The sequence below is a fragment of the Leptonychotes weddellii genome, chromosome 5 (assembly GCF_054177405.1).
Source record: "Leptonychotes weddellii isolate Sample4059 chromosome 5, ASM5417740v2, whole genome shotgun sequence".
Lineage (NCBI taxonomy): Eukaryota > Metazoa > Chordata > Mammalia > Carnivora > Phocidae > Leptonychotes > Leptonychotes weddellii.
The window spans coordinates 38265720-38337808 of NC_138373.1; positions in this window are offsets into that span (position 1 = coordinate 38265720).

Genomic DNA, 72089 nt, shown 5'->3' on the forward strand with positions numbered 1-72089 from the left:
GGAGATGGGCTTCCCCTCACGTCCCCTGGTTTAACTGTCCCTTCCCGTCACACAAGTGAACACAGCATGCACACGCACACACCCTACCTCACACCTGGGTGCAGGGGCTGCATCTAGAACTAGCCCTCCCCTGGCCTGTGAGGGTCCCCCCTTTCCTTGTGTGTCTCTGCTCATGATACCTGCTGAAGGATCACAAAGGCAGTGAGGACACAGAGGCTCAGTGATGTTCTTCCCCCCAAAACCTGTCCATCTTGTCCCCAGTCCCAAGGAAACTCCTTCCTCCTTAGACGGAAGCCGCAGCTCATTTCCTGCCCCTGGGATAATCACTAAGAACATCCATTGCCTTGACTCCATGGTTAGGAGGCGCCCCAAACACTTGCTTACCTCTTTCTGTACTCTCTGCTACGGGAGTGACCACGGTTTGCCCATAGCCATGCACTGACCCCCTGTGCTGCAAGCCCAATCCCTGCAGACCCCAGCTTATGCTGATATCCACCCAACAGGGGCCGGGTCTGACCACCACTCACCGTGTCCTACAGCACCTGGCCTGGCTCAGGGTCTTTGAGTGGGTCCAGATATGTAAGACCAGTCTTCCCCTGCGACTCTGAACAACTTGAGAAGAAAAAGGGCCAGGAGAGACACAGATATCACTTGCACCATTGATACAGGCCAGGATTGGGTTAGCGGCTTGATGTGAGAGCCACAGGACCGGCTGAGCTCCAGGTTAAGAGACAGACAGATGCTTCCCCAATGCTGACTCCTATTGGAAGAGGAATATTGTAAGACTCAACATGATCTGATGACGTATTATAACGTTGGCTCACCATGTTCACATAACCTAATGTTATTAGTTATTTTTTGCTATGGGAAGAAACATGTTTATTATAGGAAAAAGTAGTTTAAAATAACTGAACTATTTTTTAACTAATTTCCTATACTTACTTTTGTCTCTCTTCCAGCATTGTATAGGGGTATGTTGGTCATGATTTGGTTTATAATTCGATCTGAGAGTTTCATAATATATATTTTTAAAAAAAGATCCTGACAGAAGTGAAGGAGAAATGGAGACCACCCAGAGAGATAAGATACTCTATGTGTCAACCTGTAAAATCTTGGGTTTCTCTCCCTGTACAGGGGAAAACAGTGTCTTCCTTCAACTGGATGAAAGAAAATGGCTTTAGGTTCGGTGTCAGCAATTGTCTCAAAGTCTAAGTTTAGAAAGAAAGAGGCATGGATGTTGGGCAGCAGGTGGATTTTTATCATTTTGGAGGGGTCCTCCTAAGATAGCTGGGAAGCGAGGACCTGCCTGGGAGAGGATGTTCCCTCGTCCTGGGGGTAGAGCGTGGGGCAGGCATTCTTCTGACCAGACATCTTTCCTGTACTTTGAATCTGAAGGATTCAGTTACAGTGAAGGCAGAGGGACATTTAAAGATCACCTGCCATGCTTTCCGTGGAGTTGAGATCCATGGTGGTAAGCGGCCAGGGGCAACAACCTGACATGGTGGTAGCAGATCAGACCCTAACCAACCTGCTGGTAAATTCCTTTCCTGCTTACAGCATCAGAGCTGGGTTTGGTTTTCCACAACCAAAGACATAAGCAAGAAATTCCACCTGAGCTTCCAGGATGGGACAGGATTTGTGTAAAAAGTGAACAACCAGGGAACCGGCTAATGCATGCGACAGGGCTAATTATCTACCCAAATGCCGTTATGCAGTTTTGAAATCAGTAACAGGGTTGCAAGGTTTTTGTATTAAATAACTTGATTCTGGTACCAAACATGCTTTATTTGTCTTTATCACTTTAGAGTTTCTAAGGGGAAGAAAATATCTAAATAAATCTTGCTTTGGTAATATGTATCAGTAAGAAGAGAAAAATCATATTTTCTATGAAAAATTATATTACTAATATTTACATATATTGTTTTGATGTTGTAACTTATTATTCTTAAGTCAGGTAAATTTTTTGAGAATAAAACACATTTATATTATTTTCAATAATGGCAGTAAGAATACTGGAAGTCAGTTATATTTTCTGTGTACATGAAAATAAGAGACTATAACTGAAAATCTTGTTAAAAGCGTAACTTATTTTTCCATAGAATTACTGAATAGCATCTTAAAACTCTGTAGGAATGCTCAGAAAAGAACCTTGTTAGAAAAAGCCTATTTATGTTTTACTACTTCTCGATTTTAAATTATTCATTCTTGCAAAGCATACTTTTACCGCAGTTCATTAATTTTGGGAATCTATAGGTTTGTAGAACTCGATTTCTTTAATCATGCATGTAAAATTAATTATTAGAAGGTTTTTATTTTGCTGATTTCAGCAAGTGCGTAGAAACACACAGATAGCCTTCAGCAAAATATGTAGCGTCTAGCAGAAAAAGGAAATATGATTCTTGCTTTTTTCTTAAAATGAATTTTCTGTTTCAATAACTTGTATTCAAATCATTAGGGCAAACATATCACTCTATATTCTTGTGTTCATATTCTCAGCAGAAAATTGGAAAGAATAGCACTTGCACCCATCCTAAAATATTTAACCATAGCATGCATCATGTCGGTAAACTTCCTAATCACGTGGGCCTGTTTTCCATGTAAAGGCATATTAATTAAAGGGAATTTTAAGTAAGTCAAGCGCTTGTATCAATGATATTTTCACCATTAAACACATAGTTTTAAAAAATCTAATGTGAAAATGATCACAGGAAGCATTGTAACCCAGAGAAATAAAATTTTATTTGGATTCAAATATAGTAATAACTTCCTCACCTTAAATGCGAATGACACAAAATTCTGGTAAGTAGGATTTGAAAATGTTGGCTCCACTTTGTTCTATTTTTTAGGACAGAGACAACTATGACTGTGGAATGCAGATGTTATAAAGAGGGAATGTGAAGGAAACAGAGCGCCAGAGGGGTTCCTATCAAGGTCTTGTAGGATGCAGCATAAACCAGGGGTTGTGTGGAGGATGATGAGTAGATCAGGGTGAGACTCAGTTCTGAGGCTCAAGGCCCCAACATGCTGCCTCCCGCAGCGACACCGATGGGTGGACATGACCAGCCCTCCAATCTCCTGACCCAAGGCTCAGAATGCCCTGCACTCTCGCCTTCCCATTCAAGCAAGATGATATACAAATACATTAATGGTGTGTATTGGTTTCTGTAACCAGATAGCTGTGTGTACCCTTATCCTTTCTTTTTGTAAAACTTTTATAAAAATATCGTAGAGAGCATTCTTATCTCATGATTCCCCTTTTTCATTACAAGAAAAAGAGCATCGATCACAGCTGGGGAAACAGAAATTCAAGAAAGATGGGGGAAATTCCATGGCCCCCTTCATTGCCTTTCACTGGTTTTGTAAAGCCACCTGGGACTTCAGCCTTCCCCACAGCCACCCGCAGGGGGCAGGTGCACGGCGCAGGTGCTCGGGGTAGATGTGGCTCCCTCCCCCCTCCATCCCCAGGCTGCTTCTGTTGTCTCTGCTCACCTGCAGCAGGAACCCCTCTGAGTGCATCACAACCTGATTTTCTGAAAATGATAAGACAGGAGAACTCTCACACTTTTTCTCTATTTCCTTTTTTTGGGGGGGTACGGAGGGGGCAGTTTTCAGATAAAAGGAAAAAAATTAAAAACTGGGGCGCCTGGGTGGCTCAGTCATTAGCCATCTGCCTTCAGCTCAGGTCATGATGCCGGGGTCCTGGGATCGAGCCTCATGTCGGGCTCCCTGCTCAGCCGGAAGCCTGCTTCTCCCTCTCGCATGACCCCTGCTTGAGTTCCTGCTCTTGCTATCTTTCTCTGTCAAATAAATAAATAAAATCTTTTAAAAATTTTTTTGAAAAATTAAAAACTTATTTGAAGTTGGGTTGGGGGAATTTTTGTTAGAATCCTATTGATTCTGAACGTAACATAAAGAAGGATTGAGTGGACGGGCTTAGAGCATTGAGCAGGAGCCTGTCCTAAATTATTTATGAAGCTAAATGTCTCTGGATCTTACACATGTAGCCACACAGCCTAACAAAAATAACTTGGAATAATACAAACTGTATTTTTGATCCAACAGAACTCTGAATGACAAACAGAGTTGCTTAACCAAATGTCCTCTGAGCCTGTGTATTTATCGGGAAATTAAATTCTTTCTTAAATATTCTAATTACATACTGAAATTCTCTATTCAGTTTCCTTTTGATTTCCCTGTCTAATGACTCAAATAGTCGAATATTCTTTCTATTATGTTCTTTGCTTTCTTTTCACTTTCAGACATTTGCTTTTGTCTCGGGTATGGCAATTCCATACCCAAAATTCCAGACACTTTCTACAAAAAAAAAAAAAAAAAGTACAGCTAATCTGACACCCTGAATTATGTTTTCTTCCTCCTGCTAGGATTTTGTTTTGCTTCTGGCAAGCAGCTAAGGTAGATGCAGATCACCTTAAACCAGGCTGGGATTGCGCTGATTCAAACATGGCCTTTAATTTCAGGAAGGCTGGTCTATTTCCTGTTATCTATTTCCTGTTAGCTGGCACTCTGGTGAAAACCCCAGGGTGTTGGCCAGAACCTTCCCCTTTCCTGAACTGCAGTTTTCCCCTCCTAGCCCCAGAGGGCCACCTGAATTCTGCTCAACCTCTCAGTCACTCAAGCTTTGTCACTGGGCCTCTTTCCTGTTGAGATTCTCTACTGCTCCTCCTTTCAAATTAAGAGAATCTCAGGGCAAAAATATGGCCTCAAATGTCAGCCTGGCTGCGTACTCCTTCCTTTGGGGGACCCTGACCCATTCTCGTGTTTGATAGCTCTGATGCTTTCTGTTATGGGCTGAATCGTGGCCCCAAAATTCAAATACTGAAGCCCCAGTGTGACTGTATCTGGAGACGGGTTCATTAAGAAGTAACTAAGGTTAAATAAGATTGAAAGAGTGGGGCCCTGATCTACTAGGTCTGTGATCTTGTAAGAAGAAGAAGAGAGAGGTCTCTCTCACTCTCTGCCATGTGAGGACAGAAAGCAGCCGTCTACAATCCAGAAGACCATCCTCAAGAACCTGGCCATGTTGCCGCCCCGGTCTCAAACTTCCAGCCTCCAGGGCTGTGAGAAAAGACATTCCTGTTGTGTGTCAAGGCAGCCCAAGCTGACCAATACTCCTTCAGGTAGGTGTCTCAGCACCTGTTCCTTCTTCCTAGCCCTTCTCATTGTTGGTGGGAGGGCTGGCCCCTTAGAAACGTGTCTGCTGTAAGAAATAGGTTTCCAGGGCTGGAAATGATCCCACCATGGGAGCCCCCATCCTGAGTCTTTACAAAGGACAGAGTTAAGTTTCTCAGGGCAGGTGTTTAATAACCTCTGAGAAGCAAGGAAGGAGTCATCATAAAGTCATAAAATACAGAACATTTGAACGGAGCACACACAAAACTATATTTAATGTTTGGCATATTTTTCCACCAGAAAATGGAATGGATAGCACCCTTTTTCAATCGTGGTGTGACAGGAACTGAGAAGGGTCTGAGAGCGTACTCTGATTGCAAGGTAACAAATTAGCCTGCTCTAGTTTCATAGATGCTGGAGAAGATGAGTCAGAGATAAAAGACGATTTATCATTCAGAGCAGTAGCAGGTGACAGCGTGTTAATGCTATTTGCCTAAGCTCCAGCTCCCACAAACACACATGGTGAGGACTGTTCTTCTCCACATGGGTACACACAGTGTTCTGTGTGACAGTAGAGGGGCCCTGAGCCTCGGGACCCCACGAGTCTTCTAAAAGGAGCAATAAGCTTGGCCGCCCCGGCCCCAGATGGAGATGTTTTTCAGCTGGACAGTACGCAAGTTCCCCTCTGCTCCAGAGGCGGATGCAACCTCTGTCTTTTAAGGCTATTGACTCTACGACCATCCTTGAAAAGACAGTATGGACCAAAGGGAAGTCAGTGCCTTTGCTTAGAAGATGTTCAGAAACACAGGAGACCCATGGAGAACAGCCTTTCAACATGGAGGAGGAAAATTTTAACCCTGACCAGCCCACTCAATACAAATTTACTGAGTTATGCATACAGCTGTGTATCAAGCCTATAGTGTGAGTAAGATGGATATAGTCCAATGCCAGGAACCTTGGAGACCAGAGAAGGTAAATTGAAGTTAATTGAAATGTGCCCATGATGACTCATTCACTATGTTTACAATGCTTTTCTATTTGGTCTTATGTTTTGTTGGTGTATGGAGGTAAAGAAAAATTTATTTCTAAAAAACATCATAAGTTTACTAATAACTTCTATTTTTCAACCCTATTTGTTGAATAATGTGTGAAATTCCTCAAGAGAGAATTCTCCTACCACGCGTATTCCAGGAACATAACCTTCCATATTTTGAAGGGAGTACACTACTGGAATTTTATTTCATACTGGTCTTTGGCCATAGAGCTCTAATTTGTAATTCAGATAAATGAAATCTGTGTCTACATTATTATTACATCAAATATTTTGGCATTTACCTAAGTGCTTGATTATATAATCCCACTGAAATAAGTCAAATAGATTTTTTAAAAAGACCTAATGTTTATAGAACAGTTTTTATTTAATCTTTGTAACAAAGCTTCGAGGGATGAATTATTTTCATTTCCATCTTACAGGTACCCACATGGAAAGTAAGAGCAACTATACAACTAAGTCTAGATCATAAATGTTGATAAGTGACTGATGAAAAATGACTTTCTCTTCACGTGTTTGTAATGCAATCATACTATTACACTGATAATATTTTATTTTCTAAATTAGGTGCAGGTTTCTTAACTACTTAGGTACATAAAAATAGGGGGAAAGACTTCCATACACGTTGTATATTTAAACAACTCTGAAGCTCAATATGATTTTGTTTCCTATAAACACAGATTAAGAAACACTGACTAGGGGCGCCTGGTGGCTCAGTTGGTTAAGCGTCTGCCTTCGGCTCAGGTCATGATCTTGGGGTCCTGGGATCAAGCCCCGTGTCAGACTCCCTGCTCAGCGGGTAGTCCGCTTCTCCCTCTTCCTCTGCTCTTCCCTGCTGTTCATGCTCACTGTCCCTCTCTCTCTCTCAAATAAATAAAATCTTAAAAAGAAGAAAAGAAAGAATCACTGACTAGTGACATTTCTACTCACACCCAAGAACCTAGCTGGACAAATAAACAAGCTTTAGGTTTTACCAATCTTAAACAATTTAGGTGAATAAGAAACTTTTTTTCAATGAAGAAACAAAATACCAGATTAATAAAAACAGAACTAGTACATATAACTACATTTGAATTCTCTCTGAATTACTTCACATAATTTTGTGACATGAAATGTATGTAATGTCACCATCCTCCAATGGGGGGGAAAAGTACCTACCATTTAGCCAAGAAGCAAGTTTGAGATATGAAAGACATAAACCCAGTTTTAAACATTTTCTTCTTGGTGTGGCTATCTTAAAGCAACCTAAGTGTCCACTGATAGAGGAATGGATAGGATAGATGTTGTGTGTATACACACACACACACACACACACAAATATTATGTAGCCGTAAAAAAGGATGAGATCTTGCCATTTTGACAACATGGATCAACCTAGAGGGTATTATGCTAAAACAAATAAATCAGATTGACAAAGATAAATAACATATGATTTTACTCATATGTGGAATCTATAAAACAAAACAAATGAATAAGAAAACAAAAAGCACAATCAGACCTATGAACACAGAGAACACACTGATGGTTGCCAGAGGGAAGGGGAGTAGGATGGGCAAAATGGGGGAGGGGAGTGGAAGGTATAGGTTTCCAGTTATCCAATGAATAAGTCCCAGGAATAAAAGGCAAAGCACAGGGAACACAGTCAATGATATTATAATAGCATTGTATGGTGACCGATGGTGAGCATAGCATAGCGTATAAAGAAGTTGGATCATGGTGTTGTACACCTGAAACTAACGTAACGTTGTGTGTCATCTTATTCAAATTTTAATTTTTTAAAAAAAATAAAAATAAATAGGGGCGCCTGGGTGACTCAGTCAGTGAAGCGTCTGCCTTCGGCTCAGGTCAGGATCTTGGGGGTCCTGGGAGTGAGCTCCCCACTGAGCAGGGAGCCTATTTCTCCCTCTGCTTCTCCCCCTGCTTGTGCTCTCTCTCTCTGACAAATAAATAAATAAAAATCTTTAAAAAAAAAAAATAATAAAAATAAATAAAACAAAGTTTTCTTCTATGGGAAGTGCCATAACCAAGTGCATGGCTACCAGCTGACTGTTCATTTCAGAGTCCCAGGTGATGTTCACCCCAACTCCTTATCTTTCAATGCTACTCTGAGTTTACAAATTGATTTTTCATATGTAGCACACAGAGTCCTGGCAGGAAATGATGGCACATTCAAGCTGAATAAAGAAGGATGGTTGATAAAGTGAATATTTGCCAATAATGGTTGAGTTTTGGGAAGTGAGGAGGCAACGTTGGTGCAGTAAACCAGAGCTGGTCACAATGGGAGGCTGTTACGGCCCCTAACCTGTGGGAGTAGGACAGTGGTTACCAGAGCCTGGGGACAGGTTAGTTCCCTATGCTATTTCCACTCTCTTAATATAATAAATAGAGGGGCACCTGGGTGGCTCAGTCGGTTAAGCCTCCTTCTGTCCCTGCCCCTCCTCCTTCCCCGCTCACGTCCTTGCTTTCTCTCTCTCAATTAAATAAATAAATAATAAGCAGCATTGGAAGAACATTCCTTGGGATGAGTTGCTTTGCACATTTCTGAATAGTTTCCTCAGGAACATTCTTAGATGTGTAATTACACACTCAAACCTCACTGACATCTAAATAAAAGCTACCTCCTGGTGGCACGTTTGGGGCATTTCTGCCATCACCTTAAAGATTATGGCTCATTGGGTCCCATTTGGCACTGTTCTACCATGGACCCTCCAAGACTCTGATCAGTGAGTTCCCTCAAAGGCCACGTCCCCTGTATCTACCTCATGAAGTGGAGGAAGTACACCAAGGGGGGCGGGAAGCCACTTGCTCACAGGGCTATCACACACAGGACAGCTCCACTGGAGAGTCACCCACACGTTGTGAGGGACGGTGCTAAACCAGTGTGCCCTGAGGTCACTGAGATTTCAAGTTAATTTATCCCTATAACATTATCCAGCCTATGTTTACATAAACAGCACATGAATACACGCATAAAAACTTATCAATAGTAATGGTAAAATCACAGGTTTTTACATTTTTCTTCCCTATTTTTTATGTGTTTGAGGTTTAAAACAATTAACATACCTGGTATTATATGGATACATGACTTATGTATATATGCATATTTTTGAGTGAACTTCATTGTTGAATTTGTGACAAAAGGGCCCTTGGGAAGGCCCCTGTGGGCAGATCCCAACAGATAACGTGAAAAGCACCCAAATACTCTAATGAAATTATAAATAATGTGCTTATAAAGAGGAGACATCTAGATACAGCTAAAGCAAAGACAAGGATTTTCTTAGTAGCATGCTATTTTACTTTGAAAGGAATTTTCTGGGAAACACAAAAATGATTCAACTTCCCCATTCCATCCTACCTGTAACAAATTTGGGACATTCAGATTTTGACTGGTGGTTCAAAGATTCAGAAGCTCAATTTTTAATTTCATTACCAAATGGAAGGTGAGATCCTTGAAAATTTTAAAATATTCAGCACAGTCTCCAGGAACAGCCTTGAGGAAGGCTATACAACGTAAATGCAAGTGATATCTTCAAATTGTGTCACATATTCTTGACATGAAATCACTCCATTAATACACATGGGATGAAATAGGTATGCGATGTTGTATTTGATCTAGAACCGCCTTTATCATAGGTGAACTGCTCACACGCACACTCTGAGTCAGCATCTTATTTGTGGTGAAACTCGTGACGCTCTTCTTCCTCACACAGTAATTCACCTTGTAAGAGTTTTCCATGAGTCTCTGCCTCAGGGAGGAAGGTGAACTCGGTATGCTCCCTCAGAGTTTCCCTTTGAAAGAGAACTACTACTCTTCATAGCAATAATGCCGATCCCTTGATACCATGGTGGTAAGGAGATCCTGTACTGGTTACCACACTGGCAGGTAAGAGATGTGTCTAAGATCACATCATGAAGGCTTATATGAGACAATTATACTGGAAGAAAGTACGGTTTTTACATTGGGGAAACAAAACACTTGTTTGGAATTAAAGGCATAGTATTCATTTAGTAACACAAAGCACATGGATTCCACACCTATCAGAATGGCCAAAATCCAAACCCTGACGATACCAGATGCTGGCAAAGATGGGGAGCGACACACTGCTGGTGGGCCTGCAGAATGGAGAAGGCACTTTGGAAGACAGTTTAGCAGTTTCTTACAAAACTAAACATACTCTCACCATACGATGTAATAGTTGTGATCCTTGGTATTTACCCAAAGGAGTTGAAAACTTATGCCCACCAAAAACCTGGTCACAAATATTCATAGCAGCTTTATTTATAATTGCCAAAACTTGGAAGCAACCAAGATGTCCTTCAGCAGGTGATGGATAAATTAACTGTGGTCCGTCCAGACAACACAAGAATATGGATTCTCCCTGGAGTCTTCAGAAGGTGCACGGTCCTGCCAATGCCTTGCTTTTAGCCCACTGAGACCCATGTTGGACATCAGCCTCCAGAACTGTAAGATAATACATCTGCATTGTTTTAGACCACCAAGTCTGCAGGAATTTGCTGAAAGCAGCCACAAGAAACTCATACGGTATCCCAAAAGAGGGAATGAGTTGGACTGTCCTGCAGGTGACATTGGAGTATCAGGGGGAAAAACATGAATTATTTAATAAATGGGTTTGCTAGAACAGGGTAGTCACATAAAATAAATGCACACATGAAGTTGGATCCCAAACCTACTTCTTACATCAAAACCAATTCCTGTTGCATTAAAAGTATTTTTTAAATTAAGTCATACAATTATTAGAAGAAAAGCATAAGATACATACTTTAAACCCCTGTGGTACTAATTTGAAATTTAAGAGATCCATAGCCATTAACTCATGATTTCCTCTTTCAGAAATTTGTTCTATTGATTTATGTTGTATGTGCAAAATTGTATCTGTTTTGGCTTCATCTCTGCAAGCTTTTTGTTTGTCTTTTTGTAAGCAAAAGATTGCATGTTATCTAAATGTGTATCTACAAGTTACTGGTTAATAAGACATGGTAGTAACTTCATACAATAAGAAGATGATAGCTGTTTATGTACTCATAAAAATGACTTCTAAGACATCTGCTGAAACCTGAAATGCATATATGTGTATGTATTCAGACAACACAGACCCATGTGAATGCAGACCACACTAAATACTTATGTTGGTCACCCCCAGAGTGAAAATCAAGGAGCAGAAAAAAGGGGAGTTATTTTTATTTTTTTGTATGTTTGAGTTTGTTCCATGCACACTTACTGACTTTTTAAAAACATTAACTTATTTGAAAAAGAAAAGGAGAAGCTAAAGCAAAGAAAAACCACTCTTGAGAGCAAATTAATCACATCCACGGATTGGAATTTAGACAATGAGCCACCAATGTACAAACTTGAATTTGTACTAAACCAACATTTGAACAATAAGCACCAATTCGTTGCCTACCTGATAATGTTATTTCCTGATCAAATAGCAAATAATGTGCACTTACAGAAAGCACTTGGAAAAGTGTGCAGAAGATGACCGTGTCTCACTTATGATGCAGACACAGCCCCCAGGCCAGCTCCCCACTTTACGGTTTCCCCAAGACACACACACGACACATGGGCCTTTCTGTTTTCAGAGTTTGGGTACTATTTAATGTGGAGATGGAGATACAGCAGGAAACTGGAAAACACGGAGAAGTTACAAAGCTATGTCATCTTTAATGTGGACCACCCGGGAGTGTGGTTGTTGGTAGAAGATAATCTTGCTGAGCAGTTGGCCAGAAGTCTGCAGGGCTCCTGCTCTCACTCCTGAGACCGAGACTTTTATTCAAACATACAAAGAGGCAATCCATGAACGTCTGTTGAGTGAGTGAGCAATAAATGCAAGGATTCTACAGCCTTCTCTGGCCTTTGGTGGGCCTTCAGAACCATCTGATTCAGGAGTCCAGGCATCCAATCAATTTGGCTAAAGAGGCAGCCGTGGAGAAAGACAGGGATAGATCCTAGCCCACCTACATGCGCCCTGAGCTTGCGCCCCTCTGCATCTGGGAACTTCCAAACTGGGTAGTCCAAGGCTCTCAGCCTGGCAGGAGAATGCTCCCCGGGGGGCACTGAAGAGACATAAACAGAGCAATTGCTTTGTAGATCTGAGATTTTAGCCAAAGCTTGTAGTAAGGCAGAATAAATAATAATAATACAAAGATTTGGTGATTTTCCCGAAAGGCATTATTGATGCAAATCCCCTATTTCTTGACCCTTGAGCCCTGGAGTGAACCCTGCCATGCATGCCCAATGGAAAATGGAAAGAAGACCCGCGTGGAGTCAGTGTGAAGAATGAACTGGAATGTGGGTCAGCCATCTGCTCAGATCTCCAGGATCTGGCTCCTGAGAGCGGCTGAACTCTAGAGACTAAGAGTTTTAGAATTCGATAATCTCCTTTCTTCCTCCTGCTTGGGAGTTCACTTACCTTATGTGTGATTGTGTCCTAATTTCTGCCATTCTAAACCCACCCCACCTTCCTACTCCCCAGTATATTCTATTATACTTTCTCCATAATGATTCAAATTTCAAAATATCCCCTAAATCAGATCATTCTTCTAGGAAAAATGTTGAAAATCTGTACCATCACCCTCATCTCTGATAAGACCAGTGCATGCCTTAAATTGGGGCTTGGTAAACTAACACCGTGGGCCAAGCCCACCTACCTGACCATTTGGATGAAGTTTGCTGGGGCGCGTCCACACTTGTCCGTTTAGGTTTGTGGCTGCTTTCACACCCCAAGGGGAGGCCCGAGTGGTGGGGACAGAGACCATCAGATGGCCCGCCAAGCCTGAGATACTTACTATCTGGCCCTCTAGCAAAACGTTTGCCAGCCCTTGTTTTAAAGACTCACAGCTTATGTCTTATTTTATTTGTCTGGGAATAATGTCACGAGTTTAAATCAGTTTCAATTGCTTGAGAACCGACAAACTATATTCTGAAAGCTGGAGTGAGTGATCACCTAAGGACACTAGCTGACCTCCGGAGGGGCAGCCACAGTTGCATGACCCCAGCTGCGCGAGTAAATGTCATCTGTCTGGGCCCCAGTCTCCCAGCCTGTGACATGGGCTTCAGGGTCACTTGAGAATTTTACATAATAATGTATAACAGATATGGAGACCAGCATTTGGCACATATTGAAGGTTTAAAATGATAATTTTTTAATTTCTCATGATAGACACACACGTACATATGCACACATCACTCACTGAGATGGAAAGTGAATATCCTCCCTAACATAATTATGACGTTACCAACACAAATTTACACTTGTAATTGGTAAGAATATTGGGAATAAGTCTGTCCTGGCTTCTTGTCGAGATTTCGTCCATGATCTAAGTAAGTTTCTGTCCAAGAGAAATGAAGAAGACAGAAAGAAATGCCATGTTAGCGTTCTGGGTATTCCACCGGAGGGCTGGAAAAACAGAAAATATTGCTGTGTACTATTACTTCACACTAGCTTCTAAAAGCCACAGTTAAGATTTTAAAAATAGCAAATTCTATAGAAAGTTTCATTATATTAGGGTAACATGGCATTCTCCACCTCCTGGGCAGACAATGGGATATTAATCTTCACAGCAAATGATATGGTAAGTGAATTGGAGAAGAGTGGGAAGAACAGAGAGGATCTGCATGTTGTTAAAGTCCTACCATGAAATAGACACTGGAAATTTACATTCCGAGGCAGAAGGCGAGAAAAAAAGACAAAGAATGTTTAAAAAACACTTTCGGTAATGTTTAAAATGTACCTCATTTTGGGATTCATTGATTTTTATTCTTTAGTTGGCTGAATAATGCACGTCATATTTGAAAATAAAAAAAGCCTTGTTTTAAAGAACAGTACAATTTGTTGCCAACTCTATCATCAATTCTGTTTTAATCTTCCCTGGGTACTGGAGTAAAACATGCTGAGCGGTAGATTTCCTTTGCTGTGGCAGGAGAAATTTACTAAGCAATATTGCTCCTTTTCCTGGAGGTTTTCAGATCTGCCTTTTCCTCTGGAGCTCACCCTTCTGTGGCTGTGGGATGCAGCCGGGTGTCTGGGAACTGCGGCATGTCACAGTGTGTGCTCCATTGATTAACCATGAAAACAGTAATGGAACTGCCATTGATCCCTGAAATGGCTCCTCCAAAATCCTTTAGGACATCCACAGGGTCACTACTCATGTTCCGTTGTGAGGATAAGCTTCAAGCTATCTGACTGCTTGCTAACTGCCACCTGCAATAAACTGCTTACCTTTCCATTACCAGCTTAACAATTGCCTGCCAGAGTGGAGTGTATGAAAAATAGATTAAAAAAAAGCTCCCAAACTTCGCAACGGCAAAAGGAGTCATTTGCACGAACAAGTTTGAGAATTTTCAGTCTAGAAAATAACTCTCATGCTCACCGGGAAGTATAATGTGACTCAGTCTCTCATTTTGAATTTCCAGAATTTAACAGTAAAAAACTGACTGCCTGGGTATGCCACTTTTAACTTTTCAAGGCACTTTCACATTTCCTCTACTTGCTTATTTCTCAGGGTTTTTATATAGGGACAACTTCTAAAAATAAGGAAACTATGTGAAACTATGTCTAAGAAATATTAAATGGCTATGTAAGAATCACTAAAGGCAGAAATCTAGGTCAGATTTGCCATCTACCCACCCCTCACCCATCCATCCAACCAACCGTCCATCTATCCATCCATCGATCTATCCATCTATCCACCAATATATTCATCCATCCACCCACCTGCCATCCACTCACCCATCCATCTACCCATCCATCTATCCATCCATCCATCCATCCACCCACCCACCCATCTACCATCTACCCTTCTAACCCAGCAAGTTTCTTCACTGAGACACTGACAAGTACAATGATGTATAAAAATTTTCTTTTCCTATTATTTCAACCAAATTCATGGTAGTTTAGCAACAACAACAAAACCTATGCATGATCCAGGGAAATCCAGGAAAAGTGCCTTATCAATACAGAGACTGTATATGTATCACCATGTCTCTCCACCACCAGCCTGAACTATTTTGTGTGAGCATCAAGAGCAAGCAAGTTTATTTCTTTTGAAAGTAAAGAATGTTTAGAGTCACTTAAGTTAGAAGCATTATGATTGCTGTGAAAAGTGTGCAGAAAATGATACACTGAGTCTTTGGTGAATGGTTCTATTCCAATGCACAATTTTTTTATTGTTGTTAAGAGCACATAACATGAGGGCGCCTGGGTGGCTCAGATGGTTAAGCGTCTGCCTTCAGCTCAGGTCATGATCCCAGGGTCCTGGGATCGAGTCCCACATCGGGCTCCCTGCTAGGCGGGGAGCCTGCTTCTCTCTCTCTCTCTCTCTTTCTCTCTGACTCTCATGAATAAATAAATAAAAAAAAACATTAAAAAAAAAGAGCACATAACATGAAATCATGCTCTTAGCAAATTAATAAACCTTTAAGTAGACAATATTTATTTAGCTATACTATATTACATAACAATTACATGTATATATTGTTATCTCAAACAATATAGTATTGTTAACTATAGCACAATATTGTACAGCTGTTCCCTAGAACTTACTCATCTTGCTTAACTGAAACTTCATGCCCATTGAACAACATCTCCCCTTTTCCCCCAACCCCTGCCTCTGGAAACTGCCATTCTACTCTCTGCTTCCATTAGTGTAACTATTTTAGATATCTCATACAAGTGGAATCACACAGTATTTTTCTGTGACCAGCGTATTTCATTCAGCATAACATGTACCAGGTTTATCCATGTTGTTGCATGTGGCAGGCTCTCCTTCTCTTTTAAAGTTGAATAATATCACATGGTGTGTCTGTGTGTGTGTGTGTACATCCCCACATTTTCTTCATCCATCTATCCGTCCATGGACATTTAGGTTTTTCCATATCTCAACTATTATGAATAATGCTGCAGGGCAGTCCCAATAACATGGGAGTGCAGATACCTCTTCAAGATCCTGATTTCAATTCTTTGGGATATACACCCAGGAGTGCAATTCTGCATCACAAGGTAGTTTTATTTTTAATTTTTTAACTAAAATCTCATGCTGTTTTCCATAGCAGCAGGACCATGTTATACACTCACCGATAATGTGCAAGGATTCTGACTTCTTCACATCATTGGCAACACGTATCTGTTTTTTAATACTAGCCGTTCTAACAGGTGTGGGGTGATATGTCACTGTGGCTTTGACTTGCATTTCCCCAATGATCAGTGATGCAAACACTGGTTCCATGTACTTGTGGCCATGTGGATGTCTTCTTTGGAGAAATGTCTATTCAAATGCCAGCACAAAGACAGACATATAGACCAACAGAACAGAAGAGAGAGCCCATTAACAAACCCACACATATGTAGTCAGTTGATTTTTCATTAAGAATACACAATACAGGGGCACCTGGGTGGCTCAGTCAGTTAAGCGTCTGGCTCTTGGTTTTGGCTCCGGTCATGATCTCAAGGTGCTGGGATTGAGCCCCGAGTCAGGCTCCACGCTCAGTGAGGAGTCTGCGTGAGGATTCTCTCCCTCTTCCTCTGCCCCCCCTCCTGCTCTCTCTCTCTCTCTCTCTAAAATAAATAAATCAATCTTAAAAAAAAAAAGAAAAACAAAAAAAAGAAAGGAATACACAATACAAAGAGCCAAGAATACACAATGGAGAAAGGATAGTCACCTCAACAAATGGCATGCAAAAGAGTGAAATTGGACCCTTAATTTAAACCACGCACAAAAATCAACTCAAAATGGATGAAAGACTAAAACATACATCCTGAAACTGTAGAACTCCTCAAGGAAAACATATGAAAAAAGCTTCTTTTTTTTTTAAAGATTTTTATTTATTTATTTGACAGAGAGAGACACAGCGAGAGAGGGAACACAAGCAGGGGGAGTGGGAGAGGGAGAAGCAGGCTTCCCGCCGAGCAGGGAGCCCGATGTGGGGCTCGATCCCAGGCCTCTGATATCATGACCTGAGCCGAAGGCAAGATGCTTAACGACTGAGCCACCCAGGCACCCCTAGAAAAAGCTTCTTTTTCTTGGTCCACTGGTCTTGGCAATGAGTTCATGGATGAGAGCAAAAGCACACATATTTTGAAAATAACACTGGGATACTTCACCTGCAGAGGGAAAGCAGACTAGGGACACGTGGGGAGCAGGGAGACCCCTAGGAGGGTCATGTGGCCAGCTAGGAGAGGCTCAGTGGTGGCATCAGATCAGCAACAGAAAGATGGAAAGAACTTAGCAAATTGATCTTCACATTGGAGGCAGAATCCAACAAAACCCCAAAACCACAATCTGAGTGGGGATCCCTGCTGCTTCTGTGACTAACACAACATGATAGAATCCCAAAGTCTGTCCCTTAGTTTCCATAAGCTTCAGGGTCATTACGTGTAAAACAAGAACAACAGATCATAAGTACTTTTTCAGACTGATGTAAGGATTAGAAATGACGTGTGTACAGCACATTTTAGGATTGCAGCTGTCAGGTAATATCAGTTTATCCACTCCATCGTTCATTCCTCCATCCATTGACTGGGGTGAGAGTTAAGATGTAAGATCTTTTTCGTCTTTCCTTTGGGCATTGAGGTTGGTTCCCACCCCTGATCCCAGAGGAAGTTCATGAGTAGGTGCTATCAGGCATTTCAGTTTGCGGTAATAGGAGGGAGGGAAAATGAGCCCTTTAAGGGAGCTTCCTGGAAAGGACAGAATAGACTGCAATGTCAGAGACTTGGGTGAAGCCGGGGGCCATGGTGGGCTGTCATATGTGGGACAGGAGAGAAAGCTGGGCATGAGCCAGGGGTCAGACTGTCAGCCATGCCATATGGGTGGGGAAAACCCAGAGAAGCCTGGCAAGTGGAGCTCTAGAGTTGTTTTCTCCTGTCTGTCCTTGGGGTGTGCTTGGAGCCAGCGACTGGCCTACTGGTCAGTTCAGCCCAGAGCAGCTGCATCAGGCCATGGTCACATCTCTTTTGCACACCTGAAATGTTCTGAAACTCATTCTAACATACATGCAGATGGAATTCTGTTCGGTTGTTCCTTTACTGCTTACCACATGTCTTTGAAATTTAGGTGTTCAAGCTGTCGTGGCTAGGTTAGGGTGACTGCTTAAAAATTAATTCTGTGCAAAAAGAATATTAATTCTGTGCAAAAAAATTAATCCTGTGCAAAAAAAAAAAATTTGTGCAGGTGCAAGGCAAACCCTCAGTCTCTACCATGTCTCCTGCCGCAGTCTAGAGACCCCACACATCTAGAGACCCCACAGGTGTGGTCTTGACCATCTACTCTTTAACAACATTAGTGGAGGCTGAGCAGTTTTTTTCACAGTGTGATATCGAACCCTCTGTTTGTCAAATAAAAAGAACACCAGACTGGGATCAGGATGCATGTTTATCTGAGTCACAGTTCTGCAAGATGATCAATTGTACTTTAAAAAAAAAAGCTATTAGATGGTGACCTTTTCCAATAAAATTATTAACATGATCTTCTTCCAGAAAAAAAAATCATGTCATGTTGACTTGTATCGTGATGTTTAAAAACAGAAAAATCATCACATGGGGGGGCAGTAATACCTAGTAGCCATGGGTTCAAGTCATGTATGTTGAATAAATTAATGATTTGATAAACATGGATCTGATGGATTAGGTGACCCCCCCATGGTCCATTTTACAATCACATTTACAATTAAGAAGTAGTTGTGCATGAAGTCTTGTGTTTTATGGTTAAGGATTATTTATTTTGAGAAGCAATTCCTAGAAAAAAAAAACAAAATTCTGTGCATTCTGTCCTCAATCTAGCAAGTGCAGCAACTCGCTAAAAGTTGACATTTCTCTCTCTTCTCTCAGCATTTCAGCTGCTAAAATAGAACTTCATACAACATGAACATGATTATACCCTCACTTTTTTTTTGGTAAGGACATAATTCTACCTGTATTTTTAAAAATATGTTTAAAAGTTTATAGAATAATATTAAACCCCAGTGTTAACTATTTTATTTATTTATTTATTTATTTATTTATTCCAAATGTTAACTATTAAATTATTAGTTTATGCAGTATTTTGAAGGTCTCCAATATGGTGCCACCTGAGAGAGCATCAGAAGGGAACATCCCAACCTCCGGTCCCTGAGCCACAGTCTCCCAGTTTACGTGGACTAGGCATACACAGTCAGCTCCCCTGTTCTTTATTTCTGAAAATATAAGATGCATTTTGATCATTTAATTTAAATCAATAATTAGTAAATGTGTTTTGTGTAGAAATGATTATACCTGAAGACATGCTTGGAATGAAACGACTAAGATGTGAGCTTGGCACCTCTTACCAGTAGATGGATGCTCCATCACTGAAATCAACATATTTCTTCAAATATCAGTGTTAGGAAGGCTTACACAAATCAGTCAGGGACTCAGTATGGGAATAGACGTGATATACATAGATTGGGGGTGTGTGTGTGTGTATATATATATATATATATATTCACATAAATACATTTGCACACACACATATTCATGTGGGATTATATGTCATTTACACACACGTATATACCGGTGTGGGAATGTGTCATATATAGACACACACATACACACACACACACGTGTACTAGTAATGGAATATATACATGTATGCGTGCACGGGGCGTGTATAAACCATTTCCCAAATAAGTCTTCCCCTGGATCCTAAAGCAAACCGAACTGTGCTCATCATGCAGAAGCAGGAAAGGACACTTTGTCTCAGGTTTGCCTGCTCCTAAACGGTCTCTAAGACAAAGAATCTAAGAGACTGCCCTTCCTCAACGCTTTTCCAGTGGAGCTGAAAGGTCAATAGACAGCCTTGCAAGAGACCTTCCACTCTAGTGAGGCCTTTGCCTTGATTCAGACACCAAATAAGCCTGAGATCATCATCTGTTCTTCCTGAGTGCCTCCCGACCCCGCACCTGAGCAGGCTGCCTGCTGACCAGAACTCAGGCTCATGGCCACCCCACTGGGGTCTCCTCCTCCCAGGGGCTTGGGGCATCACTGGACCTGGCCTGGATGGGACCTCTGCTGGACATCACTGTGGACCTCAGGAAAGAGGGCCCAAGTAATGGAGAGGTCCTTGCCTTAAAGACACAGTAAGCAGGTGGGAAAATTACCCCCGAGAGTTACATATAGAAACTACAGAGAAGAATAAAGTGTGCACAAACCAAAGCTGGAAATATATGTGCTCAGAGGTAGAAGCAAGCAAAATTGTTCTAGGCTAGCAGGGAGAGCGTCCTCAAAGAGCATGGAATTTTTTCCTAGCAAATAATGTTGACCATCCTGCTTAGCTACTTCTAATGGTAATGAGAAAAAATAAAATAAAAAAAAATTATTTCAAAATTCCTTCCATAATCCTCTGCTTAAAAGAATTTCTCCCTGATAATACTTGAAACATATATTTTCAAAATAAAAATGACAGAGATTAAACCTACTATGTGTATTTTATGGTAAGATTTATTTATTTAAAGTAACAATTCCTATAAAAAACAAATTAAGTCAACAGATTGATAGAAAGAAAGCTTAAAGATGTGATTTTACAAATACTATTCAGAATATAATTTCAATTTTTGTTGAACTTTGAAGACATTTAGTACCCTCACTATTAAAGTGCTTTTCCTAATGACATCAGTTTTAAATACTTTGTGGTAATGATTTATATAACTCGAAGTGGTTATATTCCATACTTCATTACTTTCCCCCAAATGATCATTGATTTGATAATTACTTGATATTTTAAAGCCTGAAGACATAATGTCCTTGAAAATGTTTTAAATGTCTTGTTCCAAGCAAAAATAAATTACATGAACTTAGACATGATTTATTTTTTTCAACAAAGATAAAGATCATTTTATTTTATCTTAATTAAGACTGTTTAGCAATATATCTTATCAAAGAAATCAACATACAGCTTGTTAACAGATCATAAAGCGAGGCATTTCTCTCCATAGCATGCGAACATTATTGTGCTTTATTAGAACGACCCAGGATTCTCCATGGAAACATGTCACTGACTTCCCTCCAGCTTCTGTCCTGGCTTTCTGATGTGTGACTTTCGTCTCTACAAAGTGAGCTGACATTTAAATGTGAGAAGTTTGATTAATTTTGATCATTCAATTAGTCTGGGGCTTTGTCACTTGTTTATATTTAAGTCTTGTCCCTTAACATTAGCAGGCTGAAGATTTTAATCAAGCAAGAGTTTATTGCATGCAGTGCACATTTCTACATACACCCAACAGTCTAAGATAGCCCCTGTGAGGCGTCCACATAAAGGAGCCCACTATCTTCAGTCCAGCATGAACCCCCACGAAGAGCACGAGGACCTGGACCTCGGAATATCTACTTCAAAACCAGGATCTTATTTTTCCTCCTTTCTGCCTTTCTTCTTGTGCCTGCTGATTGTGCTTATCCTCTCGGTGTGCATTTCCAGATCTTGTATTTATGTTAGTTTTGAAAAGGAGAAAAAAAAACACATATGAGCAAATATCCATTCACAGGCATTACCTGAGTATTTGCCAAATGAATGTAGGAAGGAAGCTTGGATCTCTGGTATCCGATCTGCCATCTCTACATGCAAAATAACTTGTAAATAATTTTACCAGGCACAAAACACAACTAAGGCTTTCCTTCCAGGGCCTTAAAATTGCTACTTAGAAACCATCCATCAAATTGTCTTCCAAAAGGATAAAAACAACTATTGACCTACTGTATGCATATACCCATTTGCTTAAAAAAATCAAATTATGTATGGTTTATAGATAAGTTTATTAACACAAAGTAGAGAAAGTAAGTTTTACTTAAATGTATTTTTTGTTTCCTTGAAGAATCTTTTACTCCTAATATCTGACTACGTTCCCCAAATGATTGGGAATATGACATCAGCCTAGTGCAAATTTCTAAGAAACACATACAAAGGGTTTTGTAATGTCAACAGAATGCAATTCCAACACATGAAATGGAATTTGCAATCTTTGGGCTCATTTCTTTTCAGTCACAGAAATGGTTAAGAGAGCAAGTACGAGCTTCTAGGATGGGTGAGGGGCAGGGCTGCAGGTCAAGGAATGACCCGGGAGGATTACTGGAGAATAGATGATGGAGAGACACTTCTCTGGGCGACCTGTGTCTGCCTCAAAATTCCCAGCAAGACTGTGGTCTTGCTGGGTGCTGGGAGAGCTGCATGAACCAGCCCACACCTGCCGATAACACCCTCTCTCCCCCAGGGATCTCTTTCAAGCCCATGGCTTTAACTACGTCAATGTACTTGGGCACCCTTTAATCGGAATTAGGTTTGGCCTTCAGTAAGAGTAACCTCAAAAATGGGAGCAAAAAAGGATAGAAGTTTCTCACTCACACACACATTCCAGAGACTGCACCCAAGAAGGGATGGAAGCAACAGAATCAGATGTAGGATTTCCATGGAGCCCAGTATCCATCCCTGTACCGCAGAGCAGAGCGAGCTGCTGAGCAGGTTCCTGATAAATTGTATGTTTAGTGAATGAATTAGTTCACCAGGATCTGGGGGTCAGACACAAGGGTTCTAGATTTGAATCCTACTTTGCCCTCTTACTAATCGTGTGACACTGAGCATGGTCCTTGATTCTCTGTGGGTCGACTGCTTTTTCTGTAAAATGTTCTCTTGGGGAGACGAAATGAAATCAGGTGTGCACGGTGGCCAGGAATGTGGCTGGTCTCCTGACCTCCGGGCCTCTTCCTTTCCCTTCCTCACATTCAAATTCACCTTTACTCCTTTTCACTGTTTTCAACCCTGACTCTTGAGACCAGGTGCGGGCTGGTGACATTTTAAAATGTGGCATCACTGTATTTCAGTAAATACTAGTAGATAAACATGGTCTCTCAACTCCAGAAATACAAGGAGGCTGAGAAGAAGATAACAGGGCGAGAACCACCCTGAATTCCAGGCTGAATCCCTGATTCCTCGTAAATTCAGGGCAAGGTCTGTCTTCACGATCTGCCTCATGATGATGTCCTGACCATCTCACTGATACCAAGACCTACAAGAGAAACTAATCGGGATGTGCTGTTTTACACAGTCATTAGAAAATATTTATATTAATTCTTAATTTTTCCTCCCATCCCTTAATGCATTTTTTCTCTGAGGACACATCCTGCTCAGAAGGTATAAATATTCTGCTTCTGACAGGAATTAAGATTGTGCCACCCGATAAATGAAAATGATGACATTTGGATTAATTACTCTACACAGCAACACTAACATGTTTCTTCCCATTCTGGGGGATGGATTTATAAGTCTGTTCAAAATTGTGCATATTGTTTTTCAATGCAATAGAACGTGCGATAAAAGTGCTTCTTCACTATTTTTTTAAAAATTAAATCCATAATTTCTTAGAGATCTTGTCATGAATATAAGTTAAAAGTTCATTGCAATAGGAAAAAAAACAGGATTTTGGGGTGAGGAAAATCTTATGAAATATGGGAGTATGAGAGTTATCATGTGACTTTAATAAAGCATTTGATTCTTTGTGCCTTCAACTGGAATTAATGATAATATATGCACCAATTATTAGTTTTTGTGCTTTCCACTCTACAGTGTCCTTTCTCATCGTTTCTCAAGGGGACGTACCATGATACCATTAGTCACGCACACGCAGTGCACGTGTACGAACGTGAAGAGACACACACAACTCATGCAAAAAATGCGTGACCACACATATCTACTTTCTGCCTATCATCATTCCTTCCTCACTTATGGGACATTTTACACATTTTTCACTTAATATATAATGCTGGGTAGCATGAATTAGTGTCCCACGTGTGCACTATTCTTCTAATTCCACCAACAATTGGTTTCTTTTGTTAGAGGCGACTTCTTCTTGCTTGCAGTAGCTTTATTTAGTTTCGTCTTTCTTTGTTTTTTACAAGGCTTACCCTGTAAGTGGAAAGGATTAAGCCCGAAAGGTGCAACCAGAAACAGTAGGCTGCAGAGAACATCCTTCTCTGTAGAAGTCAGAGCGTCCTAGGCAATGTCACCCGCCCTCTCTGTGTGCGGGGTAGGCGCTGTTCCTAACGGTCGTCAGCTACTCTGGTTCTGAGACTTCCGACAGCGTGCAGGTCAACCACGGAAAGAGGCCAGGATGATCCACGTGTGACCGATTAGAAGTGGGGCATCAGGAAAAGCTCATGTTTGGTTTGATATAGATAAGAAAGTGCACACAGGAATGTTTACGGACATGTGCACATGCATGGGTTGGTATCCACACATCTCTTGCTCTTTCAGCTGAGAGGACCTGAGATAAACGACACCCCAGTAGCGACAAGCCCACCTGGCACCCAGATCTCAGTTTCCATAAAAGAGAAGGAAACAGGGCTCCCTGGAGAAATGGCTGGTTTCAGGACGGGGCAGGAAGTATGCAAGACGAAACTGGAGCACCAGTGGAGAAATGACAAAGCGGTAAACTGAGACACTTCCCAGTCGCCAAAGCTGGGACACTTTGAGCCACAAAATAAAGAAATAAGTGATAGTGGGTTACAACCCAGAGTACAGGATAAATATCCACGAGTGCATGCTGATATAAATAAAGGACATCCAAAACAAAAACAAGGAAGTCTGAGAAAATGTCACAGCCAAGAGGAGTCTGAGGCGCTGCGGTGAGTAAGTGTAACGTGGCATCCTGGATAGGGTCCTGGATGTTAGATAAAAACTGAGGAATTCTGAATAAACAATAAACTTCCATTAATAATATATCAGCCACTGTTAATTTTAACAATTTTACTATAGTAAGGTAAGGTGTTGTTAATAGGAGATGCTGTTTAGGGTATAAGGGAATTCTCTATACCATCTTCACAGATTTTCTTTACATCATAAACTGTTCTAAACATAACATGTATTTTTTTTAAAAGGAAGAAAAAAAGACAGATTAGCATAAAAAGTATATGTAAGCCCCCAGACTATAGCTTGGCTCAGACTATGAACTCGTAAAGTTCTCCCACTGCTTCCCCTGCTCCCGACACCACTAATTCATCTTATTTATTATAAGACCAAGAAGGCACATTGGCCGTGGGTTTCAGAAGCACCGAAGACACGGGTTTACCCAGTATTCCCACCATGGGAGGCTCCTCAAGGCAATCCGCAGAGATGGCCCCGCAGATGCACCTGTCAGCCTACACAGCGCAATGGCGTGTGTAAACTGGATGAGAGAGAATCTCTTCATTCGACCACAAGGACTTCGATTACCTACACTGGGCGGTTCCCATTCCCCAGGGGCAACGGAAGGTGACCGTTCTTTTCCACCTTGACCCCAACTCTGGCTTCCAGCACAGAGTCAAAATAACAGAAGCTCGAGGGCAGTGACCTCACCACATGACAAGTGCTGGACGCGAATGCGCTGCTCTGGGGGCGTCATCTTTCCTACGGGGATCCTCCTTCCTGGAACTGGGTGCTGCATGTCAGGTCCTGGCCCTTCCAGGGCAGAAAGTGTAGAGGGAGCTGGGGGGCCTTCACAGTCCAAGAAGAGTCCTTCAGGCTCCTCTTGAAATGCAGTGAACTGGAGGTGAGGGCCAAACGTATGCACCATTTTGTGCTCCCTTGCTGGAGGTTGCCGGAGGTGTATGTGGGGAGGCGTGTACATGTGTGTGCATGTGTGTGTCAGTGTCTGCATGCACATGTGTGTATGGGAGTATGCTTTGGTCTGTCACATATATGGGTACATTGTGCATGCACGTGAGTGTGTGAAATGTGCGTATGTATGCATCTGTGTGAGTGCTCTGCATGTGTGTACAAGCGTGTATGTGTGTCTGCCAGTTTGTGTGTATGCACACGTGTATGCACATTAATATGTGTGCATTGTGCATTTTGCGTGTGTGCATTGGTGTGAGTGTATGTATGCATTGTGCATTCGTGTGCATGTGTGTGTACACACCTTGGGGGGCAGGTATCTTGTGTGTGCATACGTGTGTACATGTGCACACGCTTCACTGTATGTGTGTGCACACTGTGTGTAGGTGTGCATGTTGTGTTGCGTGTGTGCATTGTGTGTGTGTGTTTACTGCTCATGTATGTGCTTATGTGTGCATTATTTGATATGTGTATGCCTGTGTACACATGTGTGTTGCATGCATGTGGACATCTTGTGTGTAGGGAGCTGTACATGCGTGCACGTGTGTGCATGAGTGTCAGAGCCTCAGGAAAGGAGAACGTGGAGACGGTTATGTGCCCTGTTTGTGTGCACTTGGCAGTTCTGGCTGGCCCCTCTCTGTATCCTTTTCCATTCACACAGTAGGACCAGCAATTTCAGTCATGATTTGGTGGGGGGAAGAGATAGAGAGACAGGAAAGAAACCCAAATTGTTGAACGATTTCCTCAAAGTGACAGACTTAGGAGCAATTTAAATTTTCTCTGTTTTTCCGAATATCCCTCAATTAACATGAATTGTTTTATAATCAAAACAAAACAAGACCCATTACCAAGCAAAGCCAGTCGCAGTTTGACGGGAAGTCAGTGAGCGCTGAAGGTCCCTCCAGGTGGCCCCGTGCGCGCACACAGCAGGTTCCGTGGGCTGGCTCTGGATTTTACCCCGCCGGTCACCTTTCTGACCAAGTTTGAAGGACTATTAAGATCAAGGAAAACAGTTGAATGCAACTTATTCTCTTTTATTCAAAATGATCTATTCTTTTCTCTGTTTTAAATGATCAGCTCCTTCATTTAAATGACTTGCTGGAAACATGTCTCCTAATGAAAACCCCATTATGCTTTTTCATAACTTCTGACTTGAGTGAGTTCAGCACCGGGCACAGAACGATATTAATTTAAAAAGAAAAAAAAAGATACGATGTAATGAGCTGTGAAAAGACTACGTCTGGAAAGAATAACACGGAAAGACACTTAATATAGGGCCAATTATTTGACTGGCACTTAGATCTTACCGTTTGTAATAACTTCAACAGAAGAAAATTTCAAGATAGAGATTTTCTCTACAACATGTACAGAAGATATAAGGATACTGGATAATGATCTTCGAACTGGGACATCTCCGAACACACATATAATCTGTAGTGTCTTTACACAAGTTAGGGTCTCCCTGAGTGTCATGTGCTTCATCTGGAAAGGGGTATGCGTGTGCGTGTGGGGGATCAATGGCATTTATGGATCAGGGCCTTACAAACACTAAATGAGCCAATACATGTAAAGTGCTTAAAAGAGTACCTTCTCCAATAAATATTAATGACTGTTATCCTTGATGGCATTAGTATTATTGTTAGGGTATTGGATACTAGGAAAATATTGTCAATATATTCCAATGCGGCAAATAAATCAGGAAATGCATTATAATGTTACCCATGGTATATTTATAATACCTATAAAATAATCTTATTTGAAAGGATATACAAAAATACTATTTAGAGAACTCTACACATGTCGAAAAGACTGTCTCTTCTTTTCTTTTCTTTTCTTTTTTTTTTTTTTTTAAAGTAGGCTCCAGGCCCAGTGTGGAGCCAAGAATGCCTCTTCTTCAAGGCAATCCTGAGGATATAATAAAGATCATAGCAAAGAGGTGGCAAGTGGCATTCGAAGGTACTGTGATGATGAAATTGAAATTTGTTTTCTGAAAGAATCTGAAAAAGAAAGGGTCATATCCTGCATTTCAATGAAACTAAGATGCATTGTTATTGACAGAAAAGAATAGTGCCAACACAGCATGAAACGGCCAGGCGGGGGCGCTTCCCAGCCGGGAGCCAGGTGGACGTGCCCATCATAATGATGGCCAGGTGGGGTGCCTGATACTCAGCCACACAGCTGGGTAATTGCATGTGGCATTTCCAGGGCCAACATGGATGGGCAGCCAACAAAGGACCACTCCATTTGTACCAACAAAAAAAAACCAAGGTGGACAAAGAGCAGATTAAAAGCGGTCCCCCAATAAAGTGCCCCTCCTTGCCCAGTTTCCTGGACTGAGCCAGTTTTGAAACCTGGAACCCACCAGCAGGGGAAGAGTCGGACCCGTGGGGAAATCTCGTATGATTGACAGAGACAGCAGATCCCACTACAAACTCAGAGAGCTGGTAACCGGACTGCCGCCCTACACCGGAGACAACATTCTCCCTAGAGCTGATTTCCCTGGTTCCTGTGCCGTGGCCGGTGGCCGCTGCTTTGGCCAGGATATCATTCTGCTACGGGGACTGGGAACAGTTACGTGGCAGGTGAAGCAGTGTACGTGTAGCATTTTGTCTCGTGGGGATGGAGCATCCTAGCCCTCTGGCATAACGTCGTCCGAAGAGACTGGGCCATCTGAATGCCCTTCTGCACGTCACACCAAGCCGCAGTGGACGACCTCGTGCACGTGGAGGAAGATGACCGAGAAGCAGCTAACACCTCAGAGTCGTGGGCTTTGGGGGCGGTAGGTGCTGCTGGGGCTGCCACATCGCTGAGCTATGTGCAGCTCTGGTGGTCAGGGGCCTGTGGGGCTGCCCAATCTAAATAAAGGGTAAATCCCTGCGTTGCAAAGAAGGGGGCACGGTGCCTGGAAGGAGGTCCGGAAGCAGCATCTTCCACACCTGGGAACCTCACTCAAATTCACACACTGGCTGACTCAAAAGGCTATTGTCCCCTTTGAGTGAGGCTCAGAGCAGGGAAGGACACTGCAGCAGAACCCACCTGTTGGTCCACATGACCCAGAGACTCTGCGCTGTCCAGATGGTGGGCAGCAGGGAAGGATGTCCTGTGGGGTTTATGGCAGAGCCCACTGTCAGGTCTTAAAGCAAATCCCTCGGGTTCTGGAGCAAAGCCGTGCCAGGTGGAGCAGAGTCTTACACTTTCATAACAACTCATGGACCTGGTAGAGATGGGAGCCTGCGGTGACCTGCCCCAGAACTTCTCACCTCCAGCTGGGCTCAGTCAACCCGCCAAGTGACAAGCGTGGGTGTGCTCAGCACACACACCCAAGTAAGACAGAAGCGGTATGTCTGGACTTAGCAAGCTGCCACAAGCAAAGTGCATATTCGGGTCGTCCAGACCCCATGCGCTTCACCAGTGTCATCCCAAGGCATTTCTGCCTCCACTCACGCCTGGTCCTGCACACCTGCCTGGGAGGAATCCCTGACAGCAGGTGGAGGTGAAAATCCGCAATGTGGCTCGTGGATGTTTGACACACCTCCCCCGCCCCTGCCCCTTTTCTCTAAAATTGATCCTTGGCATATCCCAATTTATATTCAGCATTGCGTTCTTTGGGACCCCTCCTATCTACTCCATTTCACAAAGGTGTTCAAAAGCCAAACGTTGTGAATGGTAAGCATACAATAAGGCATTGAAATAAGATCATGCAGAAAATAGAAGGAATTGTTGCTTGCTTTTTCATAAAGCAAATCTATCTCTAAAATCTCCAAAGGGAGATTTTAATATTTAAATATTAAATAATTTAAAAATTCTCTAAGAGAATTATCACCCATACCTAAAAACCTTCTTATAAAAGCTATTAATCAATACTGACTGCTGTCAAGATGACAAGGGCCAAGGGAAAGCTTTGCGTTAAAGAACTCTTAATTTAGACACCACCCTCTCTTTAAAACGATCTTCAGTTGACCTCAAACACTATAGTAGCTAAAAAAAAAAATCAAACATGAAAGGCAAATTCAGAATAACCTAGGGGATATTTTAAATATGAAAAAATCCTGGCTGTCTTGACAGCTTTTCTTTTTAAAATGTCAGCAGCAAACATCACTGTTCAGAAGACCGATTTCTAGTTATCTTTCAGGATGGGGAAAAAAGATGGTCACAAATTAAACCGAGGACAAAAGAGAAAAGAGAGATCCTCAAATTTCTTTGCATCAGCATGAGTCGGGGAAAAAAATCTCTCCACATTGTCAAAAGAAGAACTGGAGACAAAATGTCTGTGAACTGTAGCCAAGGTGAGCACACATTTTTCAGACTTTTTTCAAGCAACTTCCACGGAGAGATAAAAGGTGTGGTAACTCTTCACAGAGGAGTATGGATGATTTATCTACTCAATTATGCTTCATGTCAAGAGGCACCAAAGCAGAAGATGGGTCTCAAAGAATGACCACGTCCAGCACTGCAGTTCAGAGCTGAGCACCGCATGGTCCAACATCGCTCCAAGTAAGATGCTCACTTCTCCATGCTATGATTAGTGCTTTGGACGTTTTGACCATGATGAGTCAAGTGGCAAAATTACTAGCTACCGCTTACAATATTAGCTCATGCTCAGACGCAAGTAAAGATGGGCTGCTGGGAAGGAGGTACTCTCTGACCCCTGAGCAGAGCTCCCTCTGCTCATCCCCTCCACCGACCTCACCTCCCCGCCCCCCAATCCCCCTGCAGTGAGGTCTGCTAGCGAAACCCAGCAGGTGAACAGGGAATGGCTTGACAGACGTCCCAGTCTCCCCACACCACAGTCCAGACCCATGCCTCCACAAAAATGAAAATTAATTCCTGATTTTATAACAAGTGTGTCCTGAGACTAGTCCTAGAAAATGGTTTGGTTTTTCCAGATCATGATTTGTTGACCTTCAGAGGAGCAAGAAAAATCTTACAGTTGCTTACAAGAGCATCTTCACCCAGTTTCCATCTGGCTTCAGGGAAGCAGTCTCCATCCCCTCCTGCCACGCTGATACTTGAAATGCTACTATTTCAGATCTTTTTAGTCCTTGTTAAATAAAGGGGTCATAATTTAAGAATGATTAGAGACTTGACCTGGCTCTATGTTAATCAATCAAATTATTTTCTGATAGCAGAATGAGAGGGCCCAAGACCATAAGTAAACGGGGACCCTGACGGGATGCCCAAAGGAAGACGGAGATCTAGGCAGCAGAGATTCAAGGCATTTTGCATGCTTTACCTTTTTTTTTTTTTTTTTTTTAACTGGCTCTGTAAGGGAACTTGGCACTACCTGGGCCTAAATTATTTTTAAATGACCAAAGACAAAAACCCAAAAAAACCAAAACCCACATTTCTTAAAGAAATCTCTCAATTTCTGGGAGTAATATAAATAGGGTTGGTTTGGATATTTTAAATCAATAGAAGACTCAAAATTTTTTATTCTCATCACTAGTTCATCCAATTTTCACCTTTAAGGAGAGTGGCCAATAGGCGTTGCATCTTCTCATGTATATCTTTCCATCTGTCCTTTCTGCCTTTTAAGAAGCCGGCTGTGATCTTTCTTCTCCAAGTTACTCAATCCTGCGTGGGTCTCTCGGAGTGCTTTCAGACCACTGCAATGACATATGTGGTTCTATTTGCTCTTTTAAAAAAGAGAAGGCTGCCCCGAAGAAGAATTGGCACGTTTCCAGGGTAGTTAGGACATCTTGAGTCTTTCGTGGCCTTGCTGATGAGAAAGTCGTTCCTGTCTGCAAGGAGTGGGATTCCTGTCAAAACTGCAAAGAGCAGACAGAACAAGGGATAAGTCAGCAAAAGAAAAAGCATAAACCATGAAAGCTGCACTTGAACATTTTTAAAAAAATAATTTAACTAAATTGGGGTGTTATATGCACAATCGACACACTCAAAATTTAGCATTTCCAGGATGCCAGGGCGGCTGAGTCTCCCTGTGAAATGAAACGTCTGCCTTCGGCTCAGGTCATGATCTTGGGGCCCTGGGATCGAGCCCCGCATCGGGATCCCCGCTCGGCGGGGAGCCTGCTTCTCCCTCTGCCCCTGCTGCTCCCCCTGCTTCTGCTCTCTCTCTCTGTCAAATAAATAAATAAAATCTTTAAAAAAAATCAGCATTTCCCCTGTTCCATGAACAGTTTGGGACCCGCTACAGACTTACCTGCTTCTGACAGAGGCCGGGGGAATCTGCCGTCTGAACAACCCCCGTTAGAAAGCATGCAAAGCTCCAACTCCAGAAACTCAGTTTCAGCCCCACAAAGATGTCATTGCCAGCCTAACACGGTATAATTAATCCCCTCACGCTCTCCCTGTCTACACAGTACAATGTAACTACGGGCATCACCTCCTGACTTCCCCAGGTGAGTAATTATTATAATTAACAGTTAGGGAAGTTACCAGAACAGACCTATGCTGTGTTACAAAAAGAAAAGTTGCTGTTTTGCTTGTACATTAGTTTCGTGTGTGTGTGTGTGTGTGCGCGCACATGTGTCCATGCTTGTGTGGTGTGGGACACACGTATGTTGCCACCTACCAAAGGAACCAATCTTGGTTGCTTTCTTTCGAATCTGAGCTCCTGAGGGTCTTGCGTATTCAGAGGGGGCTGCATCTGTTTGAATCTCCGTCGGATAAACAAATATTTAAATGTAAGCAATATTGGAGAGATTGCTTTAGGCGCTGAAGCATAGCGTGGCATTTAGAAGAAAACACAAGCGGGTTGGCGCCTGCATGGCTGACGGCAGAGACTGGGGCAGCAGGCTCGCTGCACGAGGCACACGCATCCTCGGGTTTCCACGGACTGGCTCGTTTTCTTGCAAAATAATTCAGGGAAGGTGATTGCACGAGTAGTACACGCCAGAGCCCAGTTCCTGATGATCCCACAGTCACATATTCTTTCCATTTGCAGACCGCCCCATTGGCTCTCCTGGGAGCAGCTTCCTTCCCTATCTGTTTTCTCCGTAACATGGGTTTATTTTCTATTTAAAGTAGATGTTGTCCGACTACCCTCTTTTCACATTAATACCTCTGATTTCATTTATTTTTCAGACTCAATGACACAGAGATGAGATAGATAGTTGGTAAATAGGATGACAGAATTCTTCTTTTTAAAGTTTTCACAAAAATTTAAGGTGGATAAGTGGAAAAAAACCGTGTGTTTTCATTCAGAAAATCAGTTTGTCGTATGACGATAAGGCTGAAATGTCTTATTTTAAATAGTCTTAAGGGTTTTCAGTGACGTCAAGGGCTATATGAGCTGAGAAAAAAAGAGAAGTGAAATGCATAGAGCATCTACAATATTCTGGCTTACTGGTTCACACCACATCATAAAGAAATTATTCCACCCATAGGTCCCTGAATCCAATGGCATCCCACATTCCATTTGAACAAATAGCCCTAATGTCCTTCCTGTCTCCAGGACAGTAGACAACCTCTGATCCACATACCCCATGCAAAAGAAGGAGCATCTCTGTGTCTCTTTCTCTTGCTCTCTTTGCCCTCCCCATCCCTGAACTCTGCACCCACAATGTGAACCATCTTCGGGTAGCCTTGCAGGTGATGACAGCCCACAGACAGCCAACCCTATACACCTCTGGGACAGTGGGACATTCCACCTCTGATTCCTGTGCAGGACCACCTACAAAATTATCAGAGCCTAGTGAAAAATAAAAGCCTGAAGCTTCCAGTTAAACGGGATAAAGAACTTTAAGACGGTGACAACAGAGAGACCAAGATGTCACAGGCAGACTCTCTGAACACGCTCAGGACCCGAGCCCATGAAGCCAGCCCCCTGCATGGGTGAGCCTAGCCAATGTGGGCAGACCTGGCTCTCATGAGGATAGCCCAGTGGACTGGTAGGTCTCACTCACGAATACAAATAAATGGCTGTTGTTTCCCCTGAAGGGTTGCTTACTTGCTTGCTTGCTTGCTTTATTATTGTAAGACATCCATAACATAAAATGTGCCATTTTAATCATCTGTAAGTGTAGAGCTCTGCAGCATTGAGTATATTTGCAGTGTTGTGCAACCCTCTCCACCATCCAATTTCAGAGCTTTGCTCATTATCCCAAATTGAAGCTGGATTCATTAGACAAGTTCCACCATTTCTTTTTGAGTCCCCACCTTTTAATTCGTTTGGGTGTATGCCCTGAAACATACCCTGGATCACGTGGTAAGTCCATGCTGACTCTTTTGAGGAACTGCCCTCCCGTTTCCCACAGCGGCTGCCTCATTTTACATTCCCACTGGCAACACCCAAGAGCTCCAGGTTCTCCACATCCTCACCGACACTTGCTACTTCATGTTTTATTTTAAGAGTAGCCAACCTGGTGGGCATGAAGGGATCCCTCATGGTGCTGATGCTAGTGTAAATGGAATTATTTTCTAAGTTTCCTTTTCAAATGGTTTTTTGTTAGTGAACAGAAGTGCAACCAGCACCTGTGTGTTGATTCTGTGTCCTGCAACTTTGCTGAATTCATTGATTAGTTCTAATAGCTTTTTCAAATCTTTATGGTTTTCTACAGATAAGATAGTATCATCTGTGAAAAGAAATAATTTTACCTATTCTTTTCCAAGTTGGAGGCCTTTTATTTCTTTTTCTTGCCTTATTGCTCTGGCTAGGATTCTAGTTCTATGTTCAATTGAAAAAGTGAAAACAGGCATCCTTCTCTTATGTCTGACTGAGAGGAAAAGCTTTCTGTCTTTCACCATTGAATATGCTGTTAGCTGTGGGGTCTTTATTATGTTGAGATAGTTTCCCTATAGTCCTAGTTTGGGGTGTGTGTGTGTGTGTGTGTTTATCATGGAAGAGTGTTGAATTTTATCAAATTATTTTTCTGTAAAACTGACAATAGTATGTGTTGTGTGTGTGTGTGTGTGTGTGTGTTCCTCATTCTGCTCATGTGGTGTACTGCACTGATTTATGTTGATAGATTTCACCATCCTTGTATTCCAGGAATGAATCCCATTTAGTCATGGTGCATAATCCTTTTAATACACTGTTGAAATCAATGTGTTAGTATTTTGTTGGGAATTAAGTCTATATTAATACAGATTTATAATTATTTTTAGGCATTTTTATTTTAAATCCTTTAGAAAATAAAAAGTGGTGTTATAAACCAATTCACAATAATATTTCTTTTAAAAAAATATTTTTCCATGTATTTACCCTTACTGGAGAACTTTATATTTTCACATGGTTTGAGTTTCTGTCTGTCGTCCTTTCATTTCAACTTAAAGATTCTCTTAACTTCTTTTAAGTCAGGTTTAGTGGTAGTGAACTCCCCCAGCCATTGTTTGTCTGGCAATGTCTTAGTTTGTCCCTCTTTTTTGAAGGACGGTTTTTGGTTTTGCCAAATATAGGATGCTTGATTATGCGTTTTTTTTTTTTTTCTCGGTGTTTTAAATATACCATCTTACTGCCTTCTGGCTTCTAAGGTTTCTGCTAAAATATCTGTGATGAACTGCTTTTCTCTTGCTCTTTTCAAGATTTCCCCTTTGCCTTTGTCTTTTGGCAGTGTGATTATATGTCTCACTGGGTTCCTTTCGGTTTATCTTACTTGGACTTTGTAGAACTTCTTGGATTTGTGTGTCTTCCTCAAATTTGGGGAGTTTTCAGCTATTATTTCTTAAAATCATCTCTCTGCACCTTTCTCTGTCTCTTCTCCTGAGAGTCCCATAGTTCATGTATTTGTTCACTTGATGTTCCTCAAGTTCCATCCCTTAGGTTTTGTTCACTCTTCTTCATTCTTTTTTTTCTTTTTGTTCCTCAGATTTGAACATTTCAAATAACCTGTCCTTAAGTTTACTGGTTCATTCTTCTACCTGTTCAATTCTACAGTTGAACCCCTTCAGTGAATTTCCAATTCAGTTACTGTATTTTAGAGCTACATAATGTCTGTTTTTTTAATAATTTCTATCTCTTTGTTAATATTCTCATTTTGTTTATATATAATCTTTGTGATTTCTTTTAGTTCTTTGTGTTTTCATTTAGTTCTTTAAACATACTTCAGTCCATTGTTTTGAAATCTTTGTGTAGTAAGTTCAGAGTTTTTGTTTCTTTAGAGTTGGTTTTCCTGGGATTCCTGGGTGGCTCAGGCGGTTAAGCATCTGCCTTTGGCTCAGGTCATGATCCCAGGGTCCTGGGATCAGGTCCTGCACCAGGCTCCCTGCTCAGTGGGGAGCCTGCCTCTCCCTCTGCCCCTCCTCCTGCTTGTGCTTGCTCTCTATTTCTCTCTCTCTCTGACAAATAGATAAATAAAATCTTTTAAAAAAATAGAGTTGGTTTTCCTTTCACGTTCAAAAGACAGATATTCCTGACCTACAAGGAACAAATGGGGAGGTGGGTCGAGTAAAGCCCATGGGTTAAGCTGAAGGATATGGAAAAAACTATCAGGAGAGGGGAAAAAGTATCCCCCAACATTTCCTTGGTTTGTTCACTTAACCAATAAGTGAGACAGTGAAAGAATGTGGATGGAACAAATCATTTTGGTTTTAGCTACCTGGGACAAAGTTGATCTGAAGCCTATGAGGTGTGATATTAAAATATGTGAGAAATGTCCTATGAAGAGGTTAATTATGGTGCTAGGTTAACCATACCTGAAGAATGCACACATGCATCGATAGTGGGCTCCGTCTAATGACACAGTATCCTCACTCTTTATAGGCAAGCATTTTCAATTTTGTACTCTTGTGGCCTCCACTGTCCCCAACTCTAGAATTTGAAGGCCTGGGAAAACTCAGGCCTGGGAAATCTCATTCCTAGGGCAGTTCTGCTTTCTCGGCAATTAACTAATCCAGCCTCAACTGGGGGCCGCATGCTGAGGAATGACTCTTGAGCACCTGAATCAAACCCTAGACTTTCCACACATCCTTCCTCAGTTCTGAATTCAGAATGGAATGTGAGGCAGTCAGTCTGATGCTGAGTGGTTAGACCTGACTTTAACCAGGCAGGGTAGACTTACTAACACTGAGAGTGATCAGGAAATTGCAATTATCTTGCAATTTAAAACAAACAAGTATTGTTTCATCTTTGAAATCTAAAAGCCCTGTTGTTGGAAAGACTTTTCTTCCCTGTAGTCAAATCTTTGCCTCAGTAACTCTGCTCGGGAAAAGATGAGCCTGTGTAATATGAGACCAATACTCCAACCCCTCCTTCCCCATTTTGGCTGAAGGCTACCAAGAATCATTCAGACATATATGGTGAAAGTTGCCATAAACTACAATATTGTCCAAGGCAAAAATTCTTATCGACCAACATCTATGGTCCAACATCACTATTGTGAATCAGCTACTATGTACAATGTTGGTCACTGTAAACTACAACGTAAAAATGCCCTGTTCTCAACAAAGCTACAATCCAGATTTTTAAAAAGATTTATTTATTTATTTTTAGAGAGAGAGAGCACATGGTGGGGAGGGGCAGAGAGAGAGGGAGAGAAAGAATGTCAGGCAGACTCCCCGCTGCGTGTGGAGCCCAACTCAGGGCTCAATCCCACGACTCTGAGATCATGACCTGAGCTGAAACCAAGAGTTTATGTTCAACCGACTGAGCCACCCAGGCGCCCCCAGATTTTAATTTGCTTCCCAAACTTCTATTTCTCTGTGTTTCTCGGTGTTCTCAGTCAATGCATATGGAAGAAAATACCCGAAATGAGGAAAAGGAGTCCTTTCCTACACGAAGGGCATCACTTACCCTGGAAATGCCCGGGAGCAGCGGAGAACACAGCCTACTTAGTGGCCAGGAAGAAGACCAGTACAAGTACAAGGATTCAGAGTTCAGAAAACGGATGGAGGGTTCGTCTTCCATTCAGACACACATCTACCTGGCAGGACAGACAAATCCTTTTCTCTGTTGTGTGGAGTTCCCAATATATTTGTGGCACTCAATAATCATTATCCTCTCAATAACTAGCTTGGAGAGGCAATCTCGAAATAATCGGTTCCTGGACTGCTATTGCAATTTCAAGAGCAATAGAGAGCTACATTGAGTGGTATTTCTGAGTTGACAAAGGAAAAATTTAATTGAAACTATAAGAGACCTTCAAATGTCAGAAGTAAATAAAATGATAACAACAGTATTTTTGACAGCTATCACCAACTAATGGGAATGCCGTAAAAACTCATGATCAGGGAGCATTGGCATATCCAATATGTACCCGACTCATCACCATAAATTTTGTCAGGTAAGTGCTCAACCTGATAATAATCTTACATCAGTGCACGGAATTAGCTTCAGCTATGTGGATAGGAAGACAGGGAGGGAAAGGATCATCTCCATAACAATGACAACCTCCTGTGCTGACAAATAGCTGAGAGATTGGGAATTATTTGCATAAAAGGAAAAGCAAAAATTGTCAAGGAAGATGATGACAGAGCCTCCCATCACTTACATTCTATGACCTTCCTTCTTCTTTAATTTGGGGTGTTTTCTTCTGATGTGCTTGTATGATTTCACACACACACACACACACACACACACACATGTCTGTGGACAAAAGAAAAATACAATTCCTACAGCTTCTCCCTTTAAAGGAGAGAAGATATATTTGTCCCAGTACCACATGAGCTTAGCTCCTTTGAAAGGTGCTGGCATCTGGAGATGTAGAATTTTTAACCTTCAAGCTGATTCAGCTGGTCAGTGACTGGCTTTGCTGAGGTGTCACAGAGAGATTCACCAGGGTCAAGGGCTGTTAATTGATTTTGCTGCTTTGTTGAATACAGCAAGCCCTTCTTGCTCACATATTTCAATTTCAAATATTCTCTGTGCATAATTCCAAAGCAATGCGTAAGTAACACTAAAAACAAAATGATAACACAGACACACTGCCCATAGTTGCACCCATCTTACAAATATTTTATAAGAATGAATGAAATGTTTGGAGAAGGTATTTAAAATGTATTTTCTATTATGAGGGAAAAATTTGTAGTTCCTAAATAGTCCCTAAAACCATTGCAATTAAATATAGTATACTATGTATTTTAAATTATTTTTATAGTATACTATATTTTTAAATTATTTTTAATAATAGTATACTATATTTTTTAAATTATTTCTAATAATTTATTAATTATAAATTGTTTTTAATTATTCTTAAATTATTTTTAATAATAAGTTATTTTAAAAATAAATTATTTTAATAATAAATTATTTTAAAAATAATAAATTATTTTAATAATAATTAAATTATTATGGATATTTTAAAACTGATACATCTAAGAACTTTGTATCAGTACAAATAATGTACATTATAGTAATCTATAGAGGTAATATTTAGGCTTAGGCCAAAGACTAAATCCAACCAGCTGCCTGTTTTTGTAAAGCATGCAAGCTAAAAATGTTTTTTTTTACAATTTTAAATAGTTCTATATGTTCTACATAGCACCCTATTTTTGCCCCTTGGCCCATAAAACCTAAAATATTTACCATGCCCCTCTTTACTGAATAATATTGCTGACACCTCCCTGATTAAGAAAAAAGAATTACATACAAACAAGAAACCAAATCCTACATACAAGTGCCCTTACATGTCTAGAAATAAGCGTGTCTAGTATGTGGGCTGATGGTTCCTAACGTCTGTGTGTATCCATCTCTTAGAAAGTGGACAGCTTAGTCCAGTCCTGCTCAAGAGATGTGAAAGGTGCTTGCAGATGCATAAATGTCAACTTTTGATGGAAAAGTTTATTAACAGTAGGAATATGAATTTAACCTGTGACAGACACAATAAACAGGCACTTAGAGAGAGTTGTATTGGCCTTTTCCTGGGCACACAAAGACCTTCCTTCTGTCTGCCTTCTGTCCTGAAGGAATTTTGTCATTTTACACTGCCCCAGAACAAAAAGGACCGTGGCATGCAATTTCCTTCGTGTGCTTTGGCCTTTTTCTTATGATTTCGACCAATACAGAATTTTTTTCCCTACGATGTGAAGATGGACGGAGTGCTGTCCTAACATGCCAGGAAATCTCCATCCCTGCTTATACCCCGTCGATTTGTAATCGTTTTCATATGCTCGATAGGCCATGAGATTCTCGAAGGAAAGGGCCATGGCTTAAAATAACCCATCACTTTCGTGCCTGTGTCTTGTCACCGCTCAGTATACATTAATTGCAATTGCAATCGTCACTATCACTGGTATCATTTTTGTTTGTTTTCCACCATAGCACAATACGTGCTATAATCAAGATCAGCTGTTCGAAACACCTTTGGCCTTTCAAGGATAGAATTATTTACAAGCGAACACTCGTTTGAGCTTGCTTTAAAACAAAAGAAAGGGGGTAAGTTTCTTCTGTACATGTCTGTCTCCAAGGCAAAAAATATCGAAGCTCAAAAGTTTACTAAGAAGTGGCTGCAGACAAAAGACCTTGCTACGAGTCCAGTTTGATCAGAGCTGACATTCGCCGGAGGCCAAAACCAAGGTGTGACTGGAGACTAATACACATTTGGCCTGGTGTTTCTGTAAGCAATATCCAGTCAGGAGTCAGGCCCTATGAAAATCATTAAAAAAAGGCTTGGCTAAAAATACTTCCAGATAGTTGCTTTCAGGCACTAAGGAGGCAAAAGGGCAACGGTAAAAAAAAAAAAAAAAAACATAGACTCGATTTCTATCTCCTAAAACAAAGCAGTGTACATAGATTCTATTGATTCTAAGATAGTAAACGTGACTGAATTCATTTTACAATTTAGTTTTGGGTAATATCTAGTAAAATAAGTGGTAACCCCAGATGTATGCTAAATTTAGAAAGAAGGGAAAATAATCTTTTATCGGGATTATTGAAGGTAAGCCCAGTAAATTTTTAAAATTAAAAACGTAAAGATGAACAAGCCGCTCCAACCAGGTGCTAAATTCACCTGGAAGAAGATACTGAGTGAGTATAAAACCGGAAGGCAGGGAGAAGTTAAGTAGTAACTGATGTTTTATATCTTCCCTGCACAAATGAGTGCTTTGTTCTAACTCCGAGGAAATCAGAGACTCAGACAATTGGTTTAACCACACCAATTAGACGCAGGAGTCTGGGCAAACGTTCCTTCTGGCTCTACATCACATCACGCATTCCCGGGTGGAGGCTTCCTCTGGACTCGTCCATCCGTGAGGCCACGGATAGACATGCTGCTTGACGTGTAGCCTGATAGAGGCTCCCACTCGCTCCTTCAGCTTCTGACCTCCATTTGTCCTGGGTCCAGCGTCGATGCAAAGCGTCTGCGTATCCACGTGAGCCACAGACACTGGCACGTGAGAGGCAGAGGGCGGGAAAAGGAATGTGTTATGGGAGCAACAGATGTGCCAGGAGGCTCTTAGATCTTACCTCTCCACACGCTCATCGATGGGGCCACGGTTTATACACTGCAGCAGGTGCATACACGGCGACATTAGGGAGCACTGAGCGGGATCCCTCTGCCACGTCAGGAAACAGTGTGGTTGGCTCCACACCCCCTGCTATGGACGGATGTCTGTGCCCCCCCAAATTCATAATGTTCAAACTAAACCCCCAAGGTGGTGGTGTCAGGAGGCGGGGCCTCTGGAAGGTGGTGAGGTCATGAGGGTGGAGCCCCCAGGACAGGATTAGTGTCCTCATAAAAGAGCCCCCAGGGAGCCCCCTCGCCCCTTTCCCACGTGAGGACACAGCCAGAAGACGCCGTCTGTGGACCAGGAAGCAGGTTCTCATGAGATGCAGAATCTGCCACCACCTGGATCTGGGACTCCCCACCTCTAGAAGAAATCAGTGACGATGGTTTATAGGCCCCCAGACTGTGGCATTCTGTTATAGCGGCCTGAGCAGACTAAGACTCATATCCTGTTAGGTGAGAAAAGCCAACACGAAGGATGTACACTAGGGTCCCATCTATAAAAAGGGGACAAGGACCACAACTCATCCACGCTGTTGGACATCAGGTAGGTGATGTCTTGCCCTTGGTGTGGATGCACCTGGAAAGGGATACGGGAACACTCCGAATTTGCTAATAATGATCTCTTTCCGCTCTCAGGGCTGGTGATGCAGGTGTGTTCAGTTTGTGAATGGTCATGAAGTTAAAAACTCAACTGGAGAATTCTCACAGTTATTCTCCATGATAACTGATAATATCTTCACGATGATCTGTCTGATAATTTTATTGCTGCCCAAAAGCACCCATCTGATGAAGCCATCTGCCCCCACCCCCGATCCTGGGGCTACCCTGCCGTCTGTGGGAGACAATGCTCCTCTGTGCTCGGTCATGCAGATGCTTGGCCACTGGGCCCGGAGTGGGAGCCGCGTGCGGCCTGCTGTGTGGAAGGCGCCGATGGATTGCATGGCTCTGCCTGGCCCCTTCCTCGCCTCCTTCCCGGCCTCAGCTCGGCTGCCCCGTCAGCCTGACTCCCAGCGCAAGGAGATGCACTGAGAGCTGGGAACACACCCGCTCTTCGTCCCGAACCACAATATCAGCAGCACCACGTCAGCCTCAGCAGAGCCAGAGCCCAGCTGAGGCCCTCACGTAAAATGAGAAGTAAATACACGTACTGGGCAGCGCAAGAGCTGGGTGCTGTCTGATACCGAGGTAAGCTGACCGGCATGAAAATTGGAACTGGAAACAGGATACAACAAATGTTTAGCAAATGCTGAGATTGGCTCAGGCGCCGGGCAAAGGTGGCAAAGGAATCATTGTTGGGACCAGGGGATGGTGGAAAATCCAGTAACCCTACCACATGGCACAGCCGGGAAGGTAGATCACACACCCACGTGACTTGTGGCTGTGGTTGAAGAAGCAGGATGGTAGTAGCATGATTGGTTGATATTCGCTACAGCGGTGAAGGCACTACAGAGAAATGAGCTTGGGAAGGAGTAAGCCTGTTTACGAGAACAGACGAAAGGGAAAGAGATGAGATTGGGTAGAAATTGTGGGAATTTCAGGATTGGAAAATGGAACTATTTCTCATTTCTGAACAGAAAAATAAAATAAAATAAAATAAAATAAAATAAAATAAAATAGGGGCACCAGGGTGGCTCAGTCAGTTGAATATCTGGCTCTTGATTTCAGCTCAGGTCATGATCCTCAGGGTCCTGAGATCAGCCCCACACCGGGCTCCCTGCTCAGTGGGGGTCTGTTTCCTCCCTCTGCCTCTGCCCCTCCCCCTGCTCTCTCGTTTTTTCTAAAATAAATAAATAAAACTCTTTAAAATAAATAAATAAATAAAACAGAGAAGGTGTTTAAGCTGGAAGTCTGATTAAGATTCAAGTGTCCACCAGAGAAGAACCACGTTGCTGAGCCCCGGGGACTAAACAAATGGCTTTTGTTTTAAGGTTTTTGTGCAGAAAATCTAACTCCGTCATCACGTGACGTCGCTGCCCCTGTGTTGCCGGTCTTCCACGGTGACTGGTTTCCGAGGACGGGAGGTGGCGCGTGAGGCTGCATTCGGGTGTGTCCTGCATGGGAACTGTGTCACCAGCCTGAGCCCAGAAGGAAGACTCACCCATGTCCTCATGCAATGCGCCATGCTGTTGTGAGCCTTTGAAATTTAGGGTATTTGTTACATCAGCAAAGTTGATAGCTAATTAATTTTCAGGTGAGTAGTATTACCTATTTTATAAGATAAAGAAATAGAGGCTCAGAGACGTTAAGTCACTAACCACAGATGATACAGTGAATGAGCGGGAGAGACTGAATTCACGGCCAGCCCCTTCTCACTCTAGGGCACATGGTTCTGCAAGCACACCTGAATGGGTAACTTCCCAAAAACAGCACTGAAACGCGTTACATGGATACGTAAATGGATAACTTTTTAAAAATGCCTTCTCATAGTTTATGCCCGGATCTCACTCAATTGTGAGCTAAAATTGAAGAACCAGCCAATTTTCTAAAAAGCTGTGAACCAATTACAGCTCTCAGTAAAAGTGAGGTTATAAAGAATCCTTGCATTGGAAGATCTTGTTTTTCAACCTGGTGGCTCGATTTAGATGGTTAGTAGACAGTGTGTACTTGCCATCCCCAGCAGCCCTGCTGTTCAGTCTCTAGCTCTGTCAGTGAGGGAGAATTGCTTTCTCTAACCGTGTCATTGCCGGGAGTCACCCACGGTGGCGCATCTAAGACAGATTGAGAGAAAACCCGCACACCATCAGGGCATTTAGACAGCTCACTGCATTAGGTCCAAATTTCTTTGCTGCTCAAATGTGCTCTTAATACTTGTCTGTAAGATGGAATATTTATTACCTTTTATTATGTTATTTTGTTTTATGAGCTCATGGTTTGTTGGCTAAGAGATGGAAAATAGTCAATGGAGAACGGCTTGATTTGACTCCGCACGTATCTGTGGAGCAGCTCAGCTCTTCCACACAGCACTGTATGAGATTCAGAGGCACTGAAAACTCATGTTCTTGCTCTCAAAAATGTGTTGGGGAGGCAGAGTTAGGGCTGTAACGGACACCTTCGATCGGACGTAGCACGGGCTGTGTTGTGTGATTGCGCACACCGCTGTTTACTGTCAGCAGAATTACACCTGCTTCAAATGGCGGATGGGGGCTCTTTTATTTTTTATAAGATTTTGTCTGTTTAGTTGAGAGAGAGCGTGTGAACACGAGCAGTGGGTGCACAAGCAGGGGGAGCTGCAGTGGGAGAGGGAGAAGCAGACTCCCCGCTGAGCAGGGAGCCCGATGCGGGACTTGATCCCAGGACCCTGAGATCATGACCTGAGCTGAAGGCGGACGCTTCACCAACTGAGCCCCCACGCGGCCCGCGGATGGGGGTTCTAAGTGAGTGATGGGTCAGGTGAAAACTTAGATGAAATGGGCATGGGGTACAGCAGATTAAACTATTAGACTTTTTTCCCCACTTACTGGCCCGGAGGATTACGGCCTGTCCTGTTATACTGTTATTCTCAGGGCTTAGTATCACCCCAGCCATGGCTGGTAAGAAATTCCAGTAATACGGCGCTTAAAAAAATTGCAAAGTAATTGTTAATAAATTAGCTCATTTGCTCCTTAAAACAGGCCTATGGAATATAAGCAGGTATTATTATTATTATTATTATTGTGGTGATCCAATTATTCTTTCAGATGAGATCAGGGGTTGCACAATTCACCCACCATGTGGCAGAGCTGAAATGCAACACCAGGCCTTCTGCCCCCGGATCCCATACTTACTCAGCCTCACCGCATCAGGACCAAGTACATGAGACCCGACTGAGTGTGTATAGCATCCAAGAAAATCTCCAGAAATTGATTTTTTGACCCCCTACTTCGTTCAGTGGGGATTATTTATTGAGGTTCTGCTTGACGCCAATAACTGGCGTCTGCCTTAAAGACGTAGTAACGACAAAACCTCCTCCTTCGTAGAGCTTCATTCTATGGGAAGCAACAATCCAGTAACACAGGTAAGTAAAACACGTGCCACGTTAAATAGGATTCAGGTTGAAGGAAACATACTGGAAAGAGCAAATAGTGTGCAGATGGAGTTTTGTAGCTTCCCTCGACCACGCAGTATGTGCTGTGAGCGTATTATGCAGACAACATATTCACATATTTACCTATTTCATACACTCCAGTAGCGTAGGGGTTCTGACAAGTTGGGTTTTAGCTTAGGGCACTTGATTGTACATTACATATGCGGGACTTTCTAGTCGACATAAATCAGCATCTTAGACAAATCTGAACTTCTTTCTTAAGATTTTTCCATCCTGGAAGAAGAGTTGCATGTAAATTTTAGTTTATTTTTTGATGTAACCAGGGCTATGACTCAATTAAGATATGCCCATCATGAAAATACTCATCAGCGTGAAGTGCTGATTTCCTAGAACACCCTCGGCAATCAGGCCAACCACATCATTGACATGTTTCTGTTTCCACTTGAATAGGCTAAAAAGGGAATCCTCCAGGATGTAGACAAAGTCGGGCAATTAAAACTCTTATGGAAAGTTAAATTATCCAGAAGCAACCAAGCATCCCTACAGTAAAGAATAGCAGATCAATCATCCATAAAGCACAGCAAATAGTTATGGCCTCAGAAAGAAAAAGGCAGTGGGGGTAAAGAACGTCAGTCAGGTCAACCTTATCTCTCCTGTTCTTCTCACGTAGGTGTTTGTGGAGCTCAACTTGTATAGAATGCTGAGTGTTTTCAAGAGACAAAGCTGTGTGTTCACTTTGCAGAGAATACCAGTCCTGAAACTTGACTACGCAGGAGAGTAATCTGGGCAGATTTAAAAACGGCCAGGCAGCCAGATTCGACCTCGTAGACTCTGGCTGAGAATCGGCTTGAGCTGCTATCTTACTGGGAGAGTCTCGTTTTCATCCAGGGTGGGGCAACACTGAGTGGGGCTCCCAGGACTAAGTGTTACATTCCATGGCATGTAAAGGGGCCACAAAGCAGACAAGTAGTGCTGATTTCTTGATTGTGTTCTTGCTCAGATGACCCCAGAGGCATGAGCTATGAGGCTGGAAATTCCTAAGAGTGGCTACCGTTACCCCAGAGGCAAAGTGAAATCCTGTCTATGCTCATAAAAGGTGGATCTGGGCAAATGTTCATGTAAGGTACATGTTCTGCATGTACCTTATATTCTAAAACAGATTTGATTTCAAATATTAGGCTCCATTAGCCCCTTAAACTCCCCATTTTTCTGTATTTAATATTTACCTTTATGATTGTTTCAGGGCACAAAATAAACACAAGAATCCTGTTTGGGCTGGACCCTGTGTTTCAAGTTTTGGTTTGGACAGCATGATCTCAGTACCTAGACACCTTTGTGAGGAGCAACGGGCAGAGAAGAAATTTTGGACAGTGCTGAGGGTGCAAGCTGAGGGGCACTGAAACTCTCTTCAGTTGCCCAAAGCTGTCCTCCTTCTGTGTCAGCATCCAGGGAGGTGATGATGAACCATCACCCACTGAAAATGTGCGAAATGAAGCCAGCCCGGCTCACAGAGACAGCTGTGGTTGTTAGTCATTTGAAGTAGAGAAATCTGATTGGAGAACTCGTTCTGAAAACCCGAGAGCCTCCTGTCGGGAGAAAGCGGGCATCTGGCTCCAGAACCCTCTGCGCTAAGGGGCTAGACGGTCCTGCTTTGATCCTCAAGTCCCGCTTGTAGGCTGGATGCTGCAAAGAAGAGGGACAGTGGTCAGCATCGCTTAAAAGTGATTCTTAAAATAAATTATAAATGTTTCTCTGCTTCTGCCTTTTCTTCTCCCACTCAGTAGCACCGCTCCTGCAGCCTCCGGTGAGAGCAGGTGCACGCTCTGCCATCCGACGTACAGATGAAGAGAGCACGGCCAACGCCTGCAGGCAGCACCGGGTTAATGATGGGCACGGGGCTCTAGGACGGTGTTAGACAAATGGCAAAACGTTCCCTGGAGCGGGTCAGCCCCCAGAACAGAAATGCTCTAGGAAAGAATGATGGGACATCTAGAAATCATGTTAAATGTAGGACTGGTTGTCGACAGCTCTGGAGATGTTTAACCTAGAGAAGAGGTCTGATGCAAGACACCTGCCTTCACATATATCTGAAAGTGTGCGGGATAGAAGAAGGATCCGGTACCCTCTAAGCAGTGCCAGAAGATACCAGGACCAATATTAACAAGTGGGAACCACAAAGAATTATCGTTAGACCCACAAAAACGCAAATCCTGGTGACACCACCAGCTCCGAAATGATGTTCATGGAGAAGCAAGGAGATTTCCCAACAGCAATAGCCAAGGTGGTGCCCTTGCAAGGGACGGACAGGTAGGACCTAATCCACACCCAAGTCCTTCCAGCTGCAAGGGCTCAATTGCATTTTATCATCAACCTCAGCAGGATCTCACGGACAGCACGCCCATCTTCTGAGCGACTTAGCCTTTCCGCTCGTTTACTGCAACACTTTCCGGAACCGAGGAAGCTCCTTCCCCAGCCTGGCTTCAGGAGAGCAGCAATGACTACATTTGATGCCAGCAAGCCTTCTTCCTCCTCGCGTGTTACTCACATCACAAATGAGGCTGGATTTGCATTTCACACAGCATCCTATGATGTCAGCCTCCCGACACGTGGCACGCTGGCGCCGCCATGAATTGCATTATCTCTAATGGTTCATCGGGTCTGAAATTTCGTATTTGATCTTGTTTTATTATCTTTTCCAGCTATATTCTATACCTAATTTTTCCCTGAAATGAGCATTATTGATTTACTTATTAAATATTGTCTGCCTACTGTGAATTTTTCACATAAGCAGTATGATGAATCCTTTTTAGAAAATAATGATCATCCGCAGCACAATGCCTGAAATACCAGACTCTCAAGGAGATCTGGTTGGACTTGAGCTACATACGGAGTATAAAAACCATCCTGGCTTCTCCCAGATAAAAGCTTACACACTGATTCTATCTCCTCGAGAAAAAGAGTAATCAATAAGTGGTTATATTTCCAAAGTAAATTATGTTTCAGGTTTTATTCTGTCCAGAGCAGTTAAGGAGTGATGGGCACCGCAGGTTAAATCTAAGGGCAGAAGAGGGACTGGCTAAGGTGTCTGTGGCCGAGGGGGATTCGGGATACCCGTGACAGCGAAGAGCAGGATCAGCATGTCTTCACCAGTCAGATGTCCCTTCCTGAATTACACCTCTAGCTAAAGCTCACCCTCTGTGGAACGGAAGACGAAGACCATCCCAGCACTCTACATTCTCACGTGGAAGGCGTCCCTCCCGGTCTGGACAATCCCAGGGTCTCAGCATGTCCCTCAGACCTCCAGGCTCTCGTCTGAAGGACCCTCCCCAGGATGCACCAGCCTCCACCCTCCTCCTCAGCTGCTGGTGCCGCCGGGTAGCTGCCCTGCACCGTGGACCTCCTTCAACACTGTGGCTCAGACTGTCACCAGCGGCTTTTCCTCATGAGTCATAGACGACTCGGTGGGTGGCGGGACCTAGATGTCACGGGCTGCCTTGACCTCTGACCTCTTCCAGAAGATAGAAAAATCAAGTCTCCTGGTTCATTTTAGAAAGATAATAGAACCTGGCATTAATGCCTGGTGGAAGGGAATAAAGAACAAAACTCCACACTTATTGTTTCTGATCTCACAGGTGGCTGCACGCCCCCAGAGGGGACGCTGAGAAGCCAGGGGCTGTGGTGGAGGACCCACAGCCTCTACTTCTGGCCCCGATTGCTAGTTCACGCTGTGGAGATTTGTATCTGCAGCAGCGTGTATGCTTGTTGTGTGTGTGTGTCCTCCAATGAGAAGCCCAACTGAGATGCTACAAGTCCATTAAAAAGAACAACAAGCAAGTGGAGAGGAAGCAACTCAGACTGGGAAGGATTATTTGCAGTAAATCCATACAGAAAGCACTAATAACCCAGAATATTTAAGAAGCTCCCACAAAACAAAAGGAAAAGGGACAAAAAAAGAAAAGTAGTGAAAGGCTATAAAGAGATGATCAGAAAGAGAAATACAAGTGGCCAATAAGCATATGAAAGCTGGACAATGTCGTCAGTACAAAGGAGAATGCAAAACATAAAAACCTCAGGATCTCTGGCTTATCATATTATCGGAAATTCTGAACACTCATATATTATGGGAAAACCAGGGAGAAAATATCTAACAAGTTTTTGTGAAAGACAATTTAGCAATATTCATGAACATTTTGTCATTACATATTTTGACCACACAATTCTCTGTCAGTTGGATTTATCTAGTGGAAACGTGTCTCTGTTCAAAAATGTGTTCGTTGCAGCATTCTTATTATAACCAAAAAATTAGAGACCACACAATGTCCACCGGAGCTAGATGAAATGGCCCAAACCTCAGGTCCAAGTGCATTTACCTACTAGGATGTGAATATCGTATAGGAACAGAACCGGATAAATCCATAGCAACACAGGAAGGGGAGGAGGGCATAAGCAGAATAGGAACTGGCAGATTCCTGAACCATGGAAGCCAGATGAGGTGAGCCAGCACAGAGGGGGCCGTGCCTTGTCCTTGAAAAGGCAACAGGGAAGGGATTCCTGCCTCAGTGGCCGGTTGCTTGCCCTGGATAGACGGAGCTGGATGGCTCTTCCCGATTCAGAGGGAAATCGAGAATCAGGGCTGAAATGCAGGGACATGGTCAGGTCTGATGCCAGGAGCTCAGGGATTTTCTCTGTCTCTGTTTTCTCAGTGATTACCAGCCAGCACTGGGGCTCCAGCTAAGGGCTGGGGGTCTGGAAAGCCGGGGAGTGAATGGGGTCGGGAAATGGAGTGTGGGGGGCCACGGTCACTTGAAGCAGACACGCATGATTTTAAGGAAGCCTGTTAGCATGGTGCGTGTCCCCCAGGCTCGTCAGCGGCAGGGCGAGCCATCCTGTGCAAAGGTGTGATTTTGGTGTCCGCCAGGCAAAGGAGGAAGGAAAATGTGAGTACTGTGAGAGATGGGGAAAAGGTGACAGAGCCAGTAGGTTTTAAAAGTCAGCATCTAAGGAAAGCAGGCAAGGAAGCAGAAAGGCAGTGGTTAGAGAGGAGGGCTTGCTGCTGAGTCTCAGAAGGCTTTCCGTCACTGGCCATGATGACTGAGGACAGAGGAGAGAGGCTGAGGAATGGTGGGGGTGGGGGGGCAGGTCCTGAGAAGTCACCTCCAGGACCTGGGCCAAGCATGGTGCTGAGGGCAGTGACCGTGAGCCAGGAGGGCAGGGGAGCAAGGACTGAGGTCACAGGAGTTAAGCGGAGGCTTCTGGGGAGGGAGGTGGCATGGAAGTGACCAGGAGAGAGAGAAATGCAGGGAAGTGACCAGTAATCCCCCCACCCTGGGGTCCAATAGGAGGAGCTGTGGGAGACAGAAAATCTCTTGGGGAGATGTGAGAGACGTGTCTGGGGGAATCCAAGTTTCAAACTGCTCCCCGGACAGGTGCTGCTGGCTTTGGGGGAAGCACCATTTGTACACAGTACCACGTTAAGTGCTGATAACACATCCAGCCCCGTCTGTGATGTTCTAGTAACACTATGCACACACTGGACAAACAAAACTTCACCCATACACTCCTGAATGTCTCCAGGGCTGCAGCATGAAGGAAAAGGCAGTTTTCGGGAAGTGATGGAGAACATGCACAATGCTGCAATGTTGCCAGAGGGGGCTTGAGCCCCAGAGGAGCCACGGGGTGGGCAAGAGGGTGGTGCTGTGTCTTCCTGACTGGGCTGAGGGCACCCTTCTCCTGCATGCATCCATGGGGGAGTTTCTGGGAGAGATGGGCATCTGAGTCTGTGGACTGAGCAGAGGAGATGGCCCGCCCCAGTAGGGGCTCCCCCACTCCACTGAGGCCCTGAGTAGGACAAAAAGGTGAAGGAAGGGAGGAGTCAGCCTCTCTGCCTCAGCTGGGACTTCCCTCTTCTCCTGACCCAAAGCCTCAGCCCCCAGTTTTCAGAACTTTGGAATCAGAATGGATCACATTACTGACTTTCCTGGGTCTCCAGTGTGTAGATGACAGACCATGAGACTTCTCCTCCTCCAGAACCACAGGCACCGGTTCCTATGATAAATCTCCCACCTGTCCATCCATGTATCCATCTGTCTATCCACCCATCCACCCATCCATCTATGTATCCATCCATCTATGTATCCATCTATCCATCCATCCATCCATCCATCCATCCACCATCTGTCCATCCATCCATCCATCCATCCATTCACCCATCCATCCATGGATCCATCCATCCATTTATCCATCCATCCAACTACCCATCCATCCTTCTGTCCATCCATTCATCTGTCCTTTCATCCATCCATCCATCCACCCATCCATCCATCTATCCATCCATCCATGTATCATATCCATCCATTTATCCATCCATCCATCCTTCCATCCATCCATCCATCCATCCATCTATCCACCTATCTATCCATCTGCCCATCCATCTATCTATCCACCCATCTATATATCTATCCTATTGGTCTTGTTTTTCTGGAGAACCCTGACTAACACAGAGATTTAAGGGGTAACTGGGAGGCTTGAGCTCACTGTGAGACAGAAGACATGATGAAATTGGCCTCGATGGCATCGAGGTGAGTGGTAGATGTGGCTGAGTGAACCCAGGTGAGCCTGAGTGCAGAACATCCACAGACGAGGGTGGCCCAGTATGGGTGTGTGAGCACAGTGAGGAGGGCACGTGTGCAGGGCTTCAGCAGACCCTGTTGCTGCCCCCTGGAATCCCAGCCTCACTACCAGGTTTGTCTGTCTGGGGTGGCCTATTATCATTCTCCTATTCACACCACCCAAGCACATCCTTACTCTTCCCTCTGCCTGTAGAGCTTTTCTCCCCCAAGAGCACTGCTCACTGATCTTGGAAATATCACAGAGGTGGTGCGGCCCCTCCTTCCCTCATTCTTGGGGCTGATGAAACTTCATACCCATCCCTATTAGCACTCTGAATGGCAATTTTGTAGTTATCTCTTTTCTTTATTATACTGATAGACTTTGAAGACAGGAGACATTTAGGCATCTCCATACCTTAACTGAGTACCCAGCATATGACAGACATTCAGTAAAGGATGGGTGCATGATGAGAAGGAAGAAAAGGATCCAATATCCATAGCCCCTGGATGAGGATGGGGAGAGAGGGAGAGAGAGAAAGGAGAGAGGGATGGTAAGGGGAGGAAAAGAAGCAAGGGAGGAGGAAAAAAAGAGAGAGAGGAAGGAAGGAAGAAAGGAAGGAAGGAAGGAAGGAAGGAAGGAAGGAAGGGAGGGAGGAAGGGAAGAATTCCATCCATTGGGCCATTCCTAAATGACATAATAAGCAAAACAGGCACAGTATCTGCCTCCTGCCCCCATATCCCTATTATGGTTCAGAATGTGCCAGGTTATGTTCTAGAAACAAATGAAACCCGGGATCTGCAAGATTTGCATGAAGGATTATTTCCTATTTGCAGTCTTGGAGGGGAGTGGTGGGGAGGGCTGTGCTCCACGCTGTCCCTGGGGCCCCAGGGTGATGGAGGTTGCAATTGCTGGTGGCCCCGTAGGGGTGGGGAGAGAGCCAAGGGTCCCACAGAAGCTTCCATACCTTTCTGCCCACTGGACAGAATTAGTGGCAGGGTCCCGCTGGACTGCAGGACGACTGCTGGGAAGAATTGGGCATTCAGGGAGCACTAATGTCTCCCGTTCCTGACACCTGCTCAATCCACCACAGCTGGGGAATGAAGTATTAACGGAATGGAGTGTTAGGGGGAACCACAGCCCCTCTTAGGATTGGTTTCCATACGAAGAGTGGGCTTTTGATGAAGAGAAGGTGTAAAAAATAAAGCTCCAGAAAGCAAGATGCCTCCATGCAGAAATGTGACCAGACGTGGGGTTGTCAATCCGGCCATGCAGATGGCACTGGGTGCACGCGAGAAAATCCGCATGGCAGCAACAGAGAGGCTGGCAAGAAGCACAAGTCGAGGTGTGGTGCAAATGGGAAGCAGAAGCCCCACTTCATGCTGCCCTGTGTGTGAGGACTGCATCCTTCCGTGAACAGTAACCAATTAATTTACTCGGCACCTTCGTAAGCTATCAATTATTAAGAGCTAAGCAATTAGTGTGCAGGAGAACGAAGGCATCCAGCCAAAGCCCAGGCAGCGTGAAATTAGGGACCACACAGAAGAGGCATGCAGATCCTAATCCTTTCCAGAGGGTTCTGCCGAAAATCATCCCAGTTATCAAAGACCCAGAGGAGACACTGCTAATCTCCTAGTCATTCTGCTCCAGGAAAGCCCATTTAAGGTTAGGGATCATAAGAGAGGAAAGACCTCATTTAAGAACAGAATGGAGAGTATCGTGTGCTTTTCCTGCACCTTCCTCCTGAGCCTGACTGAGCATCTCTACTGCTCTGTGCTGAGATCCCACCCACTCCACCCCCAGGAGGAGGGTGATCCCCCGGGGTGGGCAGCCACAGGGAACCACAGTCAAGGGAAACCTCAGCCTCCACACCCACCCCCTCTTAAACCATCTCCCTCCTCCTGCCCTCTGTTCTGTCATGCTGTGCGGTGGTCTGAGGTTTCCTGACCCTTCCTGGTAACACTCCACACTCCACATAGTTCCCTCAGTGAGGAATGCAAAATTCCAGACAGACAGACACACCCATCAAGGGTAGTTAAGGGTCACAGGACACAGTGGAAGGTGCACACACACACACATACTCACACTCACACTCACACTCACAAGGGTATCATTTATGCCCACGATGAGGACTGACTAGCAGACAAGGATTTATTTTTATGCCACAGGAAGGGGAGCCATGGGAGGTGTCAGGTCAGGAAGTGAGATGGGTGGGTTTACATTCCCAGGGTCACATTCTGAAGGCAGGGGCATGTAGGACTGAGGAGGGTACCCAGAGAGAGGCTGCAGAAGCAGGTGCATCTGAGGGGGCAGGCTGGGGTGACAGCCTCCGGTGTGTGTGCCCCACGAGCATGCAGGGGCCTACAAGGGAAAGCCTGGGAGATTTCCTGGATCAGGGGACACAGAGAGGGATGACAAGAGAAAGCCGGCTAGGGTCAGTTCCCACATCCTCTGCCTAACCTCCACCCATCAGACCTCATTCCCCTCTCTGTCCACTCTGTGTGCCCCTTCATCCCCTGTCCCTGGGAAGCTGTTCAGGGTCCCTCTCATGTTCCCAGGGGGCTGTGGTCCCACCCTCTTGCTCCTCCTACGAGGGGCCATACACAGGCTCAACAGCACTTGGCAAGAAACCGGCAAAGGAAGTTTGTGGGACAAGCTGCATCCCAGGCGGTCATGGACAGTCCTGGCTGGGTACCAGCTCCAGACTTTGACAGCCTTGGTGGGAACACCGGCGTGCACCTGTTAGTCATGGGAAACCATAGGGAAATGACCCCAGTGTGCGGGTCATACACTCGGTTACACAGTATCTATTACGTAGGTCGTTTGTAACCATTAGTAACTTCCGTTCTCCACACGATCTGCCGCTCTGCAGAATAGTTCTGGTTCCCAGGTCGCAGGAAGCACAGGTGGTGACTGACGCGTGGGCTCAGAGTTGGGTGGATAAGGTAGAATGTTGCAGACGGACCCATCTTCCTCACCCCGCTCATTTCATCGTGCAGAAACGCACGTCTGCAGCTCCATTCTGCGCTTACAAGAGTGGCAAAGCGGTATTCTGAAAATCCCACACACCAAAACCCTGCCGGCTAGTTTTAGATGGACACGTGACCTAAATAGTTGCCTCAAATCTTCTTGAATGTCTCCATGGCATTTTTTCCAGAGACAGATCACGAACAACGTCGTTATTGCTATGGGTCATTTTGAAAACAATCATTTAATGAAAGACCCAGGCGATTCCTGCCAGCTCACAGCACCCCCAACCCCCTCAAAAAAAAATCCATGAAGTGAGGTTGATGTGGAACGGGGCCACATTATATATAATCAAAGGAACCGCGGAGGGTGTGTCGAAGCTGTCAATAAAATGGAATTTGTTACCACCTTAGCCGCAGTTTCGCCGGCCAGGAAACTGCCTCTGGCAGAAAGCAGGGCTGGCTCGCCCGATCCATCTCCGTACAAAGAGGAAGACACAAGGACATTTTTCCTCCTCCATGCAATGTGTGGCAGTCCACGTGGCTGACCTGGAGTCGCAGTGAGTAATTTTAAAAAGGCTTATCATTATCCTGACAAAATGCTACGGAGGTGCGCGTGATCCATTTGCTAATGGTGTCGTCAGGGAGGAGGGGGAGCGGGGGTGGCGGGCGTGTCCCTGTGATGTTCATTACTGCACACACATGCGGGACACGCGGCTGGCGGGCTGTGCGGCCGGGGAGCCTGTCTCTGCCCCCGCGGCTGGTCCCATCGGCAGCCCCCAGACATGCTTCCATCCTTCACTGTTGTCGCCTTTCCTTGCCCGGCCTGCATGTGAAATGCAGAATGGTGCTCTTCCGTCCTTGTGTTTTCTTTCCTTTTATTATTATTTTTTTTTCTTCGTTGTCTTTCTCCTGTGTGTTTTCACAAATGCCCTCAGAGAAACCCCTGGACACGTTCATCTCAGGAGGGCTCCTTCTGGTAGAGCGTTTCCCTTCCTGTAGGATAACCTCAAAAGCCTTGCACATGGCCCCATTCTAGGACAACAGGGTGCCTGGAAAATCACTGTTTTAACAGATCTTCGGGGTTCCAGGGTGCTCTCCACAAGGACAATGATAACCTCCTTCTAATGCCGTCTGAGGGCTACAAATAATGTATGTGAAACACCTAACACAGTCCCTTAGTGCAGGTAAGTACTCAGTACCCGGGAGTTCTTTTTAGCAAGGATCACCTGAATGTATCGGATTGTGTGAAAACGTGTTAATTCAAATGCTGCATTTGTAAAATCATCAAGTCACCTCCAACATGTAAGATAATAAATTGAACTAGAGGATCTGTTTAGAAACCCAACTCTACATTGCAAAACAGAATGATTGGTTGTGGAATCATGCACTGAATGGAGTAAAACAACAATGCGCCTCCCAGTATTTTCAATAAGCTAGACAGTGCACCAGTCAGCCAAGGTAGCAAAGCTTACCCAGGAGACAGGTGGTTTGGATTCCGATCCTCTGATTCACTTGGGGAAAACAATTTCTCATTGATAATATATCACAAAAGCAGCCACCCCTTGTAGGATTGTTTTGAGGATTAAATGGCTCCGTATGATCAATATGTGTCCAGTGTGGAGCCTGGCACTCCAAATGTGTATTTGTATTTTCCATTTTATTTCTGCTCAAAAGAAGCCTCAAGCCATGATGGCCTCCTAGCCACGAAGTGCTGAGGTTCTGTATAGACCTCACCATCCCTCTCTATTAGCACAAGTTCTCCTATTTCACGTGGGAATCAAGCACAAATGGCAGTATGCTTACTTAACTTTAAACCTGGCTCTCTCATCTTCCTTTCTAGAATAATATAGCAACCGAAGCAGGCAAACTAAATGAGAGAAAACCTTAAGATTCCACATAGATCTAAAGTTCATAAATTGGTCAGAGACTCTACATCTCTGTTTTATATGGTTACTCAAGAAGCCAGCAGGTTAATCACCTACAGGTTTGCTCATGTGGAGTTGTCCTGGTTTTGGTCTGCCCAAAGATGCTTGACCAAGAGAGTGCGTGGCTGCAAAATTCCTCACTGGAGCTCATTAAGGCAGGTGCAGATCTGCTGATGTCTGGGGGAGGAGGTGCCCAGGGGGACGGGGACATCCAGGTAAACCTCGTGTGAGGGAGGGAAGCCGGTGAGATTATAACCAACGTACTCAGTTGTGTAGTTAAATCGCTGAGTGGGATTTGGGATTTGTAACAAGAGTAATAATTGTAATAAGTTAGGCAAAGATATTTGGATACAAGACTATGTTGAAAGAGAGACCCTGGAATTTAAGAGGAAAAGAAGAGAAGATGGAAGGAAGGGAGAGGAGATAAATTAATTCAGCAAAACTGAGGAGAGGGAGGATTGGTGCTGAACCTGAACCCTCCAGATAACCTCTTTATTTCTGTGAATGTCCACAAAATAATTATAAAAATGCATGATGTGCAACAGTGGGGATAAATATTAGACAACACAAACTTACCTATTCGATCTACTCTAGCCTGTACTTAGAGACCCCTGTGGTTGCTGGGGGCCAAAGTTCCAAGATTACTTTGTGAATGAGGTAAGACATTCAAAAGCCATCAAAGAATATAAAGATATTTGTCTCACAAAAAAATGATTAAAGAAAATGAAACGTACTGGAAAAAATACTTGGAATCCATACAATGGACAGAGGATTAAACACGGTCTTCTACAAGCTAATAAATATGAGCAAATAACACATCAGGAAAGATATGATATTAACAATTTCCAGAAGAGAAAAAATAAATGACTTATAAGTACAGGAGGGGTACGGTGATAACTCACTACTTACCAAATGAATTAAAAGTAAAGTTAATAATTCAATGTGGTTGTTCACTGAAGAAGGTCATAGAAGTTTCTTAAAAGTCATAACATCAGTAAAGAGGAGACTGTGGTCAAAATGGTACTCTCATACTTGACACGGTGAGGGTAAGAATCACTACAAACTTTTAGGAAAGTAATCTTGAGATAATTACTAAATTAAAAGTGCACTGATGCCTTGACCCAACAATCTCAATTTTGGTAAGCTCTTTTGAAAAAAAAAAAAAAAAAAGGAAAAAAAACCTGCAGGTACAAGAATATATGTATGCATAATCTACTATTACCCGTAATGGCAAGCAGAACAAATCCAAGGCAGAAATATCTGTCAATGTGGAAATGGTAAAGTAAATTGAAACTTCTATACCTGGAGAATGTTAGACAGCTATTTCTAAACTGAGTTATCTATTATTGACCTGGAGGGAGACGGATGGATGGATGGATGGATGGACGGATGGACGGATGGATGCATATTATACTTCAGTGAGAAAAGCAAGTGTGAATTAATGTGAGTGCCCACATTTTTGCAAAATAAGCTATAATATAACCTATATCTGTGTGCGTGTGTGTGTGTTTGAGACACTACGGAGAAAGTATTGACCAGATATAAACCAGGCAGGTAAACTTGGTTACATCACAAAAGTAGAACAATGACAAAAATCGCTGATTATAATTGCTGATTATAAAAGATTTTAATAATCTTTTGTTTCTCCCCTAGTTAACATGAGTCTATTATTTTAACAAGTTAAAATAATTAGCATAATAAATATATGTAAGTCTTTATTTATATAGTTATATATATATAACTATATATTACATTTATAAATATATGTAACTCTAAAAGACTTACATATATTTATTATGCTAGTTATTTTAACCTTCCTTCACAGAATTCTGTATGGTAAATTCTAAACTTCCAGTAACAATTTGATCCAGGGAAAGGTCTGGCCGCACCGTTCAGTCCTACCTAAAACACTGAAGTGAGTAAGAGCCAGAGGAAATCAGATGAGAAGATGCTCAGAATGCCCCTCGTGGTGCACAGGAAGACAAGTATCAGAGACATAAACCAATTTGCCTAGAATTACATAGGTAAATCCATCTTCTTTCTGGTGAAGCAGGAACAAAGACTAAAAACGGAATTCTAGCCAGGACTGCTGCAGGTGAGGCCCGAGGCAGCCCGGTCCTTATCCCCCCAGGGGAAGCCCCTCACCCGTATGACTGGCACAGTGCTGAGATGCACCAGCACCTTCTGTGGAATCCAAGTATCCCAGAGACTAACATGTTAAGTCAGCGTCCATCATTAACACCTTAACGTGATCAATATCTTGTGGGAGGCTTCCTTCTGTAAGAACAGCCCTTCTTCCGTGAAAAGCCAGTGAAGGGATAGATGCCTGGGGGGATGGGGGGCAGGTGCTGAGAGGACTGGAAGAGAAAGGATTTGGTTGAGGACCATCTGGAGACATACAGATTGATCTCCCGAAGGGAAAAAGTGGGGAACGCTGTTCTATTTTGCTCGGACCTGTTTACGTCCTGCAGATCTTCCATGCAAACTCTCCGCCCCTGCCAGACCTGTCTCGAGGCCATTAGGAAAAGAGCTTCGAGCTTCACCCCCAACTCGATCTCTCCTTTGCAGAGCTCCACCTCTGAGGTGGGATGGCCCTGCGGTCACAGTGCTGTGCCGTCTCTGTCCCTGGACCTCTCTGATCCCCTGCTTCTGCATCTGTGCCAGGAGAAACAGTCATAGAACTAGCTCTGAGGCTGATTGTCAGGAAGAAGTAGGAAGATCATATAGAGTGCTGGCCCCAGGGCCTGCTACCCCTGCACACCCGTGTGCACAACCAATATTAGCGGGTGGGTGTTGCTGTTTCTAGAGCTGGGGAATGGTTCGTCCGCCTTGGTAGTTCCCAGCTAATCTTTGACCCTGCCCACATCCAGCTCCTTCCTCGGCCACACCTCTACCCCATGTTCAATATCAGACCGACGCCACTCTCTAGACTGCTGATCAGTGTTCCTGGCACAAACTGATACACCGCTTCCCACTGGAAATGTAAATACCTGTGTGCACGCGAGTGTGTATGTGTGTTCACGTGTGCTCGTGCACGTGCACGTATGTGTGCGCATGTGCTCGTGTGTGCATGTGTGCACATGTGCATGTATGCATGCGTGTGCTCATTTGTGTGTGTGCACGTGTGCTGGTGTTTGTGTGTGTTTGCATGTGCACGTGCGTGTGCATGTATGTGCGTGTGTGCTTGCGTGCATATGTGTGTGCATGCGTGTTTGTATGTTTGCGCACACACAGGCGGATCACACACTCCCGGAAAGCGTGCATCTTGGTTCACACTGCCGTCGTGCCCCTCACCTCACCCTTACACTTCCTGCAGGCACCCACTGAATACCTGTGGGAGGAACCCATCTGTCACTGTCATTCTGACGTGTTAACCTTCCTTCACATGGTTTATGCTTCCTGTAAAGACTGAGCCTGTGTCTTTGCAAGAGACACAAGAGAGTTCAGACGTAATTTTTTCCAAATAGGATCAATTGTCACTATATTTGTACTTCAAAATTAAACTATTATTTTCCTTGTTAGGGCTTTTATACAGATGTATTGTTGAGACACCACACAGCAGAGGCCAGGCTTCAGGTAAGACCTGGACACAGGCTCTGTGTAGCCAGCTCCCATATTTTACAAAATAAAGCCAGTGATTTTCATTTTTATAGGGAAAACCTAAATGTCGGGCTCCCTGTTAAAAGTCCTAGCTGACCGCAGAGAGCCCCTGTCCCCTCAGGGCTGAAGTCTGAGGGCTTGATTAGCGGCTCAGATCAGCTAGGCCCACCCTCCGTGTACCTGCACCCCCTCCCCCACTCCACCCCACGCGCTATCTGCACAAACACTAGTTTCTGGCCTGATTTCTCCTCCTGTTTCCGTCAGGGCTTCTGCAGGCACCTGGCAGGGGCCGGGGGGGAACTCCCCTGGCACAGATGATTCTCAGCAGTTAAATATGCCTCCATGCGAGCCCAGGTCCCGCAAACAGCTTCCAGACACGCCTTGGACACATACCATAGTTCTTGAAAACAGTTACATTGAATCGTTTCCCAATATTTTAAACTTCATCTTCTGAATGTGAATAGTTAGCCTAAAAGTTCGTCATTAGCCCGCTGTACACTTAAGTGGCTACTTCATAAAATGGGACAAGGGCCTCAAAGATCCTGGCAGGGTTACGATTGCGATTTAGCGGGAACTCCCAGCCTCCCATAATTTCTGTGATATTTCCAAAGGACGCCCATGCCGTAAAAGGCATTACATGGCAATGCGATTCACAATTTAAGACTTCAGACAAAACAAGAATTCTGTCCGCAAGATCTATGCACCTTCTTCGGAACCATATTCTCTCAACTTCCAGAAGGAATGAATGCACAAGTCTTAGAAGCTTCTGACTTATAATAATCAACCAGCACATTACCAGGATGTTGATTCAATTTTTCCTTACATTTCTATGTTTTTTTTTTAAACCTAAGAAATGAAAACTGCATGGCTAACTGTTTTCTGTGACAACAAAGCCCCATTATTCTGAGAGTGTGTGTTCCCATACATAAGACCAGGAAAAAAGAGAATATTTGGGAGCTTGTTTTAAGGAAAGAAGCAACTGCAAGTAACAAGTAGTATTTGGCAGTTTATGTTCTGTTAGGGAAATAGATCACAAGTTAAAAAATCATGACCATAATTGATAATCTTACTTCTGAACTCACCAGTCTCCCAAGGATGCTTGTGAGACCAACAAAGGGAACGTTTGTGACGGATAATCATTACGCAGGCGCCCAATCATTACAGAGAAATATTTCTAAAAAATGGGTGGAAAGGGGGCTTAACACATTGCTTCTAGCAACAGTAGTTATTAGCGGCTAGGTAGAAGAAAAAGTATATTGTAATGTACCAAAAGCTTTCAGCATACAGAAGAATGACAGGAATTTTTTCTTAGTTATTGATCCAAATATATCTTAATTTTTTTTTAAAGATTTTATTTATTTATTTGACAGAGAAAGAGATAGTGAGAGCAGGAACACAAGCAGGGGGAGTGGGAGAGGGAGAAGCAGGCTTCCTGCCAAGCAGAGAGCCCGATGTGGGACTCGATCCCAGGACCCTGGGATCATGACCTGAGCCGAAGGCAGACGCTTAACGACTGAGCCACCCAGGCGCCCCAAATATATCTTAATTTTAAAAATTACTCTTATAAATATCATTCTGTTATTTCTACAAAGGATATTCCTTTAAACTGGCTACAACTCAAATGTCAGCTAATAGATATAAATAAGGAATGATTGTTAGAGAATATATACATTCAGTTCATGTATAGATGATCACCTAATGTTCTAATAAATTATTTATGGTCATTACCAATTGTCAACAACAGGAAACATGCCTGAATGGTACAAATATACCGATTCACAGATAACTCCACTTTCTTGGCTGAAGTCCATTTTTTGAAGCATTTCCAAGGTATGTGTTTTGTTTGGTTTGGTTTTTCAGGGAAGAGTAACAAGGAAGGTGCCCATGCAACTTCATTATCTACAAAGGAAAGAATTTCATTCTGTCCATTGACAGCGTTGCTTTACTCTGCCCCTAAGGATGGTCACTGCTCTGGGGTTGAAAGGACATTACAAAATAAAATGCAATGTTTTCAAAATTGTGGTGACAAAAAAGCTAAGGTGATTTTTATAAAATCATGTCCTAAACCAACACTTCATAAAACATGAACAACTCTAATGATTTGGTGAAGAAATATTTCTTCAAAGAAGCTAGAATCAAGCATTTGACTTCCTGGCCATCAGAATTGGGATGGGAAGCTTATTTAGGATGAACTTGGAGGATCCAGAGAAAGGAGCATTGAGCGTGGACCCCCATTACTACCCTCGGAGACTCAAAGTCTCTCTCGGGTTCTGAGAGAAGGGGGTCAGCAAATGGTCCATTCAAAGTTGCTAGAACAAGTGTTTCTAAGGAGCAGTAAGTCACTCACTGGGCTCGCTACGGGTGAGCCAGACTCACATCTCCACCCAGATAAAGGGTGAAGCCACCTTTGTGGACACAGTGGCTTAAGGGAGAGCCCCTAAATGAAGCCACAACTTTCCATGAGAAAAACACTCTGGGTGGATTCTAGGGTTTGAATAAACATCAGGTTGAACATGGAGTTCCTGATGATATTCATGGCCATGGAGAACTTCACCAGACAGGAGAAAAAACTTTTTTGTTAAATACATGTTTATAAATGCATGCTCATTTTGCAAAACCTGAAATAAATATATCTATGCATATGTTGTGTATGTGTGTGTTAGGGGGAGAGTATGAAAATAAATTGGTCCTATATCCCCACAACCCAGAAATAACTAGTGTTATCCTTCTGGACAGTTTCCCTCCTATTAAAAATATTATGAATAAGGCTCTTGTTCATGAAGCATTGTATCTTTTCCTAATAATACTATATTGGGATCATTACCCCACGCAGTTTGAAATTCTTCCAAATAACCAATGAAATTACATAATATAGATTCATCACCTTTCACTATCCCATCTTTTGTCGGATAGATTTTCCATGTTTTACTGAAATGAATGATTTCACAATGAACATCGTGGGACACAGTTCCTATGCTAAATTTGAAAATATGTCCTTTTATTGAATACTGTAAAATTCTTGAGTCAAACCATGTCCTGAATGCTGAGGTAGGAAGTAAAAGGCACAGCGCCCGTTGTCCCCAGAGGCAGCGTGCCTACCACCTCCATCAGCAGTGAGTGCTCCTCCTGAAAGAGAGACCACTGTCTATGAGCAGGACAAACATCGCCAACTGGTTGTCACTTTACAAAATGTGGCCTTTGTGGAATTTGGGGGTTGATAAGTTCCTATGCATAGAGCCATGGGGATGAGCAAAGTGAAACGCACCCACAGATGAATGAGCGATTGGCACTGCTCAGGGAAGCCGCCTGTCCCCATCCCCAACCATCCGTCTAGCGCCAACAAGCCCGGTTCCCACAACCCACCAGCACCAGACACACCGACATGCCGCCTGGGCCATCCCTTGAGAAAGAAACACAAGGCCATGTCATCAACATGCAGAAGGATGCTACTTCTTAGGGTTTCCCTCATTTCCAGGGATAAAGCAATAGCTCAATGATCACAAACGCCAAGTGGATGGGGAAGCCGGGTGACAGGCTCCCAGGAGGGACACTCGGTGGGCAGGGGGCAGGGGAGGGCCCGGCCGGGGCCTGAGGAGCTGCCACTGTGGTCTCCGCCACGTGCTTCCCAGTGCTGCTCGCGGGCACACGCGGGGGCACACACAGCCAGCCGGCCCGCGTCAGCGGCACCTTTGGCTCAAGTGCTTCCAAGCATCTTGATATGTGGTTTAAAGTCCCAGTTCTCAGAAGGGAATGAGCAGTCCAGTCCTGCTTTCTTTGACGGCCCCGGGAGGGGTCAGGACACGGGATCTGGCCACACGGCCGCCCCTCCCAGAGAGGCCTGGGTGGGGACCGTGTATCCGCTGTGTTTACAGAAAGGGGTCCCAGTGTCCATAGATGTGGCCAGAAAGCATGTGTCTGCGGCTTTTTGTGGACATCATATATAAACTGGAGTATGACAGAGGGACAGCTTTGCCACATAATCTGGGCATGGGAAATTGCTTTTCCAGAAATCTACAGAGTCAACCTCTGAATCGTAAAGTGAAGGAACACTAAAAACTAAGAGGTATTTAAGTTAAATGTTAATTAAAATTCTGGGAGCTTGGCCTCTTTAATAGTCTGGCTTCTAAACACCTCCTCTCTAAAATAACCAAAACTGATTATTTGACCAATAAATGCTGTGAGTAATTTTAAATATTTCTTAGCCATAGACTCAATTAATAAGTATGAAATGCTGATGATAAATAACAGGAAAGATTTTCCTAAATCTTTCCTACATTTTTGGAGGATATTTGATGTGAAGGATTGTCATTATGAAGAATAAAGCTGGCCTAAATTGTGAGGAAAACATTGGTATGTATTATCTACAATTTTGAGAAGAGAAGGAGAATACTGGCAACTTACGTTTTCCTTGGGAAAATGTCTCTGAGGATTTTGAGGAAACACTCTTATAAGGGTGGGATTTATCTTTCAGATTGTAAATTGAATAGTTTCCCATCAAAAGGCATTTTCTTAGGTTTAATAGAGGGCTAACGTGCGGTTGGTGGACCCAGGGAAGTTCCCGAGACCTTGAACCAAATTTCAAAGCCTGATAAGTTTAAGAGACAAAACTTCTCACCATTAAGGTCCCATAACTCCTTCCATTGAAACTGTGCCCAACGTCACCAAATTAAAAAGTTTTAGTTCATGATGGATGATAGGACCAGGGCCCTCCACTCAGATCTCTAACTATTTAAACAGTGCTTTATAAAATATGCTACAGATTTTGATTTCTCAATAGTATGTACATGGTTATCTGTGCCAGGAATAACCGGTTGAGCCTAATTAACGATTTGATCTAAAAGTCGTCTGTGTTCACTCCCAACAGCCTGCGTGCAAGTGTGCTCACCATGTATTTGCTATATACACGCACGGGGTACAATCAGGCTTGGAAACACGCTCCATGCCCTTATACGTTATGTGGAGTGGAGTAATTTAAAATGCATAACTCACTATAAAATTCTGCCTATCTTGTGTCTTGTCTGTAATTATTTATTGGTCAGGAAATAAGTGTCTGACGCAGAGCAGGCTGTCAAGTAAGTATTGGTGGACCCCAAGAGCGAGCACAGATGTCTTTATTAATTCTGTTGGTTTTCAAGTCCACAGAAAGGAACCCACAGCATTTTGGTCCCCCCAAGTCAGAAGCATCTGGAGACAGGGCTGTCCTCCAACGACAGACACCGAACAACCGTGAGACAGGGGTAGCCCGTGGGGCGGGGACAGCAGTCCTGTTCATGCCCCTGACTCTGGACCCAGGCAGTAAGATCCATTTATCAAAAAAACACATGGGATGTCCTGTTTTCAACAGTTCTCACTGGGACACCACATTTCCTGTGTCCTTACTAGAAAACAAACAACAAAGAGATTGTGGATTCAATAAACACGCTACTAAACTGAATGCACATGTTTTCATATTAACTACAGACTTTGTCTCACAGGCTCTTTACAAAATAACATAGTCTGAAGTTATCTGCTTTTAATTTTTCTAAAAGGACCCAAGCCAGGAAATCCAAAATGCATCACTCATGTTACAACTTGTCAATATGCTCAGTAATCCATCGATTGTATCAGGAAGGAGTAGAGACATATGCCTCCCTTGTTCTTCTGACAGCCACTGTGGAAACAAGCACAAAATCTTTGACATGCTCATCACATCGCTTAGAAGACGTTTTCTCTAAGAGTGACCACTTGTTCCTGACGTGCCCGCGTGCATGCATGGACGTTACTTCCCTCTGGTCAGACAATAACATAGCATGGATCTGCCCGGTGATTTTCCATAGATGGTTACTGGAAATTGTGAAGCTGTTACAAGCCCATTGATGATTTAATAAACCTCCTAAGGCTGAGGATTGAACTGCCTCGACCGTCTTCATTCTTGACATGAAAAATGTTGCCTTCAATCATGGGCGACCTGGCTCCTTTCTCTATCTTGTCTTCATTTCCCTCCTCCCACTCTTAAGAAACTTCTCCTGGAATTAATTATAATAGAGAGGTCAGCTCTAAAGGGCAAATACCACGAATGCCCACAGCATGATGGAACAAATGGAAAATGTACCATGTTTCGGGTGATTATCTTTTGAAGACAAAATATTAATTTATGTAACAGCACATGCTTTTTGTGACACTTGTCTGTGATGATGACGTTGTGGCCAAGCACAATGACCAACATCCACGGAACGCATGCTGTTCCATGCCTTGTTCTTGGGGCTTTGCGTGAACTGGTCCCTTGGCCCCCAGACTTACCTGCAGAGGTGGGTAATGGGAGCTCCCTCATGTTACACTTGAAGTGAAGTAACGAAGGCATATTTGATCTCCCCGATCTTTTGTTTCATATCCAGGCCTAGGGCTTCTGAACATCAACGGGGAAAAGAAGGTTGGATTTTTGGGAGACTGGTGAACGTTCCACTCCCAGGCGTCAAGTCAAGTGTAGGACTCTGCTTCCATCTCAGACTCTGGGTCCGGGGATGGGGGATGCGGTAGGGGACACAGAGATGCTCACAGGTGTTGTGAAAACTGCTACTTTCCATTTTTGGTCTGCTTAGGAGACCACTACAAATATTGTCCTGGGCAAATACTATTCTCACTTAATTTAGATGATGGATCTCCTAGGATATTGGTGATCTTTCTCTCTCTCTCTTTTTGTAATTTCCTCTCAATTTAATTGTATTGTCTCCTTTTAATTTTTCTTTCCTACAGTTTACTGTTTACTTTCTACTCTCTTTGAAAGTCAGTGATCTGGGACTAGTCTCTAAAAACCAAGGCCGAATTTGGTGTGTGAGTGCCCACAGGCCTCTTCAGCCCCACCCTCATCCCTTCCTGCATGAGCCCACCACTCTGGCGCAGGGACCCCCATGACTAGGACTTGCAGCTCCTCTAAGAGGACCCTTGCTCTCTCTTACCTCTGTGTCTTTGAATAGAATTTTCCCTGCACTTGGAATACTCACTGGCCCTCCTTGTCTGGATCCTGCCTTCATTTGCCAACATTTCGATGAACTATCTCCTCCTCTGCAGAGTATTTCCTGACTGAGCAAGGTGGCCATATTCTAGGACTATAGAAAAAAGTGTTTATATCTATTCTGATGGATCCCCTCCCTGGACAGAAGCTTCCTTGGGAGCAAGATCACTTCCTTTATCCAGCACAGAGGTAGAAAAACTCAGTAACTCAGTAAGTAGAAAAACTCTGTTGGATTCAGTGAAATGCCAGCTCAAAGAGAAGAAAGCCTCTTAATACTCAGAAATCTCTTAAATAGCAGGTAAAATGCCATGTTGCCATGGCCTGGGAACCCAAGAATTATGGACAGAATTATCAGTCTCCCATCTAAAATCAAAGCCCGAAGTAATGCTGAATTGTCAGAACTAAGCTATCAGCACATACCCTCAAGGGGAGCTCAAGAAAGATCCAGAAACAAGATCATTTCTTCATGCCTCCTGTTTAACACGAAGACATTGAAGAATGAAAGCCATATTGTACAATGCGCGTGTGTTTGAACCTTGGTAAACCCTTCCAGTCTGAGAATTAACAACAAAGTATCTGGAGAAACACCCATACAAATTCCTAACTGCAACTCCATCATAATTTAGTATTAAAACATAATTTTTACGATCATGTGTATTTTGCATATTATTATATATTCCCCTAAGGCTTCTAAGAAGGAAATCCAACATAAAAACTCATGCTCTGCTCTGTTTCTGAAATAAATCATCCACATCCATATGTATGTCTCCATCAGGACATCATTCTTAGGATCCTCCTATTGCACGATACTCTCCAATTGACTTCACTTATCAGGAAAACTATGGAGAATTTGACAAGAATCCATTTCATTTCCAAAAATGTCCTAAGTGGTCAAATCCAAATCCCACCTTCTAAGGGACTAAATCACTAACTATTTTAATGGCTAAGCATCCTTTCCTCTCCTGTGCCACAGTAGGGAAGCAAAATGCAAAGTCTCCATTGTGAAGACTTTCCTTTGTGATTTCAGCAACATTTTATTTTAAAAGATGTGCTATTGGGGCACCTGGGTGGCTCAGTTGTTAAGCATCTGCCTTCGGCTCAGGTCATGATCCCAGGGTCCTGGGATCGAGCCCCGCATCGAGCCCCGCATCGGGCTCCTTGCTCTGCGGGAAGCCTGCTTCTCCTTCCCCCACTCCTCCTGCTTGTGTTCCCTCTCTTGCTGTGTCTCTCGCTGTCAAATAAATTAAAAAAAAAATCTTAAAAGATGTGCTATTAAAAAATCAAAGCCTCCTGTTCAGAGATGCTTGGAGGTGATAGGAAGAGCCAAGAATGTCAGAGCAGATCTTCAAGAAGGCTCTCCTATGGGGAATAGTGTAGGAGACACCTGATTTGAGTGTAAAGAGATAAAAGGATTTGGCCATGGAAAATTCACCTGATCTCAAAATTTTTGAGCTATTAATTCACAGTTGACATCAGAGAGCAGTTGAATTAGCACTTAGTGTTCCATAAAATAATGAGTGACTTTATGGGAGAAGGGGTCTTTTGGAGCTCAAAAACATTTTCCACATCAGATCATGGTTTCAGAAAATAGCAGTATATTTTTCACGAGAAAGCATTCTCTTTTCAACCTTTGGGGAAATAATTTCACCCTTTCATTAAGGCCAAACTTTTCAGGGACTTTAATATATTACTATGTATCACAAACCTACAAAACTGAGACATAATGCATTTTTCTCCAGTTGTTACTGATCAGCTAATGAAGGTAAAGGGCAACCCAGTTAAGCAACATTTGGGGGTTCAATGAGGAAGAGGCCTAATTCTCAAAAACATAAGAAGAAATCAACTGTAGGAAATTTCACAATGATAGATTAGGAAATAATAAAAAAAAAATTTAAATGTTCTTCATGCTGCGTTTTTGTAACTCTCCTGGGCGTGATATTTTTATAAGCCAAATCAATTTATTTCCAGGTGGATAGGGATGTTCTAGAAGCCCCAGATTGAAAACCATCCTTATAAAATGTAGATGAGCAAAAGTCAGAGATAGCCTGTATTTCATTCTTTGCTTCATTTGTAGAAAGATATAAATCAAAGTAAGAAAAAGAAAGGGAGCCAACCACCCACAGTCACACATTCTGCACAGAAATCCCTGACCTACGAGCACATTCAGCAGATTGGTTAAGTGACATGACCTTACAGCTTGAATCTGTGGGATCGCTGTGTCTGTTGTCACCTTGTTTTCTTGTCAGAATGAATTAGGAAATAATGTAGAGAACTTGCTAAGTCTTTAAGGAATTTTTTTTGCAACCACTTGCTACTAAGGGAAAATGAGGAATGTGGTATAAATATTCACAGCTGCTTCTGTGAGCAAGTATTGGTGTGAGCCGAAGAACAGTGTTCCCCCAACTATAGATTTTTCCACAATAAGTCACTTTTATTGTACCAATTCAAGGCACTGCAGCTATACACTGATATTCTTTAATTTAGTCTGCTAGGACTGCTGTGAAGTTGTTAATCTTCACTTAACCTATTGGTGAAATGAGCAAAGTGTAAATTCAATTCAATTCGATTCAATTAATATTTATTGAGAACCCATAGGGTGCACAGCACTGCACAAAGAACTGTAAGGTCAGGCAATGAATCAGACACGGGCTTTTTGACAAGCATTATATCTTTCATCTCTAGGGAGCATTTACTCTAGCTTATAACAATATGAACAATCAAAATTAGGGTCATGTCAGAAAGGAACTCCACTGCTTAAAACCAGGATAAGTTGACTTGGAGTCATTTACATAGAACAGGAACCAGGGCAGGGGAGCTGTCTCTGTCCAACAATGCCAGCAACAAGGAGGTGCACGATCAGCGGAGGACTGAGGACAGGAGTGGGAGGGATGTTCAGAGGGCTTCCTAACTGACATGAAATCAGACCATTCCTTTGAACCTTGAAGGTCTTTGGTCTTCAAAGGCACCTGCTAAGTACATGCAGTCAGAGGAGTCTTGGAAAACAGTAGCTGCAGACTCTCCCCATGTCTCCCATAAAATGAGAGAACTAAATAAAATACCCAACCTCACATACATGGACAACAGCTACAACAAAACTGTCAACTCTTCCACTCAAACCCCTACGTATACGCAGATGGGGAAAGCATTGACAGAAAACCTGAATGGTTTAGTGGCTGTGTAGGGAAAGCAGAGGGAAGACATGAGGCATCAGATGGAGCTCATGGTCCCCAAATTTCCAACCCTGGAAGCCTTGGAGAACCAGTCTGGGAACTGGAGCTGGAAATGGGGGCAGTTTTCAAACTCCTGTTGCAGCTGTGTCCATAATACCTGAGTAGGTCTGAAGAGGCTAGAGCAGTCTGGGTCTAGGAGTCCTAAAAATTTGATATCCTGGTTTTGGTTCCAATGTAGTAAGAGCTTAGAAATTATCAAGATAGGGGTGCCTGCCTTGCTTAGTTGGTAGAGCATGTGACTCTTGATCTCAGGGTTGTGAGTTTGAGCCCCACATTGGGTATAGAGATTACTTAAAAATAAAATCTTAAGGAAAAAGAAGTTATCATGGTAGTCCTTATAAGAAAAGCTGGACAAATTAAAAGTCAAGGACTTTTTATGGACCCATCAGAGATTTTAGGTCCCAGAAATCTAGATAGACAGGCACATTAAGAGAGATACAGTCTCTTTTAAGGCTGAATAACATTCCACTGTGTGTATATGTGTGTGTTTACACCACCTTTTCTTTGTCCATTCAACTGTTGGCAAACATGTAGGTTGTTTCCCATCTTGGCTGTTGTGAATAATGCTACAAGAAATATGGCAATGCAGATATGTCTTGGAGATCTGGATTCCATTTCCTTTGGGTATACACCCAGAAGCGTGACTGGAGGGTATTACACTAATTGAAGTAAGGCAGACACAGAAAGACAAATGCTGTATGATCTCACTCATGTGTGGCATCTAAAAAAGCCAAACTCATGGAAGGGGAGAGTAAGACAGTGTATGCCAAGGGGCTGGTGGAGAAGGGATAAGGAACAGGAGAAGTTGATCAAAAGGTACAAAATTTCAGCTGTAAGATGAGTAAGTTCTGGGGATCTAACATACAGCATGATGACCATAATTAATATTACTGAATTTCATACTTTGGATTTGCTAGGAGGCATCTTAAGTGTTCTCACCACACACACTAAAGGTGACTGTGTAAGGTGATGGATGTGTTAATTAGCTTGATTATGGTGCTAATTTCACAGTGTAAATGCATACCAAAACAACAAGTTATATACCTTAAATACATACAATTTTTATTTGCCAATTCGCATTCAGATAAAACAAAGCATTCAGATATGACACAGAGGTTGAGATTATCTGACAGGGAATTAGAAAAGGCAATGGAAGCAAAGGTAAGGAAGCTCCAAAAAATAATCCCAAGAAAATGCTACAAATGATTTCTCAAAATTAACTGATCAAACTCCCCTCCAGGACAAAGCCTCACACTAAGAATAAAATGTTGGGGAAAGAACTCATATTGAGTATCACATCAATAGAGACCTTAGTCCAAAAACATCCAGATCAAAATTAGGACACAGAAAGAGAGTCCAGAGAGTGTGCAAAGCCAGCCACCGTAGGTTTTGAAATTGCGTGAATACACAGAAAAGGAAACTCTAGAGCCATGAAATTCGAAAAGATGTCCTGACACTTGAATCCTTATAAAAGTTCAGGAAAAAATCTTTCACATAAAATAAACAGAAACAATTGAGCACCAGTCTCATGTAACGTTCTTAAAAGAAGAAAGTAAGAACTTAATAAATGCCCTACTGTCAATAAAAGCACACCAGGAAGGCATGCCTACA